Here is a 72,089-nt window from a genome sequence, read left to right as displayed (position 1 = left end):
ACACCAAAATTTTAAACAAATGAAATTTGTCACTTACTAATTTATAGCCAAATGCATTTTTCTTATTTAGTAAATAAAACAAAAATCAAATAATTTGTTTTAAATATAAATGATACTTTACCATGTTTAACAATTATATTATGAAAATGATATATCAAATATAAATAATACAAATTAAAAATTGCTAATTAACATTAATAATAGACATCTACAATTTGATATTATCAAAAACAAAATATTATTGCTAGTCTTACATGTATTATTATTTACTAGGGAATATTCGTGGAAACTCATGGTTGAAGATTTTAAAAAAATTAAAAACAGTTCATTGTCTTTTACTCATGTAGTTTTTTGCTTTTTTTTTTTACACAGTTGTACGACACTCATATATATATATATATATATATACACAACATAACTAGATAATACAATGCATGTGATAAGTACAAGAGAGGTTATGATTATCTCCTAAACTCTTGAGCCTTAGCTTTACCCACTAGCCGTTTGTAATCATCCTCCATTGCATTATCTATAGTGGTCCTCCAGTGCATTATCAATTTGTTGAGAGTTGCTGGGAGTTGGTGAAGATGTTGGAGTGTGAATCTTATCAGCCCCCCTCAAGTTGGCAAGTGGAAGCTCACAAACTCCCAATTTGTACCTAAAACGAGTGAATGATTCCTTGGACAGTGGCTTGGTAAAAATATCAACAATTTGGTTTTTGGATGGACGGTACCGTGTAACCAAAAACCTTTTTCATGACAAAATGATAATCAAGAGAAATATGCTTGGTCCAGTGATGAAACAAAGGATTGATAGATATATGTAAAGCACTCATGTTGTCACAAAACAATTCTAAAGGTTGAGAGGATAGAAGACGGAGCTCATGAAGGAGATAAGAAATCCATGTAGGTTCAGCAGTGGCAGAAGTCATATCATGGTATTCCGCTTTAGCATTGGACTGAGAGACTATTGATTATTTCTTGGAAGACGATGAAATACAATTAGCACCCTAGAAGATATAATAACCAAAAATACTCCTTCGAGTGAGGGGACAACCGATCGCCCAGTCAGCATCAGAACATCCATTTACATGATGAGAGCTTTGAGCAAGAAATTGTAGAACGTAAGTCATTGTGGCTTTTAAATAATGTAGGATTTGTTTGACAGCTTTAAGATGCAGCATAGTTCGTTTATGAAAATATTGACAAACCTGATTTACTACGTATTGTATGTCAGGCCAGGTAAATGTTAAGTATTGAATAGCTTTGACGAGTTGTTTGTAACTTGTGGCATTAACCAAATCATCATCATTGAAGGATGGAGTTGTTTTCACATAGATTGATGTATATATTGAGGAGGCATCAAGCATGTTTGCCCGCTTGAGAAGATCATGAGTGTAATTGGTTTGAGAAAGAAACAAACCACCAGAAAACCTTTTAACTTCAAGACCATAGAAGTAGTGAAGCATACCAAGATCTTTCAAGGCAAAAATGGTTCCCAATTTATGGATATATCGAGAGATGAGAGAAGGGCAGGTTCTTGTGATCAACACATCATCTACATAAATTAACAAAATAATAAGATGCTTATTATTTTTGTAGGCAAATGTAGAAGGATCTACACGACTACAAATAAAGCCCATATGGATCAAATATGTAGATAATTTATCAAACCAAGCCCTCGATGCTTGTTTAAGCCTATATAGAGATTTCTGAAAAAGACAAACATGTGTTGGTTTGAATTGGATCACAGAAACATGGTGGTTGTTCTATGTACAGTGGTTCTTTTTTATCACATGCAAAAAGGGATTCTTGACATCCAATTGTTTCAATATCCATCCAGATGATACTGCCAAAGATATGATGAATCGAATAGTTGTAGGTTTAGTAACAAGACTAAAGGTTCCATCATAGTCCAACCTAGCAACTTGAGTATATCCTCGTGCTACCAAATGGGCTTTATGCCTATCTAGACTACCATCTTCCTTGAATTTTGTTTTGTAGAACCATTTTGACCTAAGAATATTTCCATGAGTAGGCCATGGCACCAATAACTAAGTGTTATTTTTGTGAAGTGCTTCCAATTCTTCAAGCATTGCCTTTGTCCATTCTAGGGATTGGAGAGCTATTTTGATGGAGTTTGGTTTCAGAATGATGGTTGGAATGGAGTGGGCAATAGCCACATGTGATTCAAGTTGTAATTCAACTTGCCATTTAGGGTGTTGGCGTAGTTAATATCATGTTAGCGTAGGATGGGTATGTGTGGGTACAGGTTGGCTAGATTGTGGGATATGTAAATCAATGAAACGTTCACATGAAATATCAGGTAATGTAGAAGAAGATCAAATGGAGGTCTCAGCTTGTGCAAAAGAATGTAGAGATGTTTGAACAATTGGTGGAGTTTGGCTAATAGTTGATTGGATGGGTGAATTATTAAAAGGTTGATCAATATGAAAGAGGTTAAATAGGCATAAAGTTGTCATTGCTACAGCAATCCAATTGTTTTTGGGTAGGTAACATGTAACACCCCGTCCCAAATCGCACCGGAATCCGTGCACGTTTACCGAGGTTGACCGTTGACCGTTGACCGAAGGGGGTCAAAAGTTGACTTTTTGACTCGGTGGGAATTTCGAGATGACTAGGGTACCGTGGCGAAGTGCACGATGCCACGAGTTCGTAGACTGGTAGCACGTCGAAAACGGAGCTACGGTTTGGAAGTTATGGACGAAACAAGTTGCGGTCCAAACTGTCCAAGGAGTGCCGAGGTTGACTTTTTGTTTATGGGGAATTGAGCTTTGACTCATGCATGGTTGTGAAGTGCTCGTCGATACGAGTTCACAGACTAGCGGCACGCTCAAAACGGACATCCGGTTAAAAAGTTATGGACGTTTGAAGTTTACCGGATACCGTATTATTTTAATGTTTTTTTGGGTCAGTGAACAGTGAAATGCCACATGTCAGCTTCTGATTGGTCCACGTGGCATGAACAGTGTCACGCAGGGTTTTAATTTTGAAAAACTCTCGGGGAAGAGAGAGAAAGAGAGAGAAGAGAGAGAAAGAGAGAGAGAGAGCCACCGCCGGCCACCGGAGTTTTCCACTGTTCCGACCGAGTTACTGTACACGCGCCGGACAGAAAGCTTGCCCACCTCATTTCCGGCAAAACCTCCAAATTTCACGGCGAACGGCCGCCGGACGCGCCCGGATCGGACGTCCGAAGTTTGGCGGCGATTTTTCCCCTCCACCGCCGGCCACCGCGAATCGGCACTGTTCCGGCCATTTTCCGGCCACACGCGCCTGACAGCCTTGATCCTCTCCTCAAGTCCGGCCTACCCACCAAAAATCACGGCCATCGGACCACCGACGCGCCGGGATCGGAGCGTTTTCCGGTGAGGGGTCGAAAATCTTCAAACGGTGATTTCTCCGCCGTCCGACCTCCGTTTTGCTCACCGTCGGTCCCGTTGGATTGCTCTCCTCACGATCTACAAATCTGCAAAATTTCACAGCAAACGGCCACCGTCGGAAAATACTGTTCCGGTGACGGTTGCCGGTGACGTGGCGGCCAGCCGGAAAATACTGTTCCGGCAAGTACCCGAAAATTCCGGCCAGCTCCAGTCCGCAGTGTTCGACCTCCTGAACCCAAATCCGACTTTCGTTTCCGCCAATTCGCGACGGTTTGGGAGAATTGCGGAGCCGAAACTCGAAAAGCTTTCCGGCGAGATTCCGACCCCGTCGGGTTCGATCACCGGAAAGTAAGACCGAATCCGTGATCCTCATCACGCGAGCTTCGATTCGGTATATAACTCGTAACCCTTAGATTTCGCTTGGTGTTCGCTCCCCGGGTATCCATTTGGGAATTACCCGAATAAAATATTAATATTTTTGGTTTGTGCACTGTGGTTGTTTAGGTGCACGCGCGAGTAGTGGAGTGGATCCCGAGGAGGATCTTAGTTGATTTGCGCTCTCCAAGTGAGTGACCCACCTTCAAAAAATTATTTTGGGCAATTAATTAAATTTAATTGGTATTTAATTTAGTATTTAATTATGCTCATGTGGTGTGGTTTAATTATGGTTTTAATGCGGTTTAATTTAATTTATTTGTTATGCATGAGCAAGGTATGTTTCGGTATTAATTTTACGTGGTTTCAAATGTGATTTCTCGGGCATAATTGGGTTAAATATTTTGTGAAAATATTTGGTTAAATTTTATAATTTATGCCCGCGGTATTTTTATGGTTGCATTTTGTATTTCAAGAAAATTGTGGTTTGTTGTTATCGCTATTTCGTACCGGGTGATTGGATAAAATATGTGGGATGGTGTTTTGTGAAATTTTGGTATACTTCCCACGGTGGTTTTTGGAAAAACGGTACGGTTGGTTGTTTATGTTTATTTTTAGACGCACTCATACAGTATTGGTGTTCTGGTGTATGGTGTATGGACACGTGGTTTAGCACGCGGTTATTATATGGTTTAGCGTGCGGTTATTACTTCACCCGTGAGTTGCCATTGGACCGTGGGCAGGCAAGGTTATTGTTGCGCACAGCCGCCCCCCTCCTTGGCCGGGTGATGGTTTTTAGCAGTCGGTACTGTCGAGACGCCGAAGTGACCACTGCAGGTTTCTCTCTTTAACCTCCCGCCAGTCGGTGCTCGGGACGCTGGGTATCGGAGGGCATCACCGGTATATGGTGTGGTGCGTCAGGTGTAATTGTCGGTGTAATTGCAAATAATGGTTTAAACCCCAAAGGTGTTCAAAATTTATTTATTATAATTTATTATATTTTTCTTATATATTTGGGGTATGTATTTATTTAATTGTTGTTGTTAAATTATTTAATCCCTTGGTTTTTGGGAGGTATGCACATTGGGTTTTGCGAAAAGGTTTTAAAAAGGGAACATTTCAAACGGAGCGATTGGTGAGAGTTTTGAGGGAAATCATTATTTTCCAAAGGTTATTATTATTTATTATTAATTGTTGGTATTTGTTCCACTCCTTAATTATTATTATTTTATTATTATTATCAAAAGGTGTTCAGTAGTTCGGGTTACTCACGGAGATGATTAGCATCTCACACTCTTAAATTCCGTTCCCTTAGGTGCAAGTGGTGGTAGACGTTCTTCCGGAGCGAACCAAGTTTTCCGCTGCTGTTGTGTTTCGAGAAGTTTCTTTGTACTCTTTCATTTCAGTGTATTATTTCTTTTCAGCCTTGTTGTATTTCTGTTGTTTAGCACTTCTTAAACCTCTATATACTATTGGAATACTTCTGTTTTATTTATGCACTGGACTGTTGTTGCTTTGAGAAGTGCTGGAATTTGTGGAATCAGTTTGTAGTTTGTGGGAGGAATAAGGGGATGTTTTTAAAAGTGTGTTTTCAGTGCAGGTAATTTGTGGTAAGTAAATCCCTTAGGGGAGGCTCTGTCGGATTTTCCTTTGGAGGGTCCGATAGGGTTTCCCTGGGATCAGGGCTGTCTAGGGTTCCGGGGAAGGAATTCTGGACGGGTCCTGACATAACAGAGGTGAAAAGTTTGAGTGGACCATGGAATCTTGTGGTTATGGTTTGGTTGGTTGGTGCCACACATCTACTTCTGGACACATGGTTAAGGGAAGTGAATCCTGTGAAACAATATTCAAGGAAGATTTGTAAGGAAATATATTCTCATAAAAAACCACATGTCTAGATATAAATTTTTTTATTGGTAAATGGATTTAAAAATCTATATCTTTTATGAATAGGAATATATCCTATAAAATATACATGGATAAGAATTTTTATTGAATTTTTTTTGCTCATGGGCTCCATAGATAGGGCAAACAATGGCATCCATGAATTTTAAGTTCACTGTAATAAGGACTCCTTTCGTATAGCTTGTAATTAATAAGGTGTCTGTTTCAATTATAAGCTAATATTTCTATTCTACAATGCCATTTTGTTATGGTGTCCCTAGACAAGACAGCTAATGTATAATCCCACATATATCCAAGTCACACTTCAGATTTTTTGAAGTAAATTCTCCACCACCATCACTTTGGAAAATTTTAATTTTTCTATCAAATTGATTTTCCACCATCTGTTGAAACTTCAAAAGACAATCATGAAATTTAGATTTTTTCTTCAAAGGAAATAGCCAACAATATCTACTAAAATCATCTATATAAATAGCATAGAATAAATATCCTTGATTTGAAGCTATTGGAGCTAGTCCCCATAAATCACAATGTATTTTATCTAAAGGAAATTCACAAAAAGATTCAGAATCTTTAAAAGCAAGCTTACGTCTCTTGCCCATTTGTCAACTTTCACAAAGTTTGTACTTATTCATCCAACTTGAAACAAATAGATACTTATGTTTATTTAACACTTGTAACACTTTAGAATGTGGATGTCCTAAGCATTGGCACCATATCCTTGAAGATGCACGATGCCTTTGATGGCATTCAAAACTGTCAGATCCCATTGTCCAAAGCATAATGTCTTTCTATTTTACACCCCTTCACTATTGTCTTCTGATTTAGATCCTTAATCACAAAACTAGAGGACGTGAATTCAACAGTGCATGGGTTATCATTTGTAAGCCTGCTAACTGAAAGTAAATTCTTTGTTAATTTAGGCACAACTAGAACATCATTCAAAGATAATTTATGATTTCCATTTGTAATTGTAGTATTACTTGTATGAGAGATAGGTAGAGCTTGTTCATTTCCAACATATATCATATCATTGCCTGTGTAAGGTTTCTTAAAGGACAAGATACCTGAGTTATGAGTCATATGAGCATTTGCTCCACTGTCGGCATAAAATTGGTTGCTATAGGCATCCTTAAAAGAGATATAAGCTTCTACTCGCGCTTCATCTTTATCCAGATAATCATATCTATACCAACACTTAGAAGTAGTATGGTATGGAATTTCATAAATTTGACATACAACAGGAGAATTAGAGCTAGAATGATTATCACCATTGTTACCTCCCTTTGTATGCTGATTTTTAATTCTTGCCACTGGTTCATGGGTCCATTGGTTGTCAACATGTGGAGATTGTTGATACCACCTGTTGGCATCATATTGTGTTACAGTTCGGTTTGCAGAAGCATCCACCTCCATGATTTCCACATCCTCTGCCTCGCTGGCCAATAAAAGCTTGGTTGAGATTAGTTTGTTTGGCCTTTTTCTAATCTAACAGCAACTAGTCATGACTTCTCAAGGCCAAAACAAATTGCGTGAAGGTTGGATAAGGCTGTTTTGAGAGCATTGCTAACTGGAAGTCTTGGTATTTTGGTCCTAATTCTCAAGATAAGTGGAAAGACTTATCTAAGTCACCAATTGATTTTCCTATAGCTGTAAGATTATCACAGAAAGTGTGAAACCATTTGATAAACTCATCGATTAAGGATTGACCTTTCTACAATGCCATAAGGCTATCCATTAAAAATAACTCTTTCTCCTTTGTAGCAGGCAGCTTCTGCTCTTCTATTGTAGACACACAAGATATGGTGTGTCTAAGCCAAAGTAAAACTGAGAATGCCAATGGACATTGTTCCTAAGAGCCATGTGATTAAAAGGTTACAAAGCCATAGTCTATAATTGGGATTCATGACCTATTTGGTTTTCATCACTCAGATCAAAGAGTTTGCTAGTGGAATAGTGCCATCAAGGATATGATGATAGATTCCTAGACTTCTGATTAGAGGGATGACTTGGGCTCGCCATAAAAGGTTATTTTTTTAATCCAATTTAATTGAAATAAGGTTGGCGCATTGATGAAAAGATTGAATTTTCAATTTTGGTTCCACCTCAGTGATGACATTCAAATTGATCTATGAGATTGACTCCTACTCTGATACCATGTGGAAACTCATAGTTAAAGAACTGAAAAAAATTGAAAACAATTCATTGTCTTTTACTCATGTAGTGTTTTTCTTTTTCTTTGTTTTTTTACACAGATGTACAACACTCATATATATATATATATATACAAGGTAACTAGATAATACAATGCATGTGATAAGTATAAGAGAGGTTATGATTATCTCCTAATTAAACCCTTGAGCCTTAGCTATACCTACTGACCATTTGTAATCATCCTCCAATGCATTATCTTTATCGGTCCTCCAATGCATTATCGATTTGTTGAGAGTTGGTGGGAGTTGGTGAAGTTGTTGGAGTGTGAATCTTATCAATATTAGGCCTGGCAACGTGTCATGTTGTATGGTGTTTGTGTTAAAAATTTTTGACCTGAACACGACCCATTAGATTTTCATGTTGAGATATATAAACAAAAACCTATTCATTAAATTTTCGTATAACCTGTCACCCAACCCATTAATCCGTTAAGCATAAACGTCATATTTTGATTAGGTACCAAAATAATAAAATAAACCCTTTTCTCTTTTTTTTTTTAAAAAACAAAATCAAATGAACATGCTTGTTGATAAGCTAAACATCTCCAAAAAAATAAAAAAAAGGAAAAGAAAAAGAAATAAAAAGAAAGCATCCATATACTAAAATTCTAAATGCATTAATAATTATCAATAAAAATTTTATAAATCAAACCCATACTAAATATTCATCATAGCTAAGGAACATGTACTGTCTGTTTAAAATATTTAAAAATTACAAACCAAATTAACATTCAAAATCCAATATAAATATTAGAAAATATTAAATCTAGAACAATACATCATTGTTGAAATTTTTATAAAGTTGTATCTTTCCACCATTTCCATGCAATAAGGTATGAAACTTATAATTCCTGAAGAAAAAATATATATATATATTAAAGAATATAAAAAGTAATCTATAAAGAAATAACTAAATAATTATATACATAAATATGTACATATACATTTATATATTTCTACCTTTCAAGCATCAACGCAAACTCTATTTTAGCTCTGTTTGGATCTAGATTCCTCAATATTCAAATTAAACACATCTTCTATTAGCTCTTCAGAATATGAATCTTCTACATCTTGAACTAGACAAATAGCAAAAAAAAAAAAAATTGCAGTATATCCAGTGGTGTATAATAGTAAGACATATTAAAATATAAATGTATGATTATTTTACCTCCTTTTCCAAAAAGCCAATCACGAGTACACAACAAAGCTTGCACATTTTCAGGCATTAATAAACTGCGATATTGATCCAACACTCTACCACCAATACCAAATGCAGATTTAGAGGCAATTGTTGAAATTGGTATGGCTAATACATCACGGGCCAAATGAGAAAGTATTGGATAATGAAATTGCTCCACTTTCTACCACCTAAGAACATCTAAATCTTGCTTTCTGTCTATCCTTTCTTCATCAAAATATTTATCAAGTTTAGTTTTTTTACTTAAAGAAGCACCATCTTTGTAAGAAATATCATAATCCTGCATGATACAATATACTATAATTAATATTTTTAGTGAATGTATAAAAATTCGAAAAATTTAACTTTTATTTAATAAATAAAATAAAATCAAAATTTACCTCTAAAGTACATATGCTTAAAAGTCTCATTTATTATAGTACTTATATTGAGAACATGAGATAAACTATCCATATACACCTCAAATATAGAAATTAATGTGCAACGGACATGCTGAAACTCATAACAATTCTTACCATAAAGCTTTGTATAAGCCCAATCAACAAAAGGAATTTTTTTCTTGCGGATCTAAAATAATAGCGATTGCAAGAATCAAGCTATACTCTAACCAATATTTTTCAAACTTTAAGTTCATACAAGTTTCCCATCTTTCTCAAAAAGCTATCACTTCCTTTCATGGCTAATTTGATGTTGTGTTGTATTATGAACACTTTGGGAAAAAATAGGTTTGATGTGGGATATTTTGTTCCGAAAAATAAACAAGCAACTTCATTAAAATGCCTCAAAAACTTAGAAATATTTTCTATTTTATCCCACTCTTCTAGAGATGGACAACAATTGAAATTTGAATCAGACAATCCTAAATTGATTAATGCATGATAGATAGAAAATAGCACTCTCAAGCATGATATGAGTAAAGTTTCATCTAGTTGGCGCATATTTTCTTAAGCCTTTTTTAGTATCTACTATCCCTACTTGTGCAACACAATCATAAAATTTATGCTTCCTCCTAGAAGAACCTCTAATATATTTGATGCATTCTCTAATTTTTGAAACTGAATCATCAATCTCCTTATGTCCATCTTGGACTATCAAATTTAAAATATGAGCACAACAACGAACATGAAAGAATTGACCACTCATCCAAAGTACACCTTTAATGTTCAACTGATTTTTCAAACTCTCAACAAAGCAGTCATTAACAGAAGCATTGTCCAATGTGATAGAAAATATTTTCTTCTCAATTCCCCAGTCAGTTAACAGTGAACTAATTTTATTAGATAGTGAAGCACTATTGTGTGATAGGATAAAATTTAAAATCCTTTTTTGCAATTTCTATTCTTGATCGATAAAGTGGGCTGTATTGATCAAGAATAGAATATCTATATATATTATATATACAATACAATACGGTCCGGATATTAATACAATTCATCTAATTATTATTTGTAGTCCAAGACTTCAGTAAATTTCACTTCATTTATCATTTAGTTTAGTTTTAATTTCATTTAGGTTTATGAAATTTCAATAAAATAAGAAGTCTTTATTTCGCATTACAGAGGACCACGTTTAAAAAAAGTACGTCGTTTGGGGGCTTTTCCAGGACTAACTAGTCAAAAACCTCGAGCTGGAAGTAATCTTAGAAACCAATCACGCCTCGGCAAAAAATCCCAATATCGTATTCGTTTAGAAGAAAAACAAAAATTGCGCTTTCATTATGGTCGTGCAGAACAACAATTACTTAAATACGTTCGTATCGCAGGAAAAGCCAAAGGGTCAATGGGTCAGGTTTTACCACAGTTACTTGAAATGCGTTTGGATAACATATTTTTTCAATTGGGTATGGCTTCAACTATTCCCCAAGCCCGCCAATTGGTTAACCATAGACATATTTTAGTTATTGGTCGTAGAAAAAATGATTTAGCGTTTTCTCTAAATCAAATACAAATAAGGGATAGAAAAAGTGATTTAGAGATAACTAAAAAATACAAATATTTGTGGGTGCAATGCGAAAATAATTATAAGAAATTTTTAAAATTTCAAATGAATATTTGTGAACATTGTGGACGTCATTTGAAAATGACTAGTTCAGATAGAATCTAAAGTTCGGTTGATCCAGGTACTTGGGAGCCTCTGGATGAAGACATGGTCTTTAGGGATCCCATAAAATTTCATTCGCGGGAGGAACTTTATAAAGATCGTATTGATTTAAAATATGTATCAAAAGCATAAGGGCTATAGCTTAGTTAGGTGGAGCACCTCGTTTACACGCACGCCAATGTTTTTCAAAGCAGTCCATCATGGAATCAAAAGATTTGATCTTATTGAAAAGTGGATGCCTAGAATACTACTAACCAATATATATCTCTAGTATATAGATATAGAATATTAATTATTATTATAAATATTATTAATATTAAAGTAATAAACTTTAGTTCAATAAAGCAAGCACAGCATAAATAAAATTTATAAAATAATAAACCACATAATAAAACAAGCGGTAAGTGCGCAATATGTGACTCGCCCAAGACAATATTTTATTATGTGGTGACCAAGATACCATTGTGGAGTAAACATCAATCCAAGTTTGTAGGCTAGTAGCACATCAAAAACGGAGTTATGGTTAAAAAGTTATGGGCGAAACAAGACACGATCCGGATTGGTCAACAAGTTTGGTGTTGACTTTTTATTTACATAGATTTTGGTGTTGACCCATATGTTATATGAAAGTGCTCATTGATACGAGTTTGTAGACTGGTGGCACGTCTAATTTGGATTTACGATTGAAAAATTACAGATCTGTAAAGTTATATCTATTTTTTCCGAGACTGATTTTATCGGGTCATAAAATGTTTAAAAAAGTCTTTGATTCATGCCATGTGTCACCAGTTAGGACGCACTACGTGTCGCATTTATAAAGTGCCACATGTCATCCCTAATAAAATGTTATTTTATCATTTTATTATATTATTATTTTATCATTTTATTTTATTTTATTTTATTTTTAATTTTCCTTTTCTTTTTCTTTTCTATTCAGGCACATGGGGAAAATTCTTCCCTCTTCTTCTTCTTTCTTATTTCTTCCTCTCTCTCTCTCTCTCTCTCTCTCTCTCTCTCTCTCTCCTGCCTCTTCTCTTCATCCTCTCGAGTTCATGCCGGATTAAGAAATTCAAGTCAAAATCTTACCACACGTGCCAGCTGCCAATGAGCTTGGCCTCCAAAATTGGTGGCAGGCCTGTTAGCGACGCTCCCAGGCTAGGCTGGCGAAGCTAGTGATGGCCAGTTTATGTTCTTCGGTGATTTTACCATTCTCCAGCCGACCCAACCCAATTTCATACCCCTTTCCCCCTATTTTAGATCCTCTTATCTAAAAAATGACCTCCATTTGTCCAATTTCTAAATGGATTGTGAGATACAAGGAGGGGGAGTTCGGTCGAAACTTCTAGATCAATTATCGACCACCACTGGCGAGATTCTGGCCAATGAAGGTTAAAAATGTGTTCCTTGTCTCCTTAGCTTTCTATAGGTACCTTGTTTGTGAATTTTTGTGAAGTATCAGAAAGATGCATTTTTGAATAAATTATTATTTTAAATGTGGAAATCTGAAAAAATATATGTTTAATGATTAAATAATTGTTATTTAAATTAGAGATGTTAAATTTATGTTGAATTGAATATGTCTGGCCTTGAATTGGTATTTTCAAAAATTTAGAAAACTGAAATTTTAAATTATTTATAAATTGCTGTTAAATTTGCTGCTAAGATTATGACATATAATAAAATGTGTCTTTATATATTTAAATATATGTGAAATCGTATATGGTCCTAGTGATATTTTGATAATAAATTGATTTGAAGGTTTGAGGAATTAATTATATTAAATTATTGTGATCAAAATTATATTTATGTGTTTAATTATTTATTTATGCATGAATTTTGTATTATGGTGTAAGAAATTGAAATTTGAGATGATGGATTACAAGATAGTATGAAAATTATTGAAATTGGTAAAAATGTACAATTTGATTTTATTTTATTAAAATTCAATATTTTTACAATATTATAAAAATTTATAGTTTTTAGATGCACCATACAGTACTGGTGTTCTGTACTGTATGTGGATAAGCGGGCAAGTTTGTATAGTTGTCATGTGGGATGCCATGGACCTGAGGGTTGACAAGTATTACACAGTGAGCATAAGCCACCCCCCTATATTTCTAGGATATTTGTTATTATATTATAATTATCCTGTGGGTGCCATAGATTTGAGGGTTGGTAAGTATATCTACACAGGGAGCACAAGTCGCCCCCTCCTTTGTAGCAGGATTGATGTTTATTAAGCGCACAAGTTATATTCATGGTCATCTTGGCGAGTTGTGTTTAGAGAGGATAGGCAAGTATAATGCAGGATGAACAATAGCCGTCTCCGCCCTTGGCCCGCAGGATGACTGTCATTAGAGATTAGCATGCATATATGAATGGCCATTCTATAAGAGCTATGGGTCTAAGGTATGGCAAGTATAGTGCACAGTAAGCACCAGCCACCCTCCTCTAGCTCGAAGGACGATTGTTTGAACCATGGCAAGTTATAAGCAGCGATGTCGCTGGGACGACAAAGAGACCGTTTGCAAGTTTCTTTCTTTAAACTTCCCGTCAGGCAGTGCTTGGGACGTTGAGTGTCATCGGGCATCATTGGTATATAATATGGTGCATAAAATATCTTACATATATATATATATATATATATATATTCATAAAATATTATTTTACCTTATATTATGTTATCTGTTCATAATCTGATTTTCTAAACATTATACTTAATTGCTTTTATTATCATTACTATTATTAATATTATTCTTGTTATTAATATTGTTATTATTATTTATCATGGTTACGTTTACAATTATTTTTATTATTATTATTATTAATATTATTATGATTATCATTATTATTATTATTATTTTTATTGTTATTGTCACTATTTTTATTATTATTATTACTACTAATATTATCTATTATCATATAGTACATTTGGATAAGTATCACAGCCTACGGGCAAAAAAGATAGTTATTGGGCAAGTATAATAATCCTTGGACAAGTGGTAGCCTTTGGGTAGGTGTGGTTATGTGATAGCCATTGAATAGGTGATCGCCTTAGGATAAGTATGGTAGCCCTCGGGCATGTATAGTAATATGGTAGCACTCGGGCAAATTATATTAGTACCATTATTATCGTTAAGATGGTTGCTATTATTATTATTATTAATGTGGTGGTTGTTTTACCTTTCTTTCTATATTACGCATTAGTATATTTGTAAAACGATATTTGAAATGTACAGCACTAAGTGGGGAGATGCTTTATCCTTAGGGAAAATGCTGCCGGATTTGTCGTAAAACGGTCTAGTAGGGTTTCTCCTGGGATCAAGACTTGTCTAGGGTTCCGGGAAGGGATCCTGAATAGGTCCTGACAAAGATAACAATCAGTTGATATAGAGGTCCATAAGTCTGATGTCAAACTTATCCTACCTTGAACTGAATCTAACAAATTTTGAAGCTTTTGTTTTTCGGTTTTAAACATCCTTAACATGCATGCCTTAACTGTGTTCCTATGTCGTAACTTGAAATCAACAGAAATATATGAAAAGATAGCTCTTATGCTTTCATATTCAACAAAGTTAAAAGGCAAATCATGCTTGATAATTGCCTCTATGACCAAATTGCGAAAAGTTTCATGATCAAAATTGGAAGATTTCATCAAAACATGTCCTTGAGAATTAGATAAAAGCATTTGTTTAACATCACCATCTCATTTTTTAGGACAGGTTGGAATATGATGCAACATATTTCCCGTTCCATGAGAACTATCGCATAAATATGTTATCCCACATTGCTTACATTTAGCATGTTTCTTTTTATCCTCAACAAGTGGTAATAACTCAAATAAATTTCAAACAGGTGATCGTAATTTTCATTTTGTACCCTTACCGACATGTAAACCCTTAGTCTTCCTATTAGTATCAGTTTCCTCAATGCTCTTTGTATTATCTGTGTTAATCTTGAGAAGTGTTGAGCTTTAATTAGATCCATGGCTTTATACTTCAGATGTTACAAGAGGTGTTTGCTTAGGTTTTAAAAGTTGTTAACAACTCACATTATTTAAGATCATACATATTAAATATAGAATTTGCATTTTTTGGTCCCCTTTTCGTATCCTTATTTCTATCCATCATTCATATGCTACAAAAAAATATTGACAAACATATAAAATAAACTAAGTGGAAAAAAAAAAAAAAAACCTACTTTTTGATATAAGATGACATTCTATCAAATATTGATAGGACGATAATAAAAACATTAAAATAGGAAAAAAATCTCCATCTACAACCTTAGGTTAATTTCAACAAACAATAATTATACATATATACCAAATTATGTAATTACTTTTTGTGGCCTACATTAATACAAGAGCAATTTTTGTTTGAAAATAGCGGAAAGACGAAAGAAAAAGCAATGTGTCAAAAAGGACAACTATAATTTAAAATAGATTATGAAACTCTTGACTTTCCAAAACGGCAAGAAAGGAATCTTTAGGATAATAAAATAACACAAGTTGGAAAGATTGGCAATATTTTGTTTTCTAAGTGGAACTTTAAAATTAACTTTTACAATTTTTCTGTTAAATTATTTCTTTTATATTATAAATGAATAATTAATCAATTAATTAATTAATTATGCTAATTTTAAAATAAGTCAATATGCTTCTATCAAGTGGTGGTCCTCAATTTTTTTTGTTTTTTTTTACTTAGATCCAATCTAAATATTTTATCAAATTTACATAATTAATTATGATCATATTAGTCCCTTTTTAAATTTATTTTCTTATACTTGGTTCTTCAAAATTTAATAAAATTGAGGTAAATAATATTATATATTAAAATAAGGATGAAAGAGTAAAGAATAATGTTTTATATCTTGGCTATTTGTTAACATTTTTGTTTGTGACAAAAAATAACTCTTCAATTAAAAAAATAAATATGAAAACATGGAGAATGGAGTAGAGATGGGGATATTGTTATTTATATATTTATTTATTTTGGCAAGAAAACCACAACCCTTTCATTAAGAAGAAATGTTACATATATCATCTTTAAATACTGAAGTAAGTCACTCTGACTCAACTTCTAACCAGGATTCATACTCAAATAAAGCGAGTGGATAAAGATCTAGCCTGGGAGCTGCTCGATTCGTTTCCCTTGGATTATAAGAGCAAAAAACATTGCCAACATAATTTAACAACGATTTATTCTTCTTCAACCAAATGACATTCTACACCTATATATAAATTTTCACCATAAAAAACTTGAACCACCTCAGTGGAATTTGTAACCAGTTCACCCCCAAAGACCAGCATCAATGCAGAAATTAAGCCTACTAGTATTATATAGCATGGTTTTAAAATAAATAGTTAGTTATGTTTATTGCCAAAACAATTAATAAATAAATTAGTGTAACAAACTAATAACTCTTAATTTTATTTTGAAGGATTGACACAATAAATCTAAAATAAAAGTATTTTGAATATATTATTAAAGAGAAAAAACATAAAACATTATTAAACTATCAAATAGTTGCCTTTTAAACATTAGATAGAATATTGTTACACCTTTCTTATCTCAATGGATATATAATATATTTCATTATGGTCACATTTAAATTTTAATTCAGGGTTTATTGCAATTTAGAGAACTTCTATAATTTGGGAGAATTGCTCTATCAATTTTTTTTTTTTTTTAAGTTAGAGAGAATTGCATTTTATATTGTCAAGTTAATGTTTCAATTGATGCCTTTAAGTTTTAATTTGTCGCTTTTTAACTCAATTAAAATTTTGGTGAAACGATGGCTAATATGGAGTCTAAATTAGACGGTACTAAATTATAAATATATTAAATTACATACTATACATTGCGACAAGTTCAATCAAATTGCATTTAGTATTACTGAAGATAGATGGAAGCGTTACTAACCTTAATTGACAAATCAAATTGAACCAAAACTAACCAGCCAAACTGAAATTTGAGATCTTAAATTGCGACATTTTTAACTTAACAGCTTGAAGTGTATTTTTTTTTAAGTTAAACATTATTAAATTGCAATTAACACTTTAATCATGTTTGAATATGAATGATATATAATGGCACATAAACGAAAAGAAAGCAAAGAAAACACGATTCGTGAGCACATTTTATTTGGGATGTGGGTGGGAAGGGGGGCGCTCATGGATCAACAAGTCACATCTGAAGTGCACAAGTGGGTTTGGAAAGAGGTTGACAATGAGTGAATCCATTATGGATTTTTTCATATGAAAGAAGAAACAAGTTAAAAGGAGAGCATATTTTACCCCCCCAAAAAAAAAAAAAAAAAGTTAAAAGGAGAGCATGCAAAAACTAGCAATCAAGGACCACCACTTGATTCCTTTAACAATAGTTGACAACAATGTAAGTGCTAATACATAAGTTAAATCTAATTAAATATGCATAAAAAACATATAGATCAATAAACTACAATGTTACACAGTACTTTTCAAATTTACACACATTTATAGATTGTATTTGAGGTATAGATATATTAAATTTACTCACCTTTAGTTGCAATTATTGATTTATTAGATTTTTTAAATCCTTGAATTTGCAAAACAAATAACAAGAATGAGCAGTTACCTAATGGATATTGTAACATCCCGTCCCGAAGTACATCGAAAATTTCTAACATTTAACCAAGGTTGACCGGGTTTGATCGTCGTTGACCAAGAAAGGGTCAAATGTTGACTTTTTGCTCCTGAAGGAATTTCACATTGACCAAGGTACCGTTAAAAAGTGCACATTGTCACGAGTCCATAGACTAGTAATACGTTGAAAACGGAGCTATAGATTAAAAGTTATGAGCAAAACAAGTTGAGGTCAAAACTGTCCAAGGGGTGCCAGAGTTGACTTTTTGTTCATGTAAAGTTGAGCTTTGACTCATGCATGGTTGTGAAGTACTCGTCGATACGAGTTCATAGATTAGTGGTACGTCCTATTTGGACATATGGTTTGAAAGTTATGGACATACAAAGTTTTCCGAATATTATAGTATTTTAATATATTTTGACTTGAGTAAACAGTATTTTTCAGCTAATCCCATGAGTGAACAGTGTCACCCACGAATGATTTTTATTTTGGCCAAAACACGTGAGCCGAGGGGAAAAGAGAGAGAAAAGGCAAGGAGAGAGAGAGAGAGAGGAGAGACCACCACCATCGGCCACCACCGTTGACTGCCATCTGGTCACTTCCCACCTACACGGCCACCCCACCTTGACGCCCATCTGAAAATCGGCCGGCCAGCCAAAAATCATGGCCAGATTGCCGGCGACATGCCCGGATCGAGGCATTTTCCGGCGAGTGGTGGATTTCCTTCTCTGGCCGATATCTCCCAAACCAGACCTCCGTTTACCTACCGTTGGTCCCGTTGAGTTACCCATCACCAGATCTACTACTTCTCCAAGTTTCACGCCCAGTGGCCACCGGATGCGCCGTCGACGGTGGCGGATTCCGATGACCATGGCGGCTCACCAGAAAACCTAATTCCGATGAGTTTCCGATCATCCCACCTATCCTTCCCCACTAATTTGACCTCCCTAAACCCAAATCCGAGGTCGTTTTTCTCCAATTCGCGACGGATTAAGAGAATGAGGACTTGAATTTTGAGAGCTTTCCGATGAGATCCCGGTCACCACAGGTCCGATCTCCGGGAGCTAAGCCTCAATCCGCAATCTTCGTTCCATAAGCTTCATTTCGATATATTACTCACAAATTTTGGTTACCGTTTGTGTTAAACCCCCCGAGTACCGGGTATTATTTGAGTTATGTAATATTGTTGTTCTAGGAGCACGTGTGCATTGTGGAATTGATCACATGGAGGATCTTGGATTAATTGCGTGCTCGAGGTGAGTGATCCACCTTCAAAATTATTTTGGGATGTTAAAATATATATATTTTGTGTTAGTTAGTTATTTGAAGAATATCTTTTATGTGTTGAATATTTAGTAAATTTATATTTGGAATCTTGATGCCAAAATTGAATGAATTATAATTATTTGTGCGTCAAGAAATATTTTGATTTGAAGAATTTTATGGATATGGGATTTTATTAATAATTGTTAAATTTTATTGTTGGAATGTTGTGTAATTAGAAAGTTTTCATGTGAATTTTAATATATGTTTAATATTTGAAGGAATTTCCATTTAATTTTACAATGCCAATTTATAATGGTTTTAATATATGTGTTGTTGCGAAAAATGTATTTGGGATTTTAAAGGAATTATGGTTTAAGGTTTTTAATTAATTATTGTTGAGTTTGATGTTGATTTTATAATGCATAACAAATGTGTTTACATTATTTTAAGAATATGTGAATTTCATGTGGTTTTAATAATATTTTTGGCATGATTTGATTTTAAAGATTTTAAGAAAAATATTGGTTTAAGTTATGGTGCTCTCAAAATATATATTTATGCACTTGAAATATTATCTAGTTGATTTTATTATATGAGAAAAATTATACATTATCGATAGATTTATGCTGGTGATATTAAAGAAAAATGTGGGATGGTGAATTTGAAAAATGGTATGATTCTCACGGTGAGTTTTGGAAAAATTGTTATTTTTTAAAAATAATATGGTTATTTGTTTTAGACGCACTCATACAGTACTGGTGTTCTGTACTGTATATGTGGATAAGCGTACAAGTTATAATGTCTCCCGTGAGTTGCCATTGGACCGAGGGTAGGCAAGTTTGATATTGGTCATAAGCCGCCCCCCTTCATGGCCGGGATGACGGTTTAAGCAGCAACGCTGTCGGGACGCCGAAGTGACCGTATGCAAGTTTCTTTCTTTAACCTCCCGCCAGATGGTGCTCGAGACTCTAGGTATCATAGGGTATCACTGGTATATAGTGTGGTGCGTCAAGTTATTTTCTCGATACGAATTTCAAACCAAGATGCTTTAAAATCGTATTTAAAATTAAACATATTTAATTTCGTTTTATTGCTTATTTCAAAGTAATATTTCTAAAATGCATTTATTCATGTTTTTATCAATTATTTTAAATTGGTATTTTAGAATTTTATTTTACCATATTGATATTATTTATTTAGATTTTGAGATTTTAACATGAATTTTATTGTATTCTTTTATCTATTTTAAATTGAGGTTTAAAATCTATTAAAATGTTTCCTTGATTATTTCATTGATTTAAACAATAAATTTTATAATTTATATACTGAGTTTATTTTTGTTTTATGCCAAATTTTTTTAATATAAGTTTATTTACGATTTTATTTATTTTATCTAGTGATGTTTTATTCTAAATTTAATTATTGGATTTTTAAAATGTTTTCAATGTATATATTGAGTTCTAAATTAATATTTGTATTTATGTGCATTCTAAATTATTGCATTCCGTTTAATTTGATATTTCCTTGATTATTTTTTTGTGATTTTGCTTATTTTATTTATGACATTTTGTGTATAATTTAATAATTATTATTAAAATTATTCTTGTTTTTTATTATACATTCTAATCTTTAATTTAATGTATTTTATTTATAATTTAATTAATTAATTATTCCTTGATTTTTGGGGTACAATTATTGGGTTTTGTGAAAATGTTTTAAAAGGAGAACATTTCTAGCAGAATGAATTGTGAGAGTTTTGAGAGAAAATATTATTTTAAATATTTATTATAATTATTTATTTAATTGTTTGGTATTGATTAATTAAGTTTCTTTTATTGTTATATTATTAATATTATAATTGTGTAATAGATTGGGTCACTCACTGAGATGATTAGCATCTCATGTTTTTAAATTCCGTTCCCCTAGGCCCAGGTTGGGAGACGTTGATCGTCCGGAGCGAGCCCGACATCTCAGTTCATTGCCGAAAGTCCAAGAAGCATTTCCTCCCTTTTTCTTCTCCATCTTGTATTGCTTCATCTGTCATTGTATTAATTTCATAATTATTTGTATGATGCTCTGTATACGGATTGGATAGATATTTGTTTAATTGTTTACTGATTCCCTATTATTATTTTGGAGTGCTATAAATTTGTGAAAACAAATTGTAGTAAAGTGGGAGGAATAAGGGGATGTTTCTAGAAGTGTTTTTTTTCGTACAGGAAAATGTTGTAGTAAGTCCTACCTTTAGGAAAGATGCTGCCAGATTTTCCGTTGGAAGGTTCGGTACTGTTTTCTTGGGATCAGGGCTTATTTAGGGTTATGCTGAGGAATTTTAGACGGGTCTTGACAGATATACTCCTTTCTAACATTTCTCCCTTAGGTTCTTATAAAAAATACATACATAGATGTCTTAAAATCCTAATTTGATATCGATATTTTTTATCTATTGACTAATGATTTATTCCCTAATTTTTATACATATAGGAAAATAATAATAATAAATAGTAATATAATAATAATAAAACAGAAAATAAGCCAACTAGACTTTTAAAGATATCATATCCTATTCAAAATTGTGATTGCATATGTGCATTCAATTAATATGTATGTGTATAACTTGATGAACATGAATGGCAAATTCGATGGCCTTAAAAGCCTGTTTCATCCACTAAACTCTAAATGTTTTTGCCTACCTTCCAACCAAATTAATACAACCACAAGCACAAATTCCCATATTGCAGTTTTCTCTTTCTTACATAATGTATTATTTTTTTTGAGATAAATTTCATTTAGACTTTTTTAGTTTGGCCATATTTATATTTAGTGTAAAAATTAACCCAAAAAAAAATTAATAGATGAGTTATGAATATGATTTTTCAAAAACATGAATATAACTGTAATTAAAATAAAACTAAAACTAAAGGGATCTAAATAAAAATTTTCTATTTTTTTCCACTACCAAATACATATAATACTTACGAGTTCAAAAGTTGTGAGTCGAGTTTTAACAAATTTTATTATTGTCACAGAAAATTCCATGCAACAATGTCATATGGCTTAGGACTATGGTCTAATCTTTTGATATTATCAGGAGACATATTTTTTTATTCTACCCCAAAAAAAATGCATATTACACCAATATTCTCATCTTATAGAATTGATAATTATATAAAGATCAAAGGGTAAAATTGTAACTTCAAAAAAAATTATATAAAGACCATTCTAGCCCCCTCTTCCCACTCCAATATATATGACATAAAGTGAGAGAAATGAATGTAAAAAATTTGCAGCATCCTAAACATATATCAATCGTTAAAGGAATGGTATAAAGGGATGTTGCAATAAAAATTTCACTTGTTTATTTTTACAATTATGCAAAGCATATATACATTTTAACTTCATGTATGGGCAGTTCATGAGCCTTTGCCTTGGGCTTTGCCCTCCCAATCTTCATTATGTAACAGAGACTAGAGAGTGGACAAATGAAGCATGAAGGAGAAGCTCGGACCTATTATCCAAAAAAAAAAAAAGGAAAAAGGGGAGGACAGGCTTGGACCACTCTATATATGAATCCCTACAGCATATACATTAAAAAGGGCTAAGCCCCCCTATATATAATTATAGACCCATTATTCACAGGACGAATGAAGCATGAAGCTTATCGGCACACATAGCCGACACGATTAATTGGAGTGGGATTTGTACAAACCCATGTTCCTTCCAAATTTCCTGTAATATACTTCCTCATTGATATCTAGTTGTACAATAATTATTTGGTTGAGTAAGTATAGTACAGCAACTTAGCTAAAGCAATTATGAGAGTGAATGAGTAAAAACCCATGTTCGGTGTTCCTTGCCAATTCCCTGTGCCAATCATAGAGAAGCTGCTGGAAATCCCCTATAAATAGGGGTTAGACATGAGAGGCAGAGAGAATAGAGGAAGGGAGAGAAACAATTACTCTACCTGATGCTCAATAGGTTATGATTCAATCTTGCTAGAGAACTAATGGATTGAATCGTATTCTATTGAATTGAAGACTAAGGGCCCTCCATGGTTTTATAACTGTTCTCTAGAATTTTGAGTCATAACTGCATGCATGTTAGTTTTAAAAAATTTGCCTTGGGTGCAGGCCCAAAACCGGTCCATCAATCCAATAGAGTCCAATACAACCCGTCCAATCAATACTTGCATAGTCCAATAATCTAACTGGATCATTAACATATATTAACTCGATTTTTGAATTCATCCAGACCAAGAAATTATGTTTAATTAATCTCTCACATAGACTACAGCACAGGGACTAGTTGGATTTTTTCACTGTTGCATTAAAGGAAAAGAGAAAAAGACATAAACTTTTTTTTTAAATGATGAGTATTTGCCAGATAAGAGCTTGCGTTATTCTCGCTTTCTACATCTTATTTATTTATTTATTTATTTATGTTTATGTGCAGAAGTGAAGAAGAATATGGTGTTGAAAGGGGTGCCGAAGGAGAAAGCTAGCATGTGGCCGAAGCGGTGTCGTTTCTAGTCCTCTGAGGAGCCGGGTTTTGATTTGCAGCTGGACTTGATTTGGCGCACGTTGACCGGAAGCTAGCTGTGGTGGTGCGCTGGTAAAGGCAAATATGAAGGGTCCACTGGTTTTCTTTTGTTTCTTTATTTTTATTTTTATTGTTTATTTATTTTTATGTTTATAGTAATAATATAATAGTTCAAATTAAGAGTATAGTTTTGTGTCAATTAAGCTTCGAAGGAGATATAAAATCAATTCATGTAAAAGTGGTAGCAAATTGTAATTCTATATTGTACGAAAAAAAAACAAATGCATGCATGGCTGCAATCTCCATATGAATTTGAAGAGCAGCTTTAATATAATTTCCTGTTTTTTAGCCACTAGAGCACAATAACAAAGTTGGAGGTAGAGTCCACGCAAGAAGAAAGAATAATAAAGTAGAAAGAAAGCATAGAGGAGTGTGGCCCCACAAAAAGAAAAAAATAGTGACATTATCGTTTGATGCTAATTACATCCCAAATATCTTACCAAGAAAGGAAAGTCATACTACAGACGTTTAACATATTTCACAGCATACAAATTCAATGAGAATTTGACGGATGTCATATGTGAACATCAGTATATTTATGATTTTTGAAGTTGAAAAAAGAAAAAAAAAAAGAAAAAGAAAAAAAGATATCCGTAGATTTCCTATAATCTTATGAACTTTAAAACAAATTTTCGTCATGGAAGTTTGTCAAATTAGAAAATATGTTTAATATATGAACAAACAAAATAAATAGAAAGATATAGAAACAAAGGTATATGTAGATTTATTATTATTATTATTATTATTATTATTGGATTTCAAACATTAATTTTGATATAATAAACCATTTGTTCAGCTGAATTTTTAGAAAATAGAAAGAAAAAGAAGAAAAGAAAATTTCAAAACGTGCATAACAAAATCAAATTCATATAATGTTTTCTTTTCTGTATAAACAGTAGATACATCTATACTGGAATGACAGTAGAGATGTCAAACGCCAAACAAATTACAACTCATAAAGTTTATATATATATATATATATATATAATCAGGATTTGAACGTTTTGATTTTTTACTAATATTGAAATTGCATTAATTGTCCTTAATTTAGGCTTTTTATTAGTTTTACTTAATTTCGGTTACTTTTGTTTTTGTAGTGTATCTTAAGTGCTTAAGGTTTTGAGCTTCTACTTTTTAGTTGAGATATTGAACGGGCTTGTCGTATGAATTGGAAGCTAAGAAGGGAACAAATGATTTAAATCAGATTTTTAATATAAAGATTAACATTAGAATTTTTTTTTTTTTTAAATTTTGGATTGTATAAATTATTAAAATTTAAAATTATATTTATTAGTTATCAAGTTCTAATAAGGTTCAATTTCCTTAAATAAAGTTTAAGTATGTTACTAAAATTATATTTAATTATTTTTAAGTATATTATTAAAATTATATTTATTTATTTTTAAATTTTAAATTTTTTATCTTTAATATAATAAAGGACTAATAAAAAAAAAAGATCAGATCATTCTAATATGAGTCTAATTCATATTAGAATGAGTATGAGTTGATAGTTTAAACATTCAGTTTTGCATTATTAATTGTTAAATCATATTAAATATTAAAATTAAAAATTAAAAAAATAATTAAATATTAATTTCATAATATATTAAAATAGTATTTTAAAAAATAAATTTATTACAATGATTAATAAAATTAATTTTAAATATAACTTTTAATGTAATTCAAATATTAAAAAGATGATTAATAAAAATATTTTTATATTTAAAAAAAAAATTTTGATAATTATATTTAAAATTGGACTTGAAGAGATTTAATTATTAATAAAGAAGATTCTGTTAAAAAAATTTATCATGATGTTCCGATAAAAAGTTTGACTATATGTCAACTTTCTTCTTCTATCATCCAGAGCCCAGAGCCCATATTTTAATAGGCTCGAAAAGGTTTTTTATTTTTCATTTTTATTTTTATAGTTTAAATTTATATAAAATTGTGATAAATGATAAAGAAAACATAGCTTAGAAGCAATGAATATATGGTTAAAAATCACTTTATTTCTAGTTGAAACCTATAATAGTATGGGCTCCGGAGCTCATATTTTTATATACAAATTTTGAACTGAATCTCTCCATAAATTAGTTTCTACAAAATACTAATAAACACGATTAAATAATTAAATTTTCTGAGCCAATTTGGTTTACTAAATGAGTGCTAGGACAATAAAAAAAATACAGTCTGGAAAAAAAAAAATGCCAAGGATCTTAATTTTTTTGGTAAGCAAGAATCTTAGATAATATCATATACAACACCTCCTATACATATCTTAATTTTTTTGGTAAGCAAGAATCTTAGATAATACCATACACAACACCTCACATACATATCAATTATGATTGTAGTTTGAATTGATCATGGTCTTCTAGATTCCTGCTTTTGGTGCCCACATAAATGTCATGGTTTGAAGTCAAAAAAGCAAACTTGTAAAATATATTTAACATTGATTGCTGAATATTATTACTAAAGAAAGTAACAGATAGAAGATGTTTCAAAGGAAAAACATAGTGCATTTCAGTATAATAAACTCACCAGTGGACCGGCTACAAGTTAATTAAATAACAAAGTATTTGCCTTAGACTTTGTGAAACCGGTTTGGAATATAAAAATTCCTTTGTAGGTTTGGGAAGGAATATGGCAAAAAATTAAAAATGTCACACTCTCAAAAATATTTGTCTCAACTAAACGATCATCTTATGTTTTAATTTTATGTCAATTCATGCTGACTACTAATCTGTTGACAGTAACTTCTATGTTCTTTAACACTTGGATAAATTTGAAAGGAGTTTCGTCTCATCATGAAAGCACTGGGAAATTTCCCTCAGAATCTTCCAATGATTCGTGAGCATGCAATAAATGCTTATTTTTTATTTATTTTTAAATGGTAAAAAACATATTGAGATATCTGGTTTATGTTGGAATATTGGAGATGCTGTAATGGGCAACAATAATATCTTAAAGGGTGAGGATAAAAGTTGGTCACTCTGGTCTTCTGTGATGATTCTTTTCTTGTCCTTCTTTAGAATTCTTTGCAGGCCATTACCAGGAAAAACTTCTTTGCAGGCCGCATAAGTAGAACCATTTTTTTATTTTTATTATTTTTTTTTTGGGGGGTGAAATTAGTAAAGAAGAACTTATGAATACCTTTTCTATTTGGTATTGAACATAAAGTAATGCATAACAGCTAATTATGCAAATTTTTGAGGATCTGTTTAATCATTGATTCAAAAGAAACTCTATTTTATAAACCGGAATAACTTGTTTCTTTCTTTTTATTGTTTCCAAGCTTGTATTTCTTAGAAAAGAATTTGGAACCTTCTCAATTTTTATTTTTTATTTTTGGCATAATTTTCCACACAAAGATTAAAAATGTTCTGAAAATAGTACCAAACATGCCATACCAAACAGAGTGAGCTAGAGACAATATATACTTTCTAGGACATATATAAAATATTGTGGCACGTTCCAGTGAAGCCATTGTAAAACATACCCTTTATAATTAATTCCCTTGTCTGCATTGAACAAACCTTAAATATAGCAGGGACACAGCTCGCGAGTTGGAAGAAACAGAAGCACCAACAAATTCCACAAAATTCTTAGCTTTAAAAAAAATTGCAAGACTTGGTCTAAAACACAATTCCTCAATATTTTAATCAAACTAATGCGTTTGGATTGAAACGTTGTTAATAATATATATAAGGGAAATGGCGTTTAAATGAATCAGAAAATTAACTCTTATCCATTTTTTCATTCCACTTCAGCGTATGACTCCAAAATCTTAATAAAAACGAAGTCAATCTTATGTCTCTTTCTACAATTTGTAAATAATATATCTGTTATATCAAACACAGTTCCAGCACTGTCCTGGTCTTAAGCAAATCCCGTGTATCTTCAACCTTAGGAAAGCATTATACGGTTTAGTAAATTTGATATCTTCATTTGAATGCTGCAACTTCATACCCTTCAAATGGAGGTGGTAAAGGGATCGAAATTCTATGTTTTAGTCAATATCTGGTTATGCTGCTATTTTTTGTGCGTATCTCATGCATCAGATAACCTAAGACAAGGACAGACTTTGAGAAGTAATCAAACATTGGTGTCTTCTAGTGGGGTTTTTGAGCTTGGTTTCTTCAACTTCACCAACAAATATTACTTGGGAACCTGGTTAAAGAATGACAAATACAAGAAAGCAGTTTGGATTGCAAATCAGGAAAAACCCATGATCGGTGACCCAGTTCTGTACATAAGTGAAGAAGATGGGAACTTGGTGATGAGTGATGAGAGAGGAGTCCCCACAGCTGTAAGCGAAGGAGCATTTTCCAAAGATGCTATTACCAGTGCCAAGCTTTTTGACACAGGAAATCTGGTTCTTTTTGAGGGGAACAAAACCGTTTGGCAGAGTTTCAATTACCCCACAGATACATTTCTTCCCGGAATGAAACTAGGCTTGTTCAACCTGAACACAGAACGCTCAAGGAAACGATTCCTTGTATCGTGGTTAAGCCCTTTGGACCCTTCCAAAGGTAATTTTCTTCTTGGTCTGGATTCTGAAAATAAGACACGCTTTGATGTTTGGCGGACCAATGTCAATCCGGCTTTCCAGGAGATTGGTAATTGGGATGGCAAAAGTTTCAAGCTGTTTTTTGATACCTTGTCAAGAAAATATAATTTCAGCTTTGTATCAAACCATAAGGAAACATATCTTTCTTTTACTAGTAATGAAGAAGGTACTTTTTCATGGTTTGAGTTAGCTTCAAATGGGGAGATTAATGAGCTTACACTGGTTGGGAAGGAGATTAAAATACAGAATCATTCGCTATGCCATGACACAATGATGAGAAATTCAAGTGGATGTTTGTCACTGATGCCATCCCTCTGCAGAGATGGAGATAAGTTCTCAGAGATCACAGGGTTGATGCCGAATTATATGAGGGTAAATATGACAGTGCGGATGGGTGCCAGCGACTGTGAGTTGACCTGCAAAAGCGATTGTTCGTGTACCGCATATGCAACTTTTTATGGTGACAACAAAATCTGTGAAATTTATTATGGAAATAAAAGTGATCTGCAGATACCACAGAGAGGAAACCACAGCATCTATGTTCGCGGTGACCTTTCAACCCAGTCCAGTGGCTCTAGTGGCTCCGGTAAGCTTTCCATACTGAACAAATGAGAAAATCAAACAATCAACTCTGTTTTGGTTTAGCCAGATGGCTTCATCACCAACTTAAAAATAAGGAAATCATAGATACGTCAAAAGCTGAGTTTAGATTGTTGCAGAATTTGGTCTCCTGTTCCCTTTCTGTTCTCCATCTTCTATCCTGTCTTAGAGATAAGTTTTGTTATTATCATATTACAAATGAGTCCATGCAGATTTGTGACACTCTTTTCAATCAAGAATTTACAATAATGTTGCATGTATAAAATAACTAGTTGTGAATTTTCCAACACTATCTGACACATATATTATTCATTTTGAATGCTTGGAAAATGCCTGCTGATAAGAGAAGCGATGTACTTTCTCTTTCTATTCTGTAAAATGTGAACCTGATGAACAATCATTTTTCCTTCTTAGATCACAAAAGGATATCAGGTCTGTTGGCTGTGATTCTAGTTCCAGTGATGTCCCTGATATTTCTCATTGTGCTTGTGTACTTCTGTTGTTCAAACCAGAGAAACTCCATACCCATAGGTAAAACCCATGGAAGTTTTACAAGATTGACCACCTTTCCAGTTCTTTTCCATATAATTCTGATGAGATCACTAATTGTGTGTGTCAAGCAGGAATAGATACAAGTCAAGGTGTGACAAGCGAGAAGCTTTTATCGATATTTTGGGGTAAACAAAAAGAAAGTAACCTAAATGAACGTGAACTCAGCAGGGAGAATAAAGAATTGCCAATGCTTAGCTTTTCCTCCATTTCAGCTGCCACTGGAAACTTCTCTCTTGCAAATAAACTTGGAGAGGGTGGATTTGGACCTGTTTTTAAGGTATTTTTGTTCTGTAAAGTAGAATTGACAAATCACTGGCCAAACAAAAAGGAAAAATCTCTTCCAAATCTTTAGGATTCTGAGTAGTTCTGCAATATAAATTCTCTCACAGTGTGAGGCTAATCCTACTACTAAGCTCTACTGCTAAGGTACAAACAAAAATAAAGGAGTGGCTAATGATCAAACGACACACTCAGTAACCGAACTTACAAGCGTCCAATATTTGGTGCAGGGTACATTACCTGGCGTTGAAGTTGCTGTCAAAAGGCTTTCAAAACATTCTGGACAAGGAGTTGAGGAGTTCAGGACTGAGGTGCAGCTTATTTCCGAGCTTCAGCATAGAAATCTAGTTAAGCTTCTGGGTTGCTGCATTCATGGGGAAGAAATGATATTAGTTTATGAGTACATGCCAAACAGAAGCTTGGATGCCTTCATTTTTGGTATGAAAACTTCTCATACATTGATCTTTTTCCTGTATAAATCTTCTTCTGTGTCTCTGAGTTTAATGAGCCAATTCATATCCCTGAATTTACAATTAATGCAGATTCAAGAAGGCGAACACTACTGGACTGGGGACAACGCAAACTCATAATTGAAGGGACTGCTCAAGGGCTTCTTTATCTTCACAAATACTCGAGAGTAAGAATTATTCATCGAGATTTGAAAACCAGCAACATATTGTTGGATGCTTACATGAACCCAAAATATCAGACTTCGGCATGGCAAGAATTTTTCATGAGAATGAATCTCAAGCAGTAACAAGAAGAGTAGTTGGAACATAGTAAGTACTCTGTTATCTCCTTAAAATGTAAAAACTATACCAATCTAAGATGACTGTATTAGTTAAGCAACATTTTTTTTTTTATTCATATATATATGTATATTGTGTTTTGATATAATATATGACTACCTTTCTCCTTTTTTCTTTCTTTCTTTTTTTCTTTTTTCCCTGGACACAGTGGTTATATGTCTCCTGAATATGCTGTCCACGGCCATTTCTCTACAAAATCTGATATATACAGCTATGGAGTAATTTTGCTAGAAATAGTGAGTGGCCACAAAAACACAACCATTTTCGAGTATTCAGGCTGTTCTTTGAACTTGATTGGATATGTGAGTAATCATAACGGCTTTTTCTTATTTCAATTCTCAAACACTTCTGTTAATATAACTCTTCTAAAGTTACAAATATGAATCTGTGAAGGCTTGGAACCTATGTTATGATGGACGAGCATGGGAATTACTGGATCCAACAGTGGTTAATTCATGTACCATGAGTGAACTTCTGTTATGCATACAGGTTGGCCTCTTATGTGTCCAAGAAAATCCTGAAGATAGACCGTCCATGTCGGATGTTGTTTCGATGCTCGGGAATGAAAGAACAGATTTGCCTCCTCCAAAGCAGCCTGCCTTGTCTACTTATTTTAATGTGGGAGAAATTGATTCTCCAAGAATTGAGCAACACAAACCCTCACAAGTTAATATAACAATGTCAGCAGTACATGCTCGATAGTGCAGCCATAGAGGAAAGATACAGCATTCTCTCTATTGCATGTCTATTGCATGGTTTCATTTGAAGTTGATCGGTTGTGTCGTTTTATTTTTTTATTTTTTTTCCCAAACTTCTGTGATGCTGGTAGGCAAAAGAAACCTCAAATTTCATTATATGCATATAATGTACAGACACTAAATGAGGGGGTTTTAATAGATGTTTTTCTCTTGTGATTAAGGCCATGTAAGATGTATCCTGGTGGTAATCCTGCTACAGCCTAAGGAATTTTATTGAAATAGATATCTTTGGCATATAACTGCTGTCCAGCAATCAGTATACCATTTATTAAAGTATCTGCCTGTTTCCATAACTATAACTTTTCATCAAGTCTTCAATGTTTGTTTGTTTTCTTCCCTTTTAATCCTATGTCATGAATTAATATACAGAGTTTATTAGTATTAATCATACTTCAAAGTCACAAACGGGATGAAAAATTCCCTAGTGTAAAAAAGTTTAAAGTGTTGACAAAAGATAAACAAATATGTAAAATCAGGAAATTAATACCTAAAAGATGCAACCCCCTGATCACTTGCTTCTTTTCTTTGATGGTAATCTACAAAGGGTAATCCACAAATAGTGACAATCAAGAGTCAAAATGGAATGCATGCAACTATAGACTGAGTCAACGAGCACATAAAAGGGCAGAGTCATCAGAGTTTTAACCAGTCTTTGGTCAATTTTTCAAGGGAAGAAAGCAGAGAAAATAGGACGCTTGAAAATGACAGATTCTCTATTGCAAATGTGAACCTCGTTTTCTTGCTTTCTATGTTTTCTACTATTATTGCTGCTTTAAAATGTTCTTTATAACCTATTTTATATAATAACATTAAATCACTTTCTAAGTAAGAAAGAAATAAGGTGGTATAAGAATTAAGAAAGAAATAAGGTGGTATAAGAATTATTTTAGTGACATGTTGAATGTAGAATTGGATTGGATTTGACATTTAACAATTTTTCCTCACTTTTGTGGATGGGATGATCTTATGCTGAAAGGTCTTCAGTTTGACAAAAAATTATTTACAAATACAATAAGATTTAGGGTGACAGTATTATTACACCCTTACATAGCTATAATAGTTTCCTATTTAATAAAATTGCTTCTTTAAACTTTTGTAACTTTTATAATTTCCTATTTAAACTTGTGTAACTTAACACAATGGTAAATGGTAAAGCGCTATAAATTGACAGTATGAGGGTATGAAAGTGACAACATTGCTCACCATCGAGCATTGTGGCCTAGTGAGAAGGTGTTCGTTCTCCTCATACAATGCTTGAGTTGAAATCACTCCAAGACACTACATGGTACTAAATTTAGGTGCCACTTGCACATTAACCAACACAATTAATTTTACATATCGATTAAATAGAATGGTAATATAATACATGGCATCAAATTTTGTCAAAAGAATTTTGTAACTCTAATAGCAGTGATGAAAAAAGAAGGATATTAAGACTGAAAATGCTAATAAGGAAATCACAATTCTAATAACACCATGTCTTATTAAGCATTTGACTTTAAAGACCAGATAATACTCTAGGTGGAGTATCACTTTGACATAAAATGCTTATAACTATATATATATATACATATTTTATAAATATAATAATAATAATAACAGTTCATGTAATTAAAACATTGTGGGGTCCTTTCTAGCCATCATCACTGCATTTGTTAATTTCAGTTCCCAAGATTCATGCGCAAAATGGATGTTGAAGCGTTAAATTTTTTTAGTATATTCTGTTTTCTAGAAAATAAAAGATAGAAGTGACCAAAAGTCAAGCAAATTCTCTCAACAAAAAGTAAAACAAAAGTAATATGAAATCTTATAATTGCACTTTGTTTATTAAATTCCTTTAATGTAACATGCGGTGCATGTTTTATATTGCAATTGTTTAACCTAATCTACTCTCTGTCAGTGGCAGCAGTGCTTTTGATGCAGTAATGGAAAATAAGTATCAGCTTGGAAGCACTTGTAATTGACAAAGAAAAGCTCCATATACAAGGAACATAATTTCACTTACAAGGGTATGAAAATAATTCAAAATTCCTCTTACACCTCAATCATAGCCTTTTCCTAGACAGTTAAGACAGCGCTGTACCCTGTAATTCCATGAAAAAACATAGAAGAAAAAAAAAATCACATATGGATTTTAATGCAGAAACAAACCAAACTTGCAACTTTTAACACATTTTCTTATGGTGGCTTCTTTTCCTTTCAAAAAAAGAAAAAAAAAAAAAAGGGACAAAGTTTAGCAGCCCAAATAAGGATAATAAATTTATCCAATAGCAAAAGGAAAAAGAAAAAAGAAAAAAAAAATGCTTTCCAAGTACTTTAATTTAAACTTGGTAAGCAGAAACTAATACAAACAGTAAGTTCAAAGAGAATTTGACTAACCTGTTTCCATCACAGGTAGGGCAAAGACAGGGGTTGATGGCAACTGGATCATACAAAGGCGACCATTGTATGGTGGCATTTCCTTTGCATAATCTGCATATGTAAAACCCTTTTCCTTTACAAACCCGACAAGGCAACGCAACCTTTCTCTGCCACAAAATCCCAGGAAGAATAAAATCAGCAACATTAACAAAAAGAAAGGGAAATTTGATTGAAGAGCTAGGTGGTGGTGGGGTTTTTGAATAGTTTACCCGTTTGGCTTCGGTGGCGAGCCGAAGAGTTGCAATAGTAGCAGAGGAAACAAGATTTAGAGTGAAAATTCCACCCAGGATCACGGCAGCACCGGTGGCCATCGTGCGCAGTTGCTTCGGAATCATGTTCTTACAGCTCTCTTGTTGAAGTTTCTCACAGTCGATTTTTCAAATAGTTGGAGTGCAATTTCGCACAAGCTCAGAGTTCACTTCGAACAAGTGGGAAAGTAAAGTTAATAATTTTCAACGGAGCTCAAAAGACACTGGACCGAATATCATAACGTCTCCTTTTTGCAGATGGAGTTGAAGAATGAACCACTACTACTGGGTTCGAGAGGATGAGAAGTGATTGTAATTTATAGCAACTGCTGTTTTATATGTTAGGAAAAAGAAGACCAAAAAAAAAAATTTCCTTTTTTTTTTTTGTTTTTTTTTTGTTTTAATTTACTTTTCGGTGGACATATTTAATAACAGTTTTTTTTTTTTTATTTCTATTAGAACATTATTAATGCAAAAATTTGATAGTTTACGAGCTAAAATTTTAATAAATTTTGTGTAAAAGGAACTGTATTGAGTAAGATTTTTATTTTTTTAAAAATATTTTTAAAATTTAAAAAATAGTAAATAATAATTTTATTTTGTTTGAAAATATTTATTGATATTTGATCAATCGAAATTAATAATACTAGTCATTGTCATCTGCTCAATTTTAGTAGAGAAAATTTCATTGATCCCTCGAGGTATAATAAAACATCATTCACCTTTCTAAAGTATTTAGTTTATCATTATTTCCTTAGATATTAACATCTGTTAACAAATTTTATATTTTAATTTATTTAAACTATAAAAGTCTATTTTATTTTTAAATAAATTAAAATTAAAATTAATTTAATATTTTATCATTTTACCATTGTGTTACAATTTTTTTACCAATATGTGGCACAAATTATGATATATATTATCTTATATATGTATGTACATGTATTAAAAAAAAATTATTCTACCAATTTTGAAAATTTTAATATTTATATTTATTTTATTAATTATGAACATGAAATGAAATATCACATATAAAATGCTTACTAAAAAAATTCAAAGTTTAAATCATTAATTAAATATTTCATTTATTGTTACATTCAAAATGTGAAATATATGCATTTAGATATAATCATCTCTTATAATCAAAGGTTCAAATCTTTCATACGATAAAAACCATACAAGAAAGAGTAATAATCCAAACATTTGTAGTGTAATAAAAAGAGATCCTTCCATGTATGCCAACATAACTATAGCCATCATAATTGGATTAAAAAATAGTCTCCATATTTGTGATAAAAAAATTACAAAAGGAATAGATCTTCATACAAAAGATTTCACTAATAGCCATAAAAAAAACTTCAATAGCAGCCATCAAAATAGAAAAGCATAAGAAATGAATTTCCTCCCACGTCATTGATCTTGTTCTTGGTTAGTTTGACTTATTCCTAAACATGTTGGTTGCATATCATAAAAGCAAGTTAATAATTCCAACAAAAAAAAAAAAAGGTTAATAAGAAAATAAAGAAAATTTTATACCTGGTTGAGAAATGGAAGGTCCATACCGAATTGTTTCCTATTGAACTCCAAAAAAAAAAAAAAAAAATTGAGTTTAAAAAAAAAATACCATAAATTTATAATGCAAAACCAACAATAAAATTAATTTTACCTTCAATTGATTGCTAGCCACCTTACAAGATCTTTTGTTGTGACCAAATCCATTGCAAAGTCCATTTGAGAGTGAATGACCTTTTCTTTTTCTCCCCCTCATCTGCTGCTCTTTTCCTAGTAATTTTTGGTCTCCTGGCATTCTTCTTCTAATTGGAGACAGCAACTCATCACACTCCACCTTTGGCCATATTGATTTATCGGAGATTGGATGTATCATTGACTTGTATGTTTCAATATAAGCTTCTCTAATTAACATGGGATCAATATATTGCTCAAAATTCAATCTTTTATAGGTAATGCATGCCACAACATGCTTGCATGGGACTCCACTAATTTGCCATTTGACATGTTTTTTGCTACAAATGAACTACATAAACTCTAGTTTGAGTTGCTTTATCCATAACTTCATATTCATCACCCCCAACCCATATGAGTCTAATATACCTCCTTCTTTTTGAGTCTTCACAAGCATTTTTTGAATTTTTGGAGGAATAGTGGTTGACCAACTTTTCATGCATTTTCTGCAACATTTTCATAACTTTCCTCCTTATATCTTCAATAAGTGTAACTATTGGCTTTTATCTACTTTCACCAAGCCAACTATTAAAACTCTCAGTCATATTATTTGTGATATGGTCATTTTTAACACTTTCATCAAAACTATGTCTAGACCAATGGCAAAAAGGAATTTCCATTAACCATTTATATGCATCCTCCTTAACAACCTTGATATCATCCACATTCCTTTTAAAATCTTGAACATTTGTTGCCCTTGTTGCTGCCCAAAACAAACCCATAAGCTTCAAACCTGGAAATTTTCCTCTAAAATTGGCATAAATATGCCTTGCACGAAATCTTGTTTTATGTTGAGGGAAAATTTACTGCAAGCTTGCTAATACTCTTTTTTGTCTATCAGACATAAATGAAATAATCTTAGTTTCAGCTTCCCCAGTATATTCATTTAACAAATTTAAAACCAACCTCATGTCTCTGTGCTTTCCCCCTCATATACACATATTGCAATTGGAAATATCCCACTATTTGCATCCAATGCCATAACAGATAATAAAATTTCACCGAAAGGTCATTTTAAATGGCATCCATCAAGGCCAATAAAGGGCCTACATCCAATAAAAAATCCTTGCTTTTGTGCAGGAAAGCTAAGGAAAAACCTTTGAAATTGTGGATTGTCAATTATGGTTGGTCTAGCAGCTTTTATCAATGCCATAGTACCAGGATTTTGTATCATCAATATGTTTGCATATTTATATAATTTTTTATAACTCCCAGCATGGTCCCCTTCCATCCTATCAAGAGCCTTCTTCTTTTCCCTATATATTTTCTGCTTATCACATTTAACCCCATAGGTTGTTCTTAACTCATTCTCTAATACTCTTATCTTGACATTAGGATTTGATTGAATCAATGATTCAAGTTTACTTGCAATCCAATTAGAAGTTACCTTAGCATTTTTTGTTTTCCTTATGCAAGTATGTTGTTCTTTACATATCTTGACTTTAAATCTCACACCATCTGGCAATTGAGAGGCATAAATTCTCCAAGGACAATTATAGGTACCAAATTTAGCACTTACTCTTGTCTTTTCATTTTTCTCTCTAACTAATGTAAATCCTTCTTGGATCATATAATCTTTCAATATTTTCCTAAAATGATAAACATCTTCAAAAATTTGACCTTCTTGAAACTCTATCTTCCTTGTAGATTCTGTAACCTCCCTCCCTATCATATATCTAGCCATCCTAGAAGTGGGTGTCCCTTCATTTGCATCACTACCTAAGCTACCATTATCAACAGATTCATAACTAGATAAGGTGTCATCACTTTCTTGACCACTTGCTTTTAAGTCAATGTTACCATTCTCAAATACATGCACCTCATGTTCAGATTCTTGTTCCCACTCAACTTCCTCATCAAAGTCTATACTAGTCCTCAATTGTTCTTGATTTGAATGATTTAGACTAGTAAAGGGAAGGGTTGAATTTGGTTGGGTTGGACTACTAGAGGTTGGAGTTGATTGTGTTTTAGAGGATATTTGGTTATTAGATATATTTAATTCAATGTGTACATGGATCTCCCTCTGTCTTTTCTCTCCAAATAATTCAAATAAATCCGTTAAATCTTTATCAAAACTTAAAAACTTCCTACCTTTAGCTCCTGAATGTCAACCCCTAACTTGAAATAATCCTCAATTATAATCCTCTCTCCAATAGATATTAAATTAGAATAAGATAATAGACGAACCAAGCTAAAATCATTAGGGTCTACATCTTCTATTTTGTATATCTCACCAAAAGCATGAACAATTACATCAAACTTCATTTTACCCTAAAAGAAAAATAAGTCAATTCAGAAGGGAAAATATAAAGCTGAAATATGAAAATTCAAGGTACCATTTCTTAAAATAAAATTTTACATTATGGATATTACGGTACTTCATTATGTCTACAAAGTTTTATCACATTTTTTTCATAGCAATATATATATATATATATATATCATTTGTTTTTTTAAGTGTCTATAATCCTAAAGCAAAACAAAGTGGATTTAGTATGTAGAAAGAAAGAAGAGAAGAAAAAAAGAAAAAAATACAAGAACTAACAAAATTTCGAGCAATGACAGTACAATCAAATGGAAGAAAAAAAAAATACAAGGACTAACAAAATTTCAAGCAATGACAGTACAATCAAATGGAAGAAATTATAAACCAACAAAGAAAAAAAACCTCAAAAATTTCTCCCTCAACAATATGTTTCGAATAGTCCATCTTTGAAAGAATTTGAAAAACTCAAATTTCTTCAATAAAGGGTTTTTATTAAGTACTAATTTAACAGCCTTAAAATAAATCCTTTAAAATCCCCATATATATTCAAAATAAAGAAAACCATAAAAACGGAATAAAAAAAAATGTAGACAAACCTGAAATTTGTATGAATTTCTGAAGGTTTCTGCTCAAGGTTTTAAGCCCCCTCATCAACTGTTTCTCTTCTTCATCGTGGAAACCACAAAGATGAATTTGTTTGGGTTGATAAAATTTTATTTTTATTTTTCTTTTTGCTATCTAGAAAGTTGTCATATATTGAGAAGGGTGCAAACGTGCAAATCAAGGTAACTCACATCACTCTTCTTCAAAATCACTTTTTACTCTTTGTTTTTTTATATATAAAATATAAATGAACTGACCAAATTAACCCTTTGTCCGTTACCTTTAACAGGTGTTTAATGATAAATCTGAAACCTGAGGGGGTTTAATGATTTTTTAGGAAACCTGAGGGCGTTTAGTGATTTTTTCCCATTTTAGTATGATATGATAATAAGGTGTATTTATAAAATTATATTAATTGGTTAGGTAATTAGCTTTTTTTTTTTTTTTTTTTGGGATTATATGATGATTCATAAGGAAAGGAAAGGTTCATTTTTTTTTTTTTTTAATCTTACAAACTTAATGCTATACCCTCAAATTCAAACTATAAAAGTGTATATTGGTAATCATTCTTCAGCGAAGACTTTGAATTTATTTAATTACAGAACCAATTAATTTTTGTTGGAACATAATATATATATATATATATATATATATATGTATAATGTTTGTCTTGATTTCGATTGATGGGTCATAAAAATATATGGAGAACATAACAACTAGTAGATGTGACACGCAGCCAAAGAAATTGTTTTAGCTTCTCTAATCTCCATACATTTGAAGGTTTTACATATGAACGGATTTCTTTTTGCATCATGAAATGAATGTGCTACCAAATTTCCTTTTTAAATTTTTTTTTAGTAGTTGCAGCTTACCATTTCCTCTATGTACAAGATTCAAATTATAGATTTGATTTATAAAAACAGTTGAAAAACATGTAGGTTTTAGAAATATTAGTTTGTTTAAACAGTTCAAATTCACCACTTACATTTTAATTACCATTTTTCTCTTGAAAATGAAAACAAACCTCATCAACCATTTGCAAAATGATGAATATGCATGTGCATGACATATTCAAATGAAAGCTTCTCTCCGCAACGTAAGAACCTAATATGCTTTTTGCTTAATTTGTTGTGTATGTTAAACTATTTGCTTCTACTTTCTTGTTTTTGGATCTGACGTGATGAAAACATCCCAAATTTCAATTTTCATTCATATTTTCTTTTGTTTTCTTCCAACATCTCATGCTTTGGACACCCTTAAACCTGGAAAGAATTTGCATGGAAATGAGGAGATATGTCCTTGAAGGGATAAAAACTCTCTGTGGGAAATTGTTTTTGTGTTGCCTGCACGTGCTGTTCCCTCAAACGGAGATATGTCCTTGAAGGATAGTTTTTCCATTAATGACCTCAAGCTCAATTTCCTACACCAATATAATCTTTTGACTAAAAGTAGTATAGCTCCAAGATGAAATTTTATAACATAATTGAGAAAGAAAGGTTCTAACTTTTTATTCATAACAAACAAGAAAGGTTTAACTTTCATCTTTCAAAGTCAACTATAATTAGATAAGCCAGGTTAATAAACGAGGTGGCGTATTTATATATTTATTTTTGTCGTCATATGTTCCCCTTTGCAACAGACCAAATCTTCAAATAATATTTTCAAGAGACTTCAAACTACATAATTTAAAATAAATTTATTTCATTTTGTCAACTAAGACTTTGAATTTTATTGCAATTCATATTGATTTTGTTATGAAAAATAGAACAAAAATAATAGCAATAGAAGAATAAAAACCAAACACTCATTGATTTATGTGGAAAATTTTTGATCCAAAAAAAACCACGGGCAAAGAGAGGTAAAAAATTTATTGATAAAGATTGGTATAAAAGGTGAGCAAACAGAGAGGCAAAAACTCAATACATCCGAAAATCCCCTGAAAATAGATATATATTGTATGGACGGGATAAACTTTAAAATTGAAAAGGTACGTACGAAAATAAATATATATTGTACGGTCTTGGGCCTATTGGCTCTCGACCTCCATTACCACCCTAGAGCCTCAATTTTTTTCTTCAAAATAAATTTTACCAAACGAGTTGCACCACGAGCTTTTCGGGTAGGGTCAATAAGAATTCGGATCACCAACTCTAACAATCTCCACCTTGACACGAATACCATATACGGAATGAAAAAACACAAAACTCAAATCTTCGATAGAAGCTACCACTCTCTTTCATAAAGGCCCCTAAGGGCAAAGCTTAGCAATGAACACCGACCAAGTCCAAGAAATGCTCAAACTTGGCTACTGGAAGTGCCTTGGTCATCATGTTAGTAGGATTATCATGCGTACTAACCTTGCTGACAACAATATCACCACAAGTAATAACATCACGCACAAAATAAGTCTCCAACAAAATCAGAATCTACATACCCAATATCACTAGGAGTAATACAGTTGACAATGCAACTATATTCTACAAAGTAGCTTTTCAACTAATTGCACAGCCACCAACAGTAAACACATATACAGTGACAGATCTTCTTTTATCTAAGTCTCTAGCAAAATCAGAATCTACATACACAATTACTCTATCTCTAGTCCTCCCAAACTGTAAACAAACATTTGAAGAGCCATACAAGTATCTGAAAATCTATTGAACTGCTTTCCAATGTTCTTTACCAGGATTCAGCATGTATCTACTGACTGCATATCTTAAATCTAGACGTGAACAAACCATAACATACATGAGAGATCCCACTACACTAGAATATGAAACTAGAGACCTATAGTCAACATCATCATCTGATTGTGGAGATAAAGCAGATGAAAGCCTAAAATGAGCTGCTAATGGTGTACTAACAGGTTTTGCATTCTCCATATTGAATCTACTAAGAACTTTCTCAATATACCCTTTCTGACTTAGATACAATTTGCCTGCCTGTCTATCTCTAAGAATCTCCATTCCAAGAAACTTCTTCGCCACTCCCAAATCTTTCATCTCAAACTCTCCACTAAGTTGGGCTTTAACGTTTCTTATCTCTCTCTTATCCTTGGCTGCTATCAACATGTCATCCACATACAAGGGTAAGTAAACAAACGACCCATCATTACTCCTCTTAAAATAAACACAACTGTCATAATTGCATCTCTTAAAACAATTAGAGATCATAAATAAGTTAAACCTCTTGTACCATTGCTTGGGAGACTGTTTCAGACCATAAAGAGACTTTTTCAATAGGCACACATAGTCTTCTTTACCTGAAACTACAAAGGCCTCTGGTTATTGCATCTAGATGTCCTCTTCAAGTTCACCATGTAAAAATGTTGTCTTCACATCTAGCTGCTCAAGTTCAAAATCATGCAACGCCACAATACCAAGCAAAGCTCTAATTAAACTATGCTTTGGAACTAGTGAAAACACATCTATGAAGTCAACACTTGGAACCTGACTATAACCCTTTGCAACTAGTCTTGCCTTATATCTGATTTCTTTAACTCCAGGTATCCCTTCCTTTCTTTTGAACACCCATTTGCAATGAACAGCCTTCTTACCCTTGGGCAATCTTATTAATTCCCATGTGCCATTCTTGTGTAAAGACTTTATCTCCTCTTGCATAGCAATCATCCACCTACCAGAATCATCACAATTAATGGCCTTTGAATAAGTAGAAAGTTCTTCATTTGAATCGATACTCTCGCTACATTTAAGGCATAGGTAATCAAATCAGCCTCAGCATACAATTGTGGAGGTCTAACATCTTTTCTAGCTCTATATTTAGTAATCAAATACTATGGTGCTGGAGGTGGTGGTGTAGAGACAGCACCATCATGTGTCTCTGAACTAGGTTGAGGTGAAAACTCTTATGTAGATCCTGACCCAAGCTGAAACTCTACCTATGTACTAGATTTTGGCTTACTTGTATCACCAGAGTTAGTACTAGAAGGCAAATCTCGTAACATAGCACTTTCATAAAAAACAACATCTCTGTTATTATGATCTTACTGGTTTCAAGACACCAGAATTTATATCCTTTAACACCATATTTATAACTCAGAAAAATACACTTAATAGATCTGGGTTCTACTTTTCCATTATCAACATAAACGTATGAAGGACATCCAAAAATCTTCAAATTAGAGTAATCAGCAGGAGTACCAGACCATACCTCTAAAGGAGTCCTTTTGGCAATAGCAGTTGAAGGATACTGATTAATGAGAAACCAAGCTGTAGAAGCTGCTTTAGCCTAAAACGACTTTGTAAACCAGCATTAGAAAGCATACACCGTACTTTCTCCATTATTATCCTATTCATCTGCTCTACTACACCATTTTGTTGTGGAGTTTTACGATCCGTATGGTGTCTCACAATTCCTTCTGACTTGCATGGGACATTAAACTCATTAGAATAAAACTCCAAGCCATTCTCAGTGCAAAGACATTTTATCTGCTTCCCTAGTTGCTTCTCTATCATATTCGTCAATCTTTAAACGTAGCAAAGGCTTCACTTTTCTATTTTAGAAAGAACACCCAAAGTCTCCTAGAAAAATCATCAATAATGGTCAACATATATCTAGCACCTCATTTAGAAAGCACTTTAGATGGTCCCCATAGGTCAGAATGTATATAATCAAGTATCCTGTTGGTGTCGTGAATACCTTTTATGAATCTGACTCTCGTATACTTCCCAAAGACACTCATAAAACTCCAATTTACTAATGCTTTGACGGCCTAGAAGTCCTCTTCTACTTAACTCAGCCATACCATTTTCACTCATGTGACCAAGATGCATATGCCAAAGCCTAGTGACATCACCATCTAACAAAGAACATGTAGCAATAGATGCATCACCTGTAACAGTAGAGCCCTGCAAAACATATAATTTGGTAGATTTTCTCTACCATTCCATCACAACAAGAGCACCTTTGCTAATCTTTGGAGCTCCACCTTCACCGGTGTACTTGTATCCTTTCGAGTCAAGAGTACTCAATGAGATGAGATTCCTTTTGAGATCTGGGACGTGTTTCACATCCCCTAGTTATCCTAACAACTCTATCAAACATCTTAATCCTAACTGTTCCAACACTTGTGATCTTACAAGATGCATTATTTCCCATCAACACACATCCTTAGATACAGTTTCGTATGTTGCAAACCAATCCCGATTCGGATGTATATGAAACGTATAGCCAGAATCTACAATAAACTTATCACAAGGTTTCGAGTTATTATTAGAAATGACAAGAAGCTCTCCACCACTGTAATTGTCTTCTGCAACACTGGCTTGACCAGAATTTTCCAGTTGTTTTCCCTTTCGATTAGCAGTAGCTCACTTATTCTTATTCTGTAATTTATAACACTCTAATTTAATGTGCCCTTTCTTCTTGTAGTGCCCACACACCTTTTTCTTATTGCTAGATTTTGATATGCCTCTCCTGTCACCACCAAAATTCCTCTCTTGTGTCCTACCTCAAATAACAAGACCTTCTACTCGAGTCTCGAATCCCACAACAAGCTGCTTCATCTTTTCCTTAGAGAACAAAGCATCATAAACCTCTTCTAAAGTAAGAGTATCACGACTATACAAAATCGTATCTCTAAAAGTCAAATATGAAGAAGGCAGCGAACATAGCAAAATCAACCCTAAATCTTTGTCATCATACTTAACCTCCATAGCCTCTGAATTAGTAACAATTTCCTTAAAGACAGTTAAATGATCAACCAAAGTCGTACTTCAGACATATGATCAGAATACAATCGCTACTTTAAATGCAATTTGCTAGTCAAACTTTTTGTCATGCACAATTGCTCCAATTTCAGCCATAATACAGCGGCAGTTTTCTCCTTCAAAATTTCCTGCAGAATCTGATTAGAGAGATGAAGTTGAATTTGAGTTAGGGGCTTTACGATCCTTATGTTGTTTCTCCTTTGCAGTCTAAGACGAGAGCATGTTATCAAACCCTAATAGTGCATCTTCCAAATCCATCTGTGCAAGAATAGCCTGCATCTTGACTTGCCATAACTCAAATATGGTTTCGCGATCCAATAGCGGAATATCATACTTTATAGTTGCCATTGTCGAAATCGAGCATGGCTCTGATACACTTGTTACAAAAAATAGAACAAAAATAATAGCAATAGAAGAATATAAACAAAACACACATAGATTTACATGGAATATTGACGAGAAAAAACCACAGGCAAAGAGAGGCAAAATTTTTATTAATAAAGATTGGTATAAAAGGTGAGCAAATAGAGAGGCAAAAACTCAATACTTCCGAAAACCCCTAAAAATAAATATATATTTTATGGACAAGATAAACTTTAAAATTGGAAAGGTATGTACGAAAATAAATATATATTATACGGTCTCAGGCCTATCGACCCTCGACCTCTGCTACAACCATAGGGCCCTAATTTTTTTCCTCAAAATAAATTTCACCAAATAGGTCGCACCGCGAGTTTTTCGGATAGGGTCAATAAGAATTCAGGACACCAACTTTAACAAATTTGATGCTATCATGGAAAATATGGAAAATTTATTAGTTAGTAGATAAGACATATCCTCAAGATGTTGTTCCAATTAGTAAGTCATACATGTTTTTTGTATTGATGCTACATCCACTCCATCGCTCCATTGACTAGCAGTTCCACGTATATTTACAAAAATTTTTGTTTCATTATAATGGTAGCATTTCTGTATCAAGAAAATGCTGTGAAATTTCTTTGATATGCCCCTTTTACTAATTTTATTACTAGTTACATACACCTCTATCCAGTTGATAGGGAATGAAAATCCTTATTTTCTCCAAGAAATAAGATAATATCACATAGGCTATGGAAATTTAGTTAAGAAATTTTTATTTTAATACAAACATTTAATGTCTTGCTAGATGTATAGTGAGATTACTTACCAACCAAGTCAACTATTAACTTTCTTTATTTTTTTGTTATGCGGGCTGACAAGTTCATTGTATATTTCAGACAAGATAATAGAAACGATATGAGTTAAAAAGCATGTCAGATTGGAAGTTATTAGCTCTTTTATTTACCACGTTCTCTATTGGAAAGCTATTATCCATGTTTTCCACAAAACAATAGAGAAGCGTTCTTTGTTTTCAATTTCAGAATTAGTTTTCCCAAAAAAGAAAAAAAAATTAAGAGAAGTAGAAAACACGACAAAACAGGCCACCTTTTTTGAAGATGCTAACCATGTGTAGTTGTATGCTCTTTTTGTTTCCCAACTATAACATGCTACTTAAACTGTTTGTTTCTGTCTCTTTTGTGTGTCTGACATGAAAATGAAAACATCCAAAGCTTATCTTTTCTTCTTTTGTTTCCTTGGCTCATTATATGCCTTAGATACACTTATAGATGCAAAGACTCTACACAGCAATGAAACATTGGTTTCTGCTGGTGGGGTGTTTGAGCTTGGCATCTTTACACGAAGTAAATCAAGGTTTGGGTACCCGGGAAACTGGTTCAAGAATGACAGAAACAGAAAACCAGTTTGGGTTTCAAACCGAGAAATTCACCTTGGGGTTTCCACAAGAGTTCTCTACATAAGGTATGATGGAAACTTGGTCTTGAGTGATAGAATGTCTATTCCAAATATTGTCAACAATGGAGAAGGACCAACAAGTAATAAAAAAAAGCACAAAAATTCTTGATTCGGGAAATCTGATTATAAAGGAATCAGGGAAGACCATATGGCAGAGTTTTGATTACCCAACTGATAGACTTCTACTTGGAATGAGCTTGGGATAGTTTAACAAAGATAACGCAGATAGAGAAAGACAGCAGTATCTTTTATCATGGTTAAGCCCCTCTGATCCAAACATAGGTCTCTATTTTCTAGGCCTTGATATGGTAGACCTAATAAAATCCAATGTCTGGCGCCAAGATCATGCTTACTAGCAGATTGGATTTTGGGATGGAAGTCATTTTAGATTCTTTTTCCAAAGCTCATTCGATAATCAATACAATTTTAGCTATATATCAAAAAGCAGCCAAAATTCTTACTTTCCACAACAAAGAAAGTAACATACTTAGATGGTTTGTTTTAGCTTTAGATGGGACAATTATGGAGTTCCTGATTGAGGGCCTAAAGGTTTCTAGTGTAAGCTACTCTATATGTGATACCACATTGCCACACAATTCTACAGGATGCTTGGTATCAACGCCAATGATGTACAAAGATGGAAATAATTTCTCAGACATTATCAAAGGATCAATCCTAAGTTCAATGCTTTTTAGTTGGCCAGCCAGTACAGGTACCAGTGATTGTGAGCAAGCATGCAGGTGCAACTGTTCATGTGTTGCATATATTTCTTCGATGGATAATGGGACTCGGTGTGAACTTTTCTGTGGAAATAAAAATGATCTTTTGAATGACATAAGGAGAGGAAACAGAAGCATCTATGTGCATGAAAATGATTCTAAATCTGGTAAGCTTTTGAATCAATGATCATGAAGTGTTAAGAGAAACAACTCTAAATATGATTAAATAAAGTTATGTAAGGAAGAGATATGAGTAATTAATTTAATCTCCTTTGTCTGTGTAAAATATGACACTGTTCAATTCTTTTCTTTCTTTAGATCATGAGAAAAAGATGAAGATGCTAATGATTATGGTAGACTCAGTGTTAACTTTTCTATGGAGATAAAGATGATCTCCTAAACAACATAAGAAGAGGAAACAATAGCATCAATGTGCACGAAAATGATTCTAAATCTTGTAAGATTTTGAATCTATGGTCATGAAGTTTTGAGACAAACAACTCTAATTATGATTAAAGGTAGTTATGTGAGGACATGATGTGAGTAATTAACTTAATTTTCTTTGTCTAGGTAAAATTTGACAGTGTTCAATTCTTTTCTCTCTTCAGGTCATGAGAAAAAGAGGAAGATACTATTAATTGTCATAGCTCTGCTGATTCCCTTGATCTTGATGATTTGTATCAAACTTTTGTTTCACTGATGGAGAAAGTGCAACTGTTCAGGTACCAACTCCAACTTCATAATTGGTTCACAATTTTAAAAAGTTTCCTTCTGATGAAAAATTTCTCCATACTGACAGGAATAAATGGGATTCAAGTAGGCACAGGAGAAGTTCATGCATCCCAGTTAAGTCCAAACAATGATCCTAACATAGAAGATGTTATTGAGCTCAGGAGGAAGAATGATCATGAGCTTTCCCTGCTTAATTTTATTAGTGTAGTGGCAGCCACTGATAATTTCTCAGCTTGTAATAAGATTGGAGAGGGTGGTTTTGGACCTATTTATAAGGTATTTGTTATAACACATTTTCCTTTTCCATTTTCTTCCTCAGTCTTCAAACTGACAGAAAATTGAATGCCAGAACTATGGGATAATATTATATATATTCTTAGATGAAATAAAAGTCTTTTTATTGGGGAAGCTACAAGGTAATGAAATTGCAATGAAAAGGCTTTCAAAATATTCTGGACAAGGATTAGTAGAGTTCAAGAATGAGGTACAATTAATTTGTAAGGTACAGCACAGAAATCTTGTCAAGCTTTTGGGTTGTTGCATTGAGCAAGGGGAAAAGATCTTAATCTATGAGTACATGCCCAACAGAAGCTTGGATTCCTTCATCTTTGTTTGTGTATTCATGGATTCCTATTCATTTCTTTATCTCTTTTTTTTTTTTTTTCCATTTTGTTGATTCATGTCATTTGGTGGAATTTGCAAACTAATGCAGATCCAGTAAACAAACTGCTACTGGACTGGACGAAACGTAAATACATCATTGAAGGGATTGCTCAAGGACTTCTATACCTTCACAAGTACTCAAGATTAAGAATTATTCACCGTGATTTCAAAACTAGCAGTATCCTATTGGATGACTACATGAACCCCAAAATATCAGATTTTGGCATGGCAAGAATTCTTTTTGAGGATGAAAGCAAAATCAAAACGAAGAGGGTTGCTGGAACATAGTAAGTAACCTTACATCATTGAAAAATGAAATTTAACATGATTGGAGTGAGCATGCTTATTTTACAAGATATTCTTTATTTATAAGCAGCAAAATTACAGTTTTACTTTGTATTCTTCTTCTTTTAGCATTGAGACCAGTGGCTACATGTCTCCGGAGTACGCAGTGCATGGCCTTTTCTCAAAAAAATCCAATGTATTTAGCTTTGGAGTGACTGTGTTGGAGATTGTGAGTGGCAAGAAGAATGCAACTTTTCATGAACCAAACTGCTCAATGAACTTACTAGGATATGTAAGTGATATAACAGGGCCTTGACTTGGAACTCTTCTACTTTTTAAGTAGCTATTTGTTTTATTGACATTGTTAACTTACAATGTGAAATCTATGAAGGCTTGGGAGTTATGGAAAGATGGGAGATGCACAGAGTTAATCGATCAAACATTAGGTGATTCATGTCCTATGAATGACGTAGTCATGTTCATCCAGGTGGGTCTGTTTTGTGTTCAAGAAAATGAAGACAGGCCAAACATGTGGGATCTAGTATTCATGTTGAGCAGTGAAAGGGAGAGTTTACGTGAGCCTAAACAGCCTGCATATACTACTCTTCTAAATGCAGCAGCAGATGGTAGTTCAATTTCAACAAGGCAAAATCCTTTTCCAAATCTTGCATCAATTTCACTAGTCGAAGCAAGATAACATCTTTTGAGTTCCAACATTTTTAACCGTTCTGGTAGTCACTTCTTGGTTTGTAAAAGTTCTTAGATTCGGTTACTTTAGGCGAACAATTTCAAGTTTAGGACACATAACATTTATTTATTTTATAGGACTCAAATACTTTGAACGTGATAGACAACATTAAAATGCTTAGGTGATTTGTCGTTCAACTGAAATCTTTTTTCCTAGAAGGATTGGTCAGGGCTTATAATTTGTATGGCATTGTTTGCTAACTAGTTGGTTTTTATTTATTTATTTATTTATTTTATTTTAAATTTTAAATTTAGAATCTATATAATAAGATTGCAAATGCTCTGTGTCATCTTGCTAGCAAAAGGGCTTGAAAACTAGTACAAGGATGAAGTCTAATTTACCAGAAAAATAATAAAATAAAATAACTGAAAATAATCGATCTGTCATAAACAAAGGGTTTGAAATTTTCATAAATGTAGCTTTATCAAAATTAAACATATATAAATGTACAGCATATTTGATAACTTATTTCAAATACCAAATCAACCAAAACAGAATGTAGAACAAATTGTCAAAAATGTTTTATCAGTCATCACTATTGATGAGTAAGAAAGAAAAGTTTCGTATGTAAAGGCTTTTTCAGAAAACAAATGCATGAACAAATATATATATATACATATATATAGTTAAGTTAAGACAAAGACAATATGATAATTTTTGTAACACCCCATCCCAAATCATGTCGGAATTTTTGCACGTTGACCGAGGTTGACTGTTGACTGTTGATCGAAGGGGTCAAAAGTTGACTTTTTGACCCGGATGGAATTCTAGGTTGACTGAGGTACCGTTACGAAGTACACGTTGGCATGAGTTCGTAGACTAGTAGCACGTTGAAAACGGAGCTACGGTTTGAAAGTTATGAGCAAAACAAGTTGAGGTCCAAACTGTCCAAGCGGTACCGGAGTTGACTTTTTATTTATGGGGAAATGAGCTTTGACTCATGCATGGTTGTGAAATGCTCGTCGATACGAGTTCACAGACTAGCGGCACACTTAAAACGGACATCCGGTTAAAAAGTTATGGACGCGTGAAGTTTGCCAGATACCGTAATATTCTAATGTTTTTGAGTCTATGAACAGTGAAATGCCATGTGTCGTCACCTGATTGGTCCACGTGGATGAACAGTGTCACCATTGTGGCTTTTATTTGACAAAAATCTCGGGGAAGAGAGAGGAGAGAGAGAGAGAGAGAGAAACCGACCTGCCGTCGGATTCCGACCAATTTTTCGGCCGATTCTCGTTACACGCGCTGGCCAGACGGAAGCCTCTCCTCATTTCCGGCCAAACCCCAAAATTTCACGACCGCCGACCGCCGGACGCGCCCGGATCGAGGCACCGAAGCTCAGCCGCGATTGTTCCCTCCACCGCTAGCCACCGCCGTTTGACCCCTTTTCCGGCCGTTTTTTGGCCACACGTGCCAGCCACCCCTCACCACCTCCTCATTTCCAGCCAGCCCACCAAATTTCACGGCCACCTGACCTTCGACGCGCTGGGATCGGAGCTTTTCCGGCGAGGGGCCGAAAATCTTCAAACCCTGATTTCTCCACCGTCCGGCCTCCGTTTGCCTCACCGCCGGTCCCATTGGAACCCTCTTCCCTCGATCTACAAAACTGTCAAAAATCTCAAGCAACAGCCACCGTACGAGCCGCCGCCGGCGACGGTTGCCGGTGACCGTGGCAGCTCGCCGGAAGTTACTATTCCGACGAGTATCCAGTTGCCCTGCCGGTCCTTGTCCACTGTTTCCGACCTCCTGAATCCAAATCCGGCCTCCTTTTCCGCCAATTCACGATGGTTTGGGAGCATTACGGAGTCGAATTCCGAAAGCTTTCCAGCGAGATTCTGACCCCCTCGGGTCCGATCTCCGGAAAGTAAGACCGAATCCGTGATCCTCGTTCCACGAGCTTCGATTCGGTATATTATTCGACCATTTTGGTTAACGTTTGTGTTTAACCCCCCAGGTACCGAGTATTATTTACCCGAATAAAATATTAATTTATTTGACTGTGTGTGAACTGTGTTCTAGGAGTACGGGTGAGTCATGGAATTGATCCCATGGTGGATCATGGTTTAATTGCATGCTTCAAGTGAGTGACCCACTTTTAAAAATATTTTGGGCAATTAATTATGTTTAATTGGTATTTAAATTATGCTCATGTGGTACAATTTAGTTATGGTTTTATTGTGATTTAATTTATTTATTATGCATGAGCAAAGTATATTTCGGTAATAGTCGTATGTGGTTTTAAGTATTATTTTGGGCATAATTGGTTTAAATATTTTATGAAAATATTTGTTTAAAGTGGTGGTTTAATTTTTATAATTATGCCCACGGTATTTATTCTGCTGAACCTCGTATTACGAGAAAATTATGGTTTATTTGTTATCGATGTTTTCGTACCGGGTTGTTAAATAAAAATATGTGGGATGGTAAGTGTGAAAATTTAATATATTTCCCACGGAAATTTTGGAAAACGGTATGGTTGGTTTAATAATTATTTTAGATGCACTCATACAGTATTGGTGGTCTGGTGTATGTACACGTGGTTTAGCGCGCAAGTATTATGTCTCCCGTGGTTGCCATTGGACCGTGGGTAGGCAAGTTTGATATTGGCCACAGCCGCCCCTCCTTTGGCCGGGATGACGGTTTCAGTAGCGGTACTGTCGGGACGCCGAAGTGCCGTTTGCAAGTTTCTCTTTTTAATCTCCCCGCCAGTCGGTGCTCGGGACGCTGGGTATCGGAGGGTATCACTGGTATATGGTGTGGTGCGTTAAGTGTAATTTTCAGATAAAGTTTCAAACCCCAAAGGTGTTCAAAAATTATTTATTATAATTTATTACATTTTAATTATATATTGGGGTATTTATTTATTTATTTATTGTTTATCAAATGGTTGATCCCTTGGTTTTTGGGAAGTATGAATATCGGGTTTTGTGAAAATGTTTTAAAAGGGGAACATTTCCAACGGAGTGAATAGTGAGGGTTTTAAGAGAAAATATTACTTCAATTGTTTATTATTTATTTATCTATTTAATTGCTGGTATTAATCAAATCCCTTTATTTGTTATACTATTAATATTAAAGGTGTTCAGTAGATAGGGTCACTCACTGAGATGATTAGCATCTCACGTTTAAATTCCATTCCCCTAGGTCCAGGTTAGGAGACGTTGATTGTCCGGGACGAACCCAAAGTCTCAGTTCATTGCCGGAAGTCCACGAAGTATTTCTTCCCTTTTTCCTCTCTATCTTGTATTACTTCTTTATATGTCATTGTATAAATTCCACATTTATTGTATAATGCTCTGTATACTGTATTGGACGTGTAGTTGTTAATTATGCACTGAGTTACTGTTATTTATTTTGAAGTGCTGAAATTTGTAGAATAAATTTGTAGTATTGTGGGAGGAATAAGGGGATGAACATAGAAGTGCGTTTTCAGTACAGGAAATTTTTGGTTAGTCCAACCCTTAGGGGAGGTGCTGCCGGATTTTCCGTTGGAAGGTTCGATGGTATTTCCCTAGGATCAGGGCTTGTCTAGGGTTCCGAGAATGAATTCTGGACGGGTCCTGACAATTTTAATATAAGTTTTTTTTATTAGTTTTTAGATCACATTAAAGTTAAGATTTAAAATTTAAAAATATTTATTAACAAACTAAAACTTTACATAAGGAAAATGAACCCTGTTGACTCCTAATAATTAGTAAAAGTAATTTTAAGTTTTAGTCATTGATATGAGTTAAAAAAATAAAAATAAAAAATAAATAAATTAAAAAAAAAAACTAAAATTAATATGATATTAAAAATTTAATTTGAATCTGATTATATATATGTATATATAGTAGAAAACGTAATAGATGGGCCCTATTTTATTTTTCTAAGGATTTCTAACTGGGGTTTGAAACCAAACTTCTCCTTAAGAGGATAGATGGGGCAATTTAGGTGAGATTCAATGTAGATCCAACTTTCTATTCACTCGTAGGATCCGGACGGTTCGGGAGGAACCATCACAGCTCCTCTCTTCTCGAGAATCCATACATCCTGACAATGGAAATTTTATATTTCTTGAACTTATTCAATGAATTACTAAAAAGCCACCATCAAGTTTAAATTTTAAAGCGCTTTCTTTACTTTCCAAAGAAAAACAAATAAAAATTGATTCAAAAGAGAAAGATCAAATTATAAATTTTTATTTGATGCAGTTATAAGAGATCCTAAAGATAATAAAATTAGAAAAGAAAACTTATCGGACTAAAACAAATCTAAAATAAAAATAAAAACTCTTATACTAAAAGAAGATACAAAAATTGTTTTGACTAGTTCCTACGGGGACAGATTTTATGAAATTGTCAATGATCTCAAATTTTAATCCCCACACCAACAATATCAAAAATAAAATAAATTTTTATTTATTTGTTCTCACAAAGAAAGAAGATTTTCTGAATGGAAAGTTTTTTGGTTAATGATCCCGAATTCAAATGTCCACACCAACAATATTAAATAAAAAAAAATAAAAAAGGGACCATTTTGTGATTAAAAGTAGCATGGCTCCAGGATGAAATTTATAACATAATTGTAAGAAAGACTCCAGGATGAAATTTATAACATAATTGTAAGAAAGACTCTAGGATGAAATTTATAACATAATTGCAAGAAAGAAAGGTTTAACCTTTTATTCATACTGAACTAAAAAGCTTCAACTTTCATGTTTCAAATTCAATGGTATTTAGCTACGCAAGGTTAATAAACAAGGAGGTTTATCATCATATGATGTTTTTCCACTTACTACAGACCAAATCTTTAAATAATAATTTCAAGAGACCTCAAACTACATAGTTTAAAACAAATTTATGTCATTTTGTCAACTAAGACTCTGAATTTTATTAGAACTCAAAATGATTTGATGCTGTCATGGAAAACATGGAATATTTAATAATCAATATATGTGACATATCCTCAAGAAGTTGTTCCAATTAGTAAATCATACATGTATTTTATATTGACGCAATGATGCTACACCCGCTCCATTGACTAGTAGTTCCTTATATAGTTCTAAGAATTTTTATTTAATTATAATGGTAGCATTTTCATATCAAGAAAATGCTGCAAAATTTCTTTGATACCCCCCTTTTACTAATTTTATTATTAGTTGCGTACACCTCTATCCATCTCGTCTATAAAAATGACTAAGACTGGGGAAATAAAATCCTTATTTCTATAAGAAAAAAGATAATATCATATAGGCTGTGGAAATTTAGTTAAGAAATTTATATTTTAATACCAATAAGTAATATCTTGCTAGATGGATAATAAGATTAGTTACCAGCCAGGTCAAACTAGTTTATTTATTTTTGTTATATAGGATGACAAATTCACTGTATATTGCAGACAAGATTATAGAAAGGATATGAGCTAAAAGCATGTAAGCTATGTTCTCCCTTGGAAAGCTATTATCCATGGTTTCCATAAAACAATAGCAAACTGGTTTTTGTTTTCAATTTCGGAATTATAGTTGTATTTTGTCTTTGAGGTTTCCCACTATAACATGCAGCTTAATTTGTTTGTTTCTGTCACTTTTTTGTGTTTGACATGAAAATGAAAGCATCCATAGTTTTTCTTCTCGTTATCTTCTTATGTTTCCTTTGCCCATCATCTCATGCCTTAGACACTCTTATACTTGGAAAGAATTTACACAGCAATGAAACATTGGTTTCTACTGGTGGAGTGTTCGAGCTCGGCTTCTTTACTCCAAGTAAATCAAGGTTTGAGTACCTGGGAATCTGGTTCAAGAATGACAAAAACAGAAAACCAATTTGGGTTCCAAACCAACAAATTTGCCTTGTGGTTTCCACTGGAGTTCTCTACATAAGGTATGATGGAAACTTGGTCTTGAATGATATAATGTCTATTCCAATTATTGTTAACAATGGAGCAAGACCAGCAAGTAATAAAACAAGCATGAAACTTGTTGATTCGGGAAATCTAATACTAATGGAGGCTGGAAAGACCATATGGCAGAGTTTTGATTACCTAGGAGATACACTTCTACCTGGAATGAGCTTGGGATGGTTTAACAAATATAATGCAAATAGAGAAAGATAGCAGTATCTTTCATCATGGTTAAGTCCCTCCGATCCAAGCAGAGGTCTCTATTTTCTAGGCCTTGATAATGTAGACTTAACAAAATCCAATGTCTAGCGCCAAGATCAAGCTCACCAGCAGATTGGATTTTGGGATTGACATGATTTCAGATTCTTTTTCCAAAGCTCATTAGATAGCCATTACAATTTTAGCTATGTATCAAACAGCAGCCAGAATTCTGTTACTTTCTACAATAAAGAAAGTAACATACTTAGATGGTTTGTTTTAGCTTTAGATGGGACAATTATGGAGTTCAAGATGGAGGGTCTAAAGGTTTCTAGTGTGAACTACTCTATATGCGATTCCACATTTCCACACAATTCAACAGGATGCTTGGTATCGACGCCAATGATGTGCAAAGATGGAAATAATTTCTCGCACATTATCAAAGGATCAATCCCGAGTTCAGTGTTTGTTAGTTGGACAACCAGTACAGGTACCAGTGACCGTGAGCAAACATGTAGGAGCAACTGCTCATGTGTTGCATATATTTCTTCGATGGATAATGGGACTCGGTGTGAACTTTTCTATGGAAATAAAAATGATCTGTTGAATGACTTAAGGAGAGGAAACAGTAGCATCTATGTGCATGAAAATGATTCTAAATCTGGTAAGCTTTTGAATCAATGATCATGAAGTGTTGAGAGAAACAACTCTAAATATGATTAAATAAAGTTATGTAAGGAAGAGATGTGAGTAATTAATTTAATCTCCTTTGTCTGTGAAAATATGACACTGTTCAATTCTTTTCTTTCTTCAGATCATGAGAAAAAGATGAAGATGCTAATGATTGTGGTAGTAGTAGATTTCCTTGATATTAATGATTTGTATCAAGTGTTTGTTTTACTTATGGAGAAAGTTCAACTATTCAGGTACCAAATCCAACTTCAATATTGGTCCACAGTTTCAAAATATTTGTCTTATGATGAAAAGTTTCTCCATATTAACAGAAATAAATGTGAACCAAGTAGGCACAGGAGAAGTTCACACATCCCAATTAAGTCCAAACAATGATCCAAGCAGAGAAGAAGCTACTGAGCTTGGGAGGAAGAACGATCATGAGCTTCCCTTGCTTAGTTTTATTGGTGTGGTGGCAGCCACTGATAATTTCTCACCTAGGAATAAGATTGGAGAGGGTGGTTTTGGCCCTATTTATAAGGTATTTTCTTTCAGATAGCGTATTTTTCTTTTTAATTTTCTTTCTCAGTCTTCAAACTGACAGAAAATTGAATGCCAGAACTATAGGATAATATTATATAGATTCTTCGATGAAATAATATAGTCTTTTTGCAGGGGAAGCTACAAGATAATGACATTGCAGTGAAAAGGCTTTCAAAATATTATGGACAAGGATTAGTTAGAGTTCAAGAATGAGATACAGCTAATTTCTAAGGTACAGTACAAAAATCTTGTCAAGCTTTTGGGTTATTGCATTGAGCAAGAAGAAAAGATTTTAATGTATGAGTACATGCCTAACAGAAGCTTGGACACCTTCATATTTGGTTTGTATATTTATGGATTCCCATTTCCTTCTTTGTATCTTTTTGCTCATTTTGTTTATTCATCCCATTTGGTTGAATACGCAACTAATGTAGATCCAATAAAGCAATTGCTGCTGGATTGGACGAAACGTAAATACATCATTGACGGGATTGCTCAAGGACTTCTTTATCTTCACAAGTACTCTAGATTAAGAATTATTCACAGTGATTTGAAAACTAGCAATATCCTATTGGATGACTACATGAACCCCAAAATATCAGATTTTGGCAAGGCAAGAATCTTTTTTGAGGAGGAAACTAAAATCAAAATGAAGAGGCTTGCTGGAACATAGTAAGTAAAGGCTATATCTTTGAAAAATGAATTTAAACATGGTTGGAGGACACCATGCCTGCCTATATGTGTGAGCATTCTTGTTTTTAACAAGGCACCCTTTATTTACAAACAAGAAAAGTGACATTTTTACTTTGTATTCTTCTTCTTTCCGCATTGAGACCAGTGGCTACATGTCTCTGGAGTATGCCGTGCATAACTTTTTCTCAACAACATCCAATGTATTTAGCTTTGGAGTGATTTTGCTGGAGATTGTGAGTGGTAGGAAGAATGCAACCTTTCATGAACCAAACAGCTCAATGAACTTATTAGAAAAGTAGGAATCTTTTGGTGGTATGATTACCGCAATAGTAGGTGAAAAGTAGGTAATTTACTGTTATAAGCTCATGTTTATATATTTTTGTCCATAAATGAATGAGGAAGTTTTCACACCAATTTATGCTCCTTGTTTTCTTTTCTTTCCTTTTGCTATGTTTTTTGTTCTAAAAAAAAATCCTACAAATGGTATCAGAGCTCTAATGATCTTAGTGGGGCTATAAGTGAAATAGCAAAAAAATATAGAAAACTTCCTTCTACCTATCCTCGCCCTTTTTTCTTAAAATGGCTTTAACTCATTTTTCTGCTCCATTACCTCCTATATTTTTTGGAGAAAATTATGCCATGTGGTCTATAAAAATGAAAGTTTACCTTTAAGCTTTTGACTTGTAGGAAGTTGTAGAGACCGATAAAAATTCTCCCCCTTTGATAGCAAATCCCACTATCGCTCAAATAAAGCAACATAATGAGGAGGTTGCAAAAAAGTTTAAGGCTTTATCTGCTTTATATGCTAGTGTTTCAGAAGTGATGTTCACCATAATTGTGGCTTGCACTACAGCTAAAGAGGTTTGCGACAAGATGAAAGAAGAGTTCCAGGGAAGTGCAAGAACAAGACAAATGCAGGTATTGAACTTAAGGAGGGAGTTCAAAACTTTAAGAATGAAGGATTCTGAGTTGGTAAAAGACTTCATTGACAGACTAATGAAGGTAGTAAACCAAATCAGAATTCTTAAATAGGAGCTAAGTGACAGACGAGTGGTAGAGAAAGTGCTAGTTAGCTTGCCAAAAAAGTTCGAAGCAAAGATCTCATCCTTAGAGGAGTCAAGAGACCGGAATCAGATTTCTTTCTCAGAGCTTGTTAATGCTTTACAAGCAACTAAACAAAGAAGATCTATAAGACAAGAAGAAACTTCAGCAATTTCTTTTCTAGCACTACAAAAATGCAAGGCTCCAGCAAACAATAACCAAAGGAAGCAGCAAGGTGGAGGAAGTAATGACAAAGGACGATATGGTGCTGGTACAAACAGAGAGGGTGAAAGAAAGAAGTTTATGATGTGCTCTCATTGCAAAAAGGACAACCATTCTGAAAAATATTGTTGGTTGAGGCCTAATGTTCAATGTAGAGCTTGCAAACAACTTGGACATGTTGAAAAAGTTTGCAAAAACAAAGGAGAACCAATACAACAAGCACATCAAGTACAAGTTGCTGATGAAGCATGGCAAAGTGAGGAAAGGTCATTTGTTGCTACATGTTATGCAGAAAACAGTAGCAAAGAAGCTTGGTTGATGGATAGTGGCTGTACTCAACATATGAATCATGATGCTGATCTCTTCAAGACCTTGGATAGAAGCTTTGTTTCCAAAGTCCAAATAGGAAATTGAAATTTTATTCAAGTTCAAGGCAAAGGAGATGTGGCTGTAGAAACTCCAATAGGTACTAAACTAATTTCAAATGTGTTATATGTACCTAAAAGTTGAGTGTGGGACAAATGCTTGAAAATTGATATTCTTTGAATTTTCAAGATAAGTCTTGCATAATATAAGATCAACATGGAAGTGAAATTCTAAATGTTGGAATGAAAGATAAAAGCTTTGTAGTAGAATGGAATTGGGAAAAGAGTAAAATTCAAGCCTCATAAGAGAATTTTACCTAAGAACATGGTGAAATTCAGGAAGAGGCTGATTCAAATGATGAAGATACTGTTGGAATTCGAGCTACAAGACCTTTGGCTAATGTATCTGAGAGATGCATCCGAGGTACAAGATCATTGACTAATGTATCTCAGAGATGCATCCAAGGTATAAGACCCTTCACTGATGCATTCGAGAGAAGCATCCGAGGTACAAGACCTTTTACTAATGTATATGGAAGAAGCATCGGAGGTAGAAGATCTTTGACTGATGTCCGAGGTAGAAGACCCCTGATGGATGTCCGAGGTAGAAGACCCGTGATCGATTTCCGAGGTAGAAAACCCCTACCGATGTCCGACATAGAAGACCCTTGACCGATGTTCGAGGTATACGACCCCTGACCAATATCCAAGGTATAAGATCCCTGATCGATGTACAAGATATAAGACCCTCGTCTGATGTCTGAGATATAAGACCCTTGTCTGATGTCCGAGATACAAGACCCATATCCGATGTCCGAGGTATAAGACCATTAACTGATGTATATGAGAGATGCAACCTAGCATTGTTTGATCCAATTACTTTCTATGATGCAAATCATTTCGAGACATGGAAAGAGACTATGAAAACTGAAATCAATATGATAAACAAAAACAAAACTTGGGAATTGGTGAGCAAACCTCAAGGCAAAAAGGCAATTGGAGTGAAATGGGTCTTTAGGACCAAGCTTAATGTAGACGGTACAATAAACAAGCATAAAGCAAGATTGGTAGTTAAGGGTTATGTGCAGCAACCAGGTATTGATTATGGAGATACGTTTGCACCAGTTGCAAGACATGAGACAATTAAATATCTACAAGCTTTTGCTGCTCAAAAAGGTTGGAAAGTTTACCATTTATATGTGAAATCTGCATTTCTAAATAGTTACTTGCGAGAAGAAGTGTATATTGAGCAACCTGAATGCTTTGTTGTTCAAGGAAAGAAAGACAAAGTTTATAAGATGAAAGAAATGGTGAAGTGAAGCTGGTTCATTACAAGTTTGAGGTCCAGCTTGCTGATATTTGGACAAAAGCATTTCCAAGAAATAGGTTTGAAACATTGAGAAATGATCTTAGTGTTTCCAGCAAAACTGCTAAGGAGGAGTGTTAGTGTAATGTCACTTTTGTTGCTGTCATAAGTTGCTTTATGATGATTAGTTACTGTATTTTCAGCTTTTTGGTGAAACACTGTTATATTAGGTAGCCAAAGTATGGCTTGTCTTTTGGTGGTATGATTACTGCAATAGTAGGTGAAAAGTAGGTGATTTACTGTCATAGGCTCATGTTTATATATTTTTGTCCAGAAATGAATGAGGAAGTTTTCATACCAATTTACGCTCCTTGTTTTCTTTCCTTTCCTTTTGTTGTGTTTTTTGTTCTAAAAAAATCCTACATAAGTGACATAAACAGGGCCTTAGCTTTGAACTCTTCTACTTTTATGTAGCTATTTGTTTTATTTGACATTGTTAACTTACAATGTGAAATCTGTGAAGGCTTGGGAGTTATGGATCCAACATTAGGCGATTCATGTCCTGTGAATGACGTACTGATATTCATTCAGGTGGGTTTGCTATGTGTTCAAGAAAATGCAGAGGACAGGCCAAACATGTGGGACGTTGTATTAATGTTGAGCAGTGAAAGGGAGAGTTTATCTTAGCCTAAACAGCCTACATATACTACTCTTCTAAATGCAGCAGCAGATGGTAGTTCAATTTCAACAAGGCAAAACCCTTCTCCAAATCTTGATTCAATTTTGCTAGTCAAAGCAAGATTACATCTTTTGAGTTCCAACTTTTTAACCGTTCTGGTATTCACTTCTTGGATTGTAAAATTCTCAGATTTGGTTACTTTAGGCGAACAATTACAAGTTTAGGACACATAACATTTATTTATTTTGCAGGACTTGAATACTTTAAATGTGACAGACAACATATAAATGCTTAAGTGATTTGTTGTTCAACTAAAATCCTTTTTACCTAGAAGGATTGGTCAGGGCTTATAATTTTTTTGGCATTGTTTGCTAACTAGTTGGTTTTTCTTTCTTTCATTATTATTATTTTTTTTTTGTGTGAATTCTAGAAATCCATTATATGACAAGCAGGCAAATAGTCTGTGTCATCTTGTTGGGGAAATGGCTTGAAAACTAGTACAAGGATGAACTCTAATTTACCAGAAAAATAATTAAATAAAATAACTAAAAAAAATGGATCTGTCATAAACAAAGGGTTTGAAATTTTCATAAATATAGCTTCATCAAAATTAAACACAAATAAATATACAATATATTTGATAAGTTATTTCAAGTACCAAATCAACTAAAACAGAATGTAGAACAAATTGTTAAAAAATGTTTAATAATAGATTTTGTCAGTCATCTTAATCCATGAGTAACAAAGGAAAGTTTCCTATATAAAGAAGGAGTTTTAAGAAAACAAATGCATGAACAAATATATATATGTAGAGTCAAATTAAAATCAAGACAACATGATAATTTTAATGTTGGTTTTTACTTTTATTAATTTTTGGATCACATTAAAGTTTAAATTTAAAATTTAAAAATATTTATTATCAAACTAAAACTGTATGCAAGAAAAGCGAACTCTATTGGTTCCTATTGATTAATAAAAATAATTTTAAATTTTAATTATTAATATGATTTAATGGTTAAAAAAAATCCTAATGTTGATAATCAAAATTTTATTTGAATCTTGTTATATATATATATATATATCTATATATGTATATATAGTAATTACATAACAGATTGGCCCTATTTTATTTTCTAATGATTTCTAATTTTTACGAGACCCAGTATAAAATAAAAATAAAAACTCTTATACTAGAAAAAAAAAAAAGTACAGAAATTGTTTTGGCTAATCCCTACCCAGACAGATTTTTATGAAATTGTCAATGATCTAAGATTTTAATCCCCATGCCAACAATATAAAAAATAAAATAAAATAAAATCTTGTCACAAAAAGTATTATGGCTCCAAGATGAAATTTATAACATAATTTTTTTGGGCTACTTATTCTGATTGAAGAAAGAAAGGTTCAACCTTCTATTCATACTGTTTTTTCTTTTTTTCTTTTTTTAAATAAATAAATAAAAACAAAACCCTTTTATTCATACTAAACAAGGTACAACTTTCATCTTAGAAATTGAATGGTTATTAGATAAGCAAGGGTGATACATAATTATAATTTATTTTTTTAATAAGGTGATTTATTTATTTATTTTTGTCATATGATGCTTTTCAACATGCAACAGACAAATCTTTAAATAATATTTTCAGGACACTTCAAGCTACAGAGTTTTTTTTTTTTTTTTTTAAATAAATTGATACCATTTTGTCAACTAAGACTGAATTTTATTGGAATTCAAATTGATTTGATGGTGTCATGGAAAATATTAGATGTGACACATTCTCAAGAATTACTTGTTCCAATTACATCATACGTGTATTTTAGCTGGTGCATCATCTGCTCCATTGACAAGAAGTTCTATAGTTATAAGAATTTTTTTTGGGTAAAAAAAGGTGTAAGATTTTAATTAATTATAATGGTTTTATTTTTTTTTTTGGGTAATATTTCTATTTTTTTTTTGGTAATTAATTATAATGGTTGCGAAATTTTTTTGATTACTAATTTTATTATCGGTTGCTGACAGCTCTATCCATCTCATATATAAAAACAACTAGTTGTAAAAAATAAACCATTACAATTTTTGATAAAAGAAAATAAGATACTATCTGATAGGTGGTGGAAATTTTGTCAAGAAATTGTATTTTATGTAATTAATGTCTTTGCTAATAGTTATGAACTAGGTCAAACGTTATACTTTCCTAACTCTATTTTCTTTTTTTCTTTTTTTTTTCTTTTTTTTTTAAATATAGGATAACAAGCTTAATATATATGTTGCAGATAAGATTATTAGAATGAAGTTTTTCTTCATGGGATGCTATCCCTGGTTAATTCTTTATATATATATATATATATATATATTTTTACCCCTTTTTCTCTCTTGGAAACCAGTTAAACCAAACCATCAAGCATGTAAATGTTTTTCAAAAACAATTTGACAAACGACCCTTTTTTCCAAGAAAAAAAATAGAAAATGGCCAAACAGGCCCTAAGCTTCTCTCTTGAAGGTGGGAACCTTGTATAGTTAGTTGTATGCTTAAGCTTCTCTCTTGAAGGTGAGAACCTTGTATAATTGTATGCTTTCTTTGTCCTTTCCAGCATAACATGGTGCTTGAGTTGTTTCTTCATGTGAAAGTAATTGTTTCTGCTTCCTTATTACGTGTGACATGAAAACATCCAAAGTTTTTCTTTTCTGTCAAAGCTTCATATGTATCTTTTGCTCCTGTCATGCCTTAGACATCCTCGCACCAAGAATGGTTTTACATAGCAGTGAAATATAGGTTTTTGCTGGCAGGGTTTTTGAGCTTAGATTCTTTACTCCTAGTAAATCAAGCTTTGATAACTTGGGAATCTAGTTCAAGGATGACAAAAACAAAAGACCGGTTTGGGTTGTATGATGGGAACTTGGTCATGAGTGAGATAATGTCGAATCCATATATTAGCAACAATGAAGCAAGCCCATCAAGTAACGAAACGGATGGGAAAATTCTTGATTCAGGAAATCTAATTCTAATGGAAGTAGGGAAGACCATATGGCAAAGTTTTGATTACCCAACTGATACACTTCTACCTGGAATGATATTGGGTGGTTCAACATAGACAGTGCATATGGAATAAGAAAGCAGTATCTTAGATCATGGTTAAGAGCATATGGAATAAGAAAACAGTATCTTAGATCATGGCTAAGCCCCTCTGATCCAAACAGAGGTTTTTGTTATCTAGGTCTCAATTATTTGGACATGACAAAATCCAATATATGGAGCCAACATAATGTTTACCAGCAGATTGGCTTCTGGGATGGACATGATTTCAGATTCTTTTTTGAAATCTCATTAGATAATCATTACAATTTTAGCTATGTATCAAACAACAACCAGATTTTCTCTTGCTTTCCACAACAAAGAAAGTAACTATTTAGGTATTTTGTTTTAGCTTCAGATGGGACAATTATGGAGTTCATGATGGATGGTCAAAAGATTTCTAATGTAAGTTACTCTCTATGTGATTCTACATTGCCATGCAATTCTACAGGATGCTTGGAATCTTTGTAAATGATGTGCAAAGAAGGCATTATTCCCAAGATCAATGCTTGTTAGTTGGCCAGCCAGTACACAGGTACAAATGACTATGAGCAGGCATGCAGGAGCACCTGTTCATGTGTTGCGTATATTTTTTTTCTTCATTGGTTGATGGGATTCACTGTGAGTTTTTCTATGGAAACAACCATGAACTTCTGGACATCATAGGGAGAGGAGAAAACAAGATTTATGTGCATGAAAATGCTTCCAAATCTGGTAAGCTTATTGATATGAAATTGTGAAGTAATGAAAGAAACACCTCTAATTATGATTAGAGTAAGAATATTACAGTTTCTTCATCAACCTAGATAGTTATGTGATGTAGAGATGTGAATAATTAGCTTAATTTTCTTTGTCTAAGTAAAACATGATAGCCTTTCATTCTTCAGATCATTAGAAAAAGCGGAAGATACTTATGATTGTCGTCGCTCTACTGATTCCCTTGATATTAATAATTTCAATCAAGAATTTGTTTTACTTATGGAGCAAGTTCAATTGTTCAGGTACAAAATTTAACTTGTGTATTGGTCCATAGTTTCAAAACTTTTCCTTGTAATGCAAAATTTGTCCACATTGACAGGAATAAATTGAAGCCAAATAGGCACGGGAGAAGTTCACAGATCATCAACATCCTAGTTTAGTACAAAAAATGATGATCCTAGTGGAGGAAACCTTATTGACCCTAGCAGGAAGAAAGATCATGAGCTTCCCTAGCTTAGCTTTTCAAGTGTAGTGGCAGCCACTGATAACTTCTCCATTTTGAATAAGCATGGAGAGGGTAGGTTTAGACCTATTTATAAGGTATGTTAGTGAGGCAACACAACATTTTGTTTTTCCATTTTCTCTCAATCTTCCTACATTGACAGAAAATTGGATGCTAGCAACTACAAGATACATTAAGTTGTAATGATTATATTAGTAATCTGGATTTTGTTGCAGGGAAAGCTACAATGGTATGAAATTGTAGTAAAAAAGCTTTCAAATAATTCTGGACAAGGATTAGAAGAATTTAAGAATGAGGTAGGGTTAATTTCTAAGCTGCAGCACACAAATCTTGTCAAGCTTTTGGGTTGTTGTATTGAGAGAGAAGAAAAGATATTAATCAACGAGTAGATGCCAAACAGAAGCTTGCATTCTTTCATATTAGGTATGTTTATTCATTGATGACCATTTTCTCTTTGATAGTATTTGTTTACTGGTTTAACTCTTGTGGTTGAGTCTGCAACTAATGCAGATCTAGTTAATGTTAAATACATAAATAATTTGTGGACTTAATATAATCAATTATTCATTTATAGGGTCTATTTATGCTATTAATGGGATTGACTTGTTTATTATTTCGTAGTAGAGCCCTTAGTCACACACTCTCTATAAGACTCCTGCTGGCCCTGTTGGATTGGAGGACCAACTCTCTTTAAAAGCTTATTTTGACTCATCTATATTTTTATTATTATATACTATTATTAAATTATTATTCTTTTGGTGTGCGTTAAAATTAAGAGTAAGTCAAGCTTGCAGAGACTATAAAAGATCTAGGGCAAGTAAACAGATATGCATACAGTATTTTGTGATTAGGATTTTCAGAGATCATTAAAAGTGGTTTGAGAGTAGTGTGTCTATAGGCACTACTATTACGTTATTTTCTATTTTGTAGGATTAAAAAATTTAATTTATCAATGGCTGCATTTGGAGGTTAGTATTTTATGCTTTAATGGAATTTATTATGTATATTTTAGATCCGTAAATTCTAACAATTAGTATCAGAGCATGGTAATATGCATAATAAATTTTCTGGTAATTTGTTGCTAGATTGACTGTGCAAAATATGTGTATCAGATTGTTTAATATACCGCCATTGATTGATCTATGTGTTCTAATTATATACATGTCGCTATGTATTATTTTTCTCCTAGATTCAAGATTATGTATTCTGAGAATATATATATATGTCCGATTGCTATTTTGAATAACAAAAAAAAATAAAAAAATAACAACTTTTGAAATATCGGCCATATATTGGTTTTGCAAAATATTGGGAAACTTGTGTTTTGCATGATTTATGACCTGGGTTTTTGTGGTATTTTCGTTTTCGAATGGAATGGAATAAGTTTTGAGCGGCATTTTGGACTGAAACCTCCAAATTGGGTCTGAAAACTCTTGTAAAAAGACTGAAATTCATCTTGCTTGGGTGTTTAATTTTTTGGGTCTTTTGGACCAAATTGCTTTGGGGAAACCGTTGCCCGAGAACAGATGCATTCAAGGCCACTGGTATCGCCAGAAACGGAGACCGGAGCAGCGAGATATGGCCGGGTTAGGCAGCCTGACTCGCCTGAATTGAAACTGGGTCGCTCGTGACCCTGATTGTTGAGGAAGAAGACATGTACTACATGTCTTTTCGAGCCTCTAATACTGATGTTAGCACGATGTGTCGTTCACTAGCATTAGCATGCTGACGTTTAGCAGTAGAAAATAAATAAATAAAAGTTGTTTTTTGCTTATTTATTTATTATTTATCTATCGTTTACTATTATTAAAAAACATTTTGCGATATATTTATTTATTTATTTGTTTTATTGATTATTAGTTCATTTATTTATTTGTTTAATTATTCTATTTCAAATTTCTTGAATTAAATTATATATCTATGTTTGGAGAATTGGATTGTGCTAGCTTTCCCTAAAAAGGCTTTGTGCCTAGTTGGTATAGTAGTGTGGGATTTTAGGTACTCACCCGTCGTGAGACTTATTTTGCCTACGTTATGTGTACCAATGTAATTTATGTTGGTATAGTGGATGGGATATTTTATATTTACCTATTTCATGAAATTGCCAATATATTATTTTTCTCCCACTTATTACCGAGATCTATATGGGTAATTCGGCTACCTTATCGGTGGTTTTAGTTGCTTTGTATGACACCTGGAATGGCAGTGGAAGTTGATTGAATACCATGACTCGCAGGTTCTGAGTTACCCTGTCTGTGATTCAGTTCAATGTATTTGATTATAGTTATTTGGTTGACTGTTTGTAAGACCCTGTCTCTAATCATTGAAAATTTTCAAGTTGACCGAGGTTGATTTGGTTTGACCGTTGACCAAGTGGGTCAAAATGTTGACTTTGGAATTTTGCAGTGACCAAAGCACTATTGCGGAGCACACATCGACACGAGTTCATAGACTAGTGACATGCATAATTTGGATTTAGGGTTCCGGTGAGGGATCTTGGACGGGTCCTGACACTGTCCTTAACCCCCGAAAGAGTATCTTTTGTGCTACAAAGACCCTAGTGATATTGATTTTATATAGTGTTGAGGGGCTGGAAAATAGTTATCATGTTATATGTTTTAAATGCCTTGTTGCGTTTGCTATTTTCACAGTTAGTAGCACTCCGAATACTTTACCAATGACTATCATGATAAAGTTAGATGGGACAAATTATCAGAAGTAGAAAAAGACCTTGGTTATGAATTTGATATTTATGAAATTGGATTTGGCTTTGGAGATAGATCCACCAGAGATATCAACTGATGAGAGACTTTATGATGTTTGGAAGTATTCAAATAAGTGCTATATGATGATGATGGAGAATTATATGGACGAAACTATTTATGCAAGTATTCCTAAGGTTGATATAGCAAAGGAACTTCTTGAGGAGATAGGAAAGAAATTTATCCAGTTTGATATGAATAAGAAGTATCATTATTTGGACTTTTTGAATAATACTAAGTATGATGTTGTAAAAGAAGTAAGGGACCATATTACGTTACTTTCTCCCTATTATAATAAGCTTAAAGACCTTAAGATGGATATTGGAGAGGAGTTATTGATCTATTTTATAATGAAGAGTCCTCCATATTAGTTTGATAATATAAGTTCTAGTTTGAATACTTAGAAGAAATGTAATATTTTAATGATTGAGACCAATATTATTGATGGGCCTATGAATTCTTGGTGGTTAGATATTGGAGCAACAATTCATGTTACTAATTCATTAAATGGGATGATAAGTAAAAGGGGGACCAACCAATCTTGAGTAGCACGTTTATATGGGAGATAGCTCAAGAGGAAAGGTGGATATCATGGGAATAATCAAGTTGAAACTTGCCATTGGATATGTTTTAGAATTACAAGAAATTTCCTATGTACCTTTAATAAGAAGAAACTTATTATCTATTTATCTTTTAGATAGTCAAGGTTATAGTTTTTTGTTTGAAAATAACAAAGTTAAAATGTATAAGGATGGTAAAATTGTTGGTTTGAAACTTTATGTGGCAATTTATATAGAATTTATTTATTTAATAATGGTCTCAATTATTCTATTAATATTGTTGTTGCCCTTATTGTTGTTTCTAAATGTCCAAGAGTTAATGATAATCCCTCAATATTATGGAATAAGCATTTGGGACATATTTCTAGGCACAGAATGGAAAGGTTAGTGAAGGATGGAATACTTCATAATTTTAACTTCTCTAACTGTAGACTTGTGTTACATGTGTGAAAAGGAAGCTAACTTCTAAGGTTAGAAAAGATAAGATGGGTAGGTGTGGAGATGTTTTGAAATTAATCCATATTGATATCTGTGGACCTTTCACATGGATTCTTTAGTTGCCTTTAAGGAGTTTAAGGTTAAGATGGAGCTTCAAAAGAATAAGAAAGTAAAGGCTGTGAGATCTGACATAGGTGGTGAGTTTTATGGCAGATATGATGAGACTGGACAGAACCCAAGGCCATTCGCAATTTATTTACGTGAGTGTGGCATTGATGCACAATATACAATGTCTGGTACTCATCAGCAGAATGACATAGCTGAGAGGAGGAATCGTACTTTGTTGGATATGGTGCGATCTATGTTGGCAAATTCTATTTCACTAGATTACTGGTGGGGAGAGGCTTTAAGGACAGCGGCTTATATTTTGAATCAAGTACCAAATAAATCTGTTCCTAAGACTCCTTTTAAGTTGTGGTCAGGAAGAAAGTCTAATTTGCACCATTTTTGAGTTTGGAGTTGCAAAGTTGAAGTACGGATTTATAATTCCCAAATTAAGAAGTTGGATCCAAAAACTATAAATGGATATTTTGTTGGCTATTGTATAAGATCTAAGGGTTCAAGATTCTTTTGTCTATCTCACATTACCAGAATTGTGGAATCAAATAGGACTGTTTATTTTGAAGTTGATTTTGGGTTTGATGACAGTAATGGTCTAAAGAAGCCTCAATTTAGATAAGAAAATGTATTCATTCTAAGTGTTATTATTCCTAATAGAGATGTTATTAATCTAGTAGTTGATGAACTAATAGTTGATCAAGATGAACCCATTATTGTAGAGCAGGATATTCCAAATATTATAGATGCCAATATGCCTTTGAGAATGTCATAAAGGACTAGAAGGTCAGCTATTCCTGATGACTATGAGGTTCACTTGTAGGAGCATGAGTTTGACGTAAGTGATGATTCAGATCCAATCATTTACAAGGAGGCCATAAGCAGTTCACACTCAAATTTTTGGTTGGATGCAATAGAAAATGAAATGAAATCCATGGTACCAAATAGTGTTTGGGATTTGGTTGAGTTACCAGAGGATAGCAAGCCTATAAGTTGCAAATAGGTTTTTAAGACTAAAAGAGACTCTAATGGTCAAATGGAGAGGTACAAGGCTAGACTTGTAGCCAAAACATTAACCATAAGGAAGGAGTTGACTATACAGAGACATTCTCTCCTGTATCTGCAAAGGATTCTTTTAGAATAGTTACGGCAATTGTGGCACATTATCACCTGGAGTTGCACTGAATGGACGTTAGAACTGCTTTTCTGAATGGTGATTTGTTTGAGGATGTGTATATGGTTCAACCAGTTGATTTCTAGTAAACAGAAAATAGTAATTTGGTTTATAAGCTTAAGAAGTCAATTTATGGTCTTAAACAGGCTTCAAGACAATGGTATCTTAACTTTGATGAGGTTGTCACCAAAAATAGCTTTAAGGAGAATGTTGTTGATAGGTGTATATATATGAAGGTAAGTGGGAGATGTTTTATATTTCTTGTGTTGTATGTTGATGACGTACTCTTGCTACCAATGATACTGACCAGTTGGATGAGACAAAGCAGATATTGTATGTAGAAAAGGGCCTCATTACTGTTGTTCACATGCCTACTTACAGCATGGTGGCAGATCCACTGACCAAGGCCTTACCAATAGGCATATTTGAGGAGCATGTGTCCTATATAGCATTATTGTTAGGCAGTTGAGACTGCTGTGGGTTAGTGGGAGTTTATTATATATTATGCAGTAATATCCATGTTGAGTATTAATTATTTCTTTGAGAATTTTGATACATTAATGTATGTGGATCATTATTTATTTATGAGATGATTTATTACACATATTATTGCTCTTTATATTTACAGGCCTGTAAGACTTTTAGTCTATGTATATGTGTATGTTGATCCACAAGTGCCATGGTGGGTCCCAACTACCTAATTTGGGTATATTGTTGTATACTGTCGATACACAATATGCTTGGATGAAATGGTATTGTGTGTTAGGAGATTGCATGTGGTTAAGTAAATCTCTACCACCTAGACTGAGTTTATGGCATGCAAAGTATTTAGTTGAAATGGTAGCATGTTTTGGGAGATTTACTGAGACAATCTCTACTATCTAGTCTAGTATATTGTTGTGTCCTCTTAACATGCTATATATTTAGATGAAATGGTATTATGGTTCGAGAGATTCTATAGTAAGTGAGTTTGGATTATATATATAGTAATTATGTAGTCCAAGTGGGAGAATATTAAATAAATGAATAATTTATGAATTTAAACATAATCAATTACTCACTTACGAGGCCTATTTATACCATAATGAAACTGACTTGTTTATTATTTCGTAGTAGGACCCTTGGTTACACACTCTCTATAAGACTTCAATTGGCCCATTAGACTGGAGGACCAACTCTCTTTAAAAGCCTATTTTGACTTATCCATATTTTTATTATTATATATTATTATTAAATTATTATTATTTTGTTGTGTGTTAAAATTAATAGATAAGTCTGACTTGCAGAGACTATAAAAGGTCTAGGGCAAATAAACAAATATACATACGATATTTTGTGATTAGGGTTTTCAGAGATCATTGAGAATGGTTTGAAAGTATTGTGTCCATAGGCACTATTATTATGTTATTTTCTATTTTGCAGGATTAAAGATATAATTTATTAATGGCTGCGTTTAGAGGTTAGTATTTTATGCTTTAATGGAATTTATTATGCATATTTTAGATATGTAAATTCTAATAGTTAATTGGCGACTACTGGCTTGGAGAATGTGCAAACACATCATCAAAGGAATTGCTTAAGGTCTTCTTTATTTTCACAAGTACTCAAGATTAAGAATTATTCACCGTGATCTGAAAACCAGCAATATCTTGTTGGATGACTTGATGAACCCCAAAATATTAGATTTTAGCATGGCAATTCTTTTTGAGAAGAAAAATAGATCAGAAACAAAGAAGCTTGCTGGAACTTAGTAAGTAACTCATGAATCTTTGAAAAATGAAATTAAACATTTTCAAAGTGAAGGATAACATGCCTCCACAAGTTTGATTTAATTTACAAACAAGTAGAATGATATCCAGTGGTTACATGTCCCTGAAATATGCAGTGCATGGACTAT

At 33.3% G+C, this 72,089-nt stretch overlaps 3 protein-coding genes and 1 pseudogene across 3 annotated transcripts; 3 read left to right on the top strand and 1 right to left on the bottom strand.

Moving 5' to 3' along the window:
* The first annotated feature begins 27,297 nt into the window (after window positions 1–27,297).
* On the top strand, window positions 27,298–31,789 carry LOC112489497 (G-type lectin S-receptor-like serine/threonine-protein kinase CES101). Its single transcript, XM_048471346.2, has one exon. It carries the CDS (start codon window positions 27,638–27,640, stop codon window positions 28,865–28,867), a length of 1,230 nt encoding a protein of 409 aa, XP_048327303.2. The 5' UTR covers window positions 27,298–27,637; the 3' UTR covers window positions 28,868–31,789.
* Window positions 31,790–33,048: 1,259 nt separating this feature from the next.
* On the bottom strand, window positions 33,049–34,273 carry LOC107435933 (protein BUNDLE SHEATH DEFECTIVE 2, chloroplastic). Its single transcript, XM_016047559.4, has 3 exons — window positions 33,884–34,273; window positions 33,633–33,781; window positions 33,049–33,337 (listed from the first exon to the last, which is right to left on the bottom strand). The coding sequence occupies exons 1-3, from the start codon at window positions 34,007–34,009 to the stop codon at window positions 33,295–33,297; spliced, it is 318 nt and encodes a 105-aa protein (XP_015903045.1). The 5' UTR covers window positions 34,010–34,273; the 3' UTR covers window positions 33,049–33,294.
* A 12,345-nt stretch (window positions 34,274–46,618) lies between these two features.
* Window positions 46,619–49,192, top strand: LOC107435929 (G-type lectin S-receptor-like serine/threonine-protein kinase At1g11330). Its single transcript, XM_060813859.1, has 6 exons — window positions 46,619–46,982; window positions 47,615–47,823; window positions 47,957–48,157; window positions 48,259–48,497; window positions 48,637–48,787; window positions 48,887–49,192. Exons 1-6 carry the CDS (start codon window positions 46,619–46,621, stop codon window positions 49,190–49,192), a joined length of 1,470 nt encoding a protein of 489 aa, XP_060669842.1.
* Window positions 49,193–54,832: 5,640 nt separating this feature from the next.
* LOC112489498 (G-type lectin S-receptor-like serine/threonine-protein kinase At4g27290) lies at window positions 54,833–60,179 on the top strand (annotated as a pseudogene).
* The last annotated feature ends 11,910 nt before the right edge of the window (window positions 60,180–72,089 follow it).

This window comes from Ziziphus jujuba, chromosome 1 (assembly GCF_031755915.1).
Source record: "Ziziphus jujuba cultivar Dongzao chromosome 1, ASM3175591v1".
NCBI classification, from domain to species: Eukaryota; Viridiplantae; Streptophyta; class Magnoliopsida; order Rosales; family Rhamnaceae; genus Ziziphus; species Ziziphus jujuba.
Note: the sequence above shows the minus strand (reverse complement) of the source record. Positions and strands in the feature narration are given on the sequence as shown.

Bases quoted from the DNA above. Each gene is read 5' to 3' on its own strand.
- LOC107435929 (XM_060813859.1), top strand. From the start codon at position 46,619: ATGGAGTTCCTGATTGAGGGCCTAAAGGTTTCTAGTGTAAGCTACTCT. The intron at 46,983-47,614 runs GTAAGCTTTTGA...CCATACTGACAG, and splicing joins TGAAAATGATTCTAAATCTG to GAATAAATGGGATTCAAGTA. The intron at 48,788-48,886 runs GTAAGTGATATA...AAATCTATGAAG, and splicing joins CAATGAACTTACTAGGATAT to GCTTGGGAGTTATGGAAAGA.
- LOC107435933 (XM_016047559.4), bottom strand. From the start codon at position 34,009: ATGATTCCGAAGCAACTGCGCACGATGGCCACCGGTGCTGCCGTGATC. The intron at 33,782-33,883 runs GTAAACTATTCA...ATTTTGTGGCAG, and splicing joins TCGCCACCGAAGCCAAACGG to AGAAAGGTTGCGTTGCCTTG. The intron at 33,338-33,632 runs GTTAGTCAAATT...ATGGAATTACAG, and splicing joins CCTACCTGTGATGGAAACAG to GGTACAGCGCTGTCTTAACT.
- LOC112489497 (XM_048471346.2), top strand. From the start codon at position 27,638: ATGCTGCAACTTCATACCCTTCAAATGGAGGTGGTAAAGGGATCGAAA.